This window comes from Pituophis catenifer, unplaced genomic scaffold, assembly GCF_029215685.1.
Source record: "Pituophis catenifer annectens isolate HBS135680 unplaced genomic scaffold, rPitCat1.0.hap2 SCAF_4, whole genome shotgun sequence".
Classification (NCBI taxonomy): Eukaryota; Metazoa; Chordata; class Lepidosauria; order Squamata; family Colubridae; genus Pituophis; species Pituophis catenifer.
The window spans coordinates 115,647,423-115,719,511 of NW_027256884.1; the positions used below are offsets into that span (position 1 = coordinate 115,647,423).

The 72,089-nt window shown below is 38.5% G+C and overlaps 2 protein-coding genes across 2 annotated transcripts; one reads left to right on the forward strand and one right to left on the reverse strand.

Annotated features, from left to right (window-relative positions):
- Nucleotides 1-5,100: 5,100 nt before the first annotated feature.
- Nucleotides 5,101-27,348, reverse strand: CEP126 (centrosomal protein 126). The gene is made up of 12 exons (XM_070943984.1): nt 27,074-27,348; nt 24,237-24,356; nt 23,394-23,536; nt 21,938-22,019; nt 18,880-19,069; nt 14,536-16,630; nt 13,002-13,163; nt 11,276-11,400; nt 10,736-10,823; nt 8,574-8,729; nt 7,023-7,087; nt 5,101-5,257 (listed from the first exon to the last, which is right to left on the reverse strand). Exons 1-12 carry the CDS (start codon nt 27,346-27,348, stop codon nt 5,162-5,164), a joined length of 3,597 nt encoding a protein of 1,198 aa, XP_070800085.1. The 3' UTR covers nt 5,101-5,161.
- Nucleotides 27,349-32,695: 5,347 nt separating this feature from the next.
- ANGPTL5 (angiopoietin like 5) lies at nt 32,696-48,845 on the forward strand. Its single transcript, XM_070943985.1, has 8 exons — nt 32,696-32,797; nt 34,726-34,870; nt 35,897-36,000; nt 38,974-39,067; nt 41,333-41,433; nt 44,081-44,201; nt 45,367-45,552; nt 48,535-48,845. The coding sequence occupies exons 1-8, from the start codon at nt 32,696-32,698 to the stop codon at nt 48,843-48,845; spliced, it is 1,164 nt and encodes a 387-aa protein (XP_070800086.1).
- Nucleotides 48,846-72,089: the final 23,244 nt, after the last annotated feature.

Here is a 72,089-nt window from a genome sequence, read left to right on the forward strand (position 1 = left end):
AAGTCCCAAGGGAGAGACATAGGCCAGAATATAGGAGCAAATACAATTACAGACAATCTTCCACAGATAGACACAAATATAGAAGTCCACCAAATTACAGAGAAAGTAGAGGGGGTAGAGAAAATTCAAAAGAGAGAAAATCTGGGTCACTAAATGGGCTAAATAAACAAGACAGCACCAGAACACAACAAGATGAGAACAATAATTGGCTTATTGATTCTGGTGCAACAAATCACACCACTAACAACAAAAGTATATTATCTTCATTTACAGAAGATAAGTTTGTGATAAAGGTAGCTAATCAAGAAAAGGTTCAAGTATTAGGCAGAGGAAATGTGACCTTGCCTGGTTTAGGGAAAATAGAGGGGGTATTATTAATCCCAGAAATACCTCACAACATACTGAGTGCTATAAAACTAAGCAGAGAATCTGACATCAATATAGTTTTCTCAAAGGGGAAAGCAACTATAGAAAAGAACAAAACAAATGTAGGTACTGTGATGATAAAAGGGGGTCTACCCTATCTGATAACCAAAGAAAGATGGTTACATAACATTGATTCAAATATGGAAGATTGTATTGAAGCAGGTGATGAAAATGTCAGTAACAGTGACAATGATGAATGTAAAATAACTCATGATAACAAAAATACACACAATGAGAAGAAACCAAAAATAGGTAAACCAATTCATGATGAGTGTGCTCACATCTTACATAGGAAGTTAGGACATGCAAGCTTTCCCGTAGTACAAAAAATGACTGAACACGCAGAAGATGTCAAAATAAAAAATTGTGAAAATTATTTGGAATGCTCAGTATGTAAATCCACCAAACTAAAAACCAGTCCCAGACCAAAAAAATCTAACAGATCAACTAACAATATTTTTGATTTGGTACATATGGACTTAGTTGGTCCATTAACTCCATCAATTACCTATAGAAAACGTTACTTCCTAACAATAGTGGATGATTACAGTCGCTATGGTTTTGTTTACACATTAAAGCACAAGGATGAAACCTTTCAGAAATTTAAGGAATTCTACAAACGCATAGAAACACAGCATAATATCAGAATAAAACAAATTATGACAGATAGGGGATGTGAATTCATGTCTAAAGAATTCTCCCAATGGTTAAAGGATAGAGGGATGCTACATTTCACGTCCAATCCATTTTCTGCATTTCAAAATGGGATTGCAGAGAGAAAGAATTCCACACTACAAACCATGATTAGATGCACATTAGAGGATGCTGGTTTAGGCAAACAATTTTGGTCAGAAGCCTTACATTATTCAAATTACACTCAAAATAGAACATGGTCCAGTATTGTGAATAAGACACCATATGAGGTGATGTACAATAGAAAACCCAAATTAGCACACATGCACATATTTGGAGTTACTGCAGACGTACACATACCTAAACAATTGAGGAGAAAGGGAGAAAACGTATCCAGGAGATTAAGATTCATGGGATACGAAACTGGAACCAAAGGGTACAGATTCATTGATAATAATAACAAATTTATAGTATCCAGAACAGCTGTGTTCCATGAGCAGGCCAATTGGTCTAAATTGCACCTTAATGAAATATTTCCTAATAAAAGCAAAGATAATATATCTTGCGAGGAAGGAACAACAGAAAATCAAAATATTAACAAAAGTAAGAACAAAACCAAAACTTGGACAAATAGTCAGCATAAAATAAAGACAGACACATTAACAAAAAAGGAAGCCAGATATTTGCATGACAACCATAGCAAACCTGAAAGAAATATTAGAAACAATAGAAACCAAATACCAAATAAATACAAAGATTACATAATGCGTATGGATGGAGAACAAATAACACCTAATACATATGAGGAAGTATTGAAACTTCCCCGTGAAGAAAGAGAAAAATGGGAACTAGCTATGGAAAAAGAGATGGAAAGTTTACAAGGATTAAATGTATTCACACCTGCGATCGCACCTAAGGATAAAACAATTATAGGTACCAGGTGGATTTATAAAATTAAGAATTTAGAAGGAGGTAATACCTTATACAAGGCCAGACTAGTTGCACAAGGTTATGCACAAAAATATCCAGAAGACTATACTGACACTTATTCACCAACAGTGAGAACAGAGAGTGTCAAAACAGCTCTTGTAGTAGCATCTGCACTCAATCTGGACGTGTTTCAATATGACATACAGACTGCATACTTACACGCAAAATTAGATAAGGAAATATATGTAAGAGCACCACACAGTCAATACACTAATAAGAACGAAATTTGGTTATTAAATAAGAGCCTGTACGGATTGAAGCAATCTGGCAAAAGATGGTACGATTGTTTGGTAAAAGTACTTAAGACCATGGATTTCAACGCCACCACTGCTGATAACTGTTTCTTTGTAAAAAAGAGTAATGATCATATTGAATTTGTATTAATTTATGTGGATGATATTTTATATATTGGAAAGCATAAAGAGAGCAGGGAAATCTTTGTAAATAAGTTAAACGAACATTTCTCATTGAAATCACTAGGTAGAGTGAATAAATACCTTGGTGTACAAATTAACAAAACTAAAAGGGGATTCAAACTTACTCAGAAAGATAAAATCATTGAACTTCTAAACAAATGTAACTTAAATAATGCCAAAACATGTGACACACCTATGCAAACTGATTTTCTTAGAAACACTGATGAATCTTCCCCTGAGTTTAAAGACAACACATTTTACAGATCAGTTATAGGTTCACTCCTTTATATATCTAATTGGACTAGGCCAGATATTGCATTACCTCTCAATTTATTGTCAAGATATGTTAGCAAACCAACCTTGTATCATTGGGAAGCTGTCAAAAGAATTTTAAGATATCTGAAAAGTACATTAGATTTTTGTTTAATATTGGAACCAAATAATGACAAAGAACCAAAAATTACTTGTTATGCTGATGCAGATTGGGCTGGTGATACATCATGCAGAAAGAGTACCTCTGGTTATGTTTTTCTATTGAACGATTGTCCAGTTTACTGGTATACTGGTAAACAAGAACTGGTAGCCACTTCTACCACAGAAGCGGAATATGTTTGCTTGTCTAAAGCTGCAAATAACCTTGTATGGTTCAATGATTTGATCACAGATGTTTGGAAGAAACCTACTTTACCATTTATTATGCATGAAGACAATAAAGCGGCCATTGAAATATCTAGATCCGATGCAATTGGACAAAGGTCCAGGCATATTGATATAAAATTTAAGCACGTGAGACAACTATCTCAAGACGGATTCATCAAAGCAATACATTGTGATACTTCTGAACAATTAGCTGATATATTAACAAAACCCTTACCTTCTAAACAACACAAATATTTAACTTCTAAATTATATGTATTATATTGTCCTGAATCTGAATGTAACTGGTGTTGTATAACGAACCGGCATTTAGAGGGGGATTTGTCAGATGTAAATGCCTTATTCTCTAATATGTAAATAATGTATATATGGAACATCAGGGGTTAACTTATTCTTTAGACTTTAATGTATTCATAATTTACCACTCCCATTCCTGGCTCCACCCCTTGTATATATAAGGAGCCATCCTCCCCATTTTCCTTGCTTCTATCTTGAATATTCAGCGAATATAGAATGCCTATTATGATTAAAGAGAAATATATTTAAATCTCTAACTTCTATTATCTTTATTGAGTCTGATCCTGAAAATATTGCAACAATAATATTGCCTAGAAGGAATAACCTCTGAATTGCACTTTTTTTTTTTTTTTCATGAAACCAATAAAATATAGAAAGGTACTACATCTGCATCTGTTATTTATACAATGACATTTTGGAATTAACTGATAATTTTTAAAAGGAATAAGGCATTAAGGTCACTTGATATTCATCAAGGATCTGAAGTACCTGGAAGAAGATTGATTTTTGAACCCCTCCTCCAATATATTTTTATTAATCTTTGAAATATAGTTTAAAAAATTAATTGGAAAGTTTCCTTTCCTTCAGGAGGTGACTCTACTCCAATCAGTTGAAAAGAATCTTGGAGTTTAACCTATAAGAGCTCAAATGATGGCTAGATTTCCATGAAGATACTCTGAGGATAAATCTAAACTCATTTGTGAGCATGATGGCATATTTCATTCTATATATCTTAGCTGATCCTTAATCCTGACTATTTTAAAGATATATTTTCATAAAGATTTAAAAGATTACTAAGTTTTCGTTTTGTGGGCAGGAGTTTTGCTATAATACTTGAAATATTATGATGCAATACTATATCGAGAAAGCACATAGAAGGGCACTCTTAAATCTTGAACAATGACTAAAAATAATAGCTGTATTCAGCAAAAAATCTTATTTCTGTTTATTGAACTCCCCAAAGAATATTTAAAAAAACAATTTGGTTTCAATTTATTATATGTTGATACAACTTTGGGGAAAACCCTTGTTAAAGATGTAAGTGTTAAGTGGAATCATATTTTTTATGCCAAAGATGGATTTAATAGATGTGTTGTCAATTTTTGAAATGTCCCTCTGTTGCAGAAATGAGATTATGGCATGTTTCCACGTAATTTCAATATATGTTCAAAGAATTGAGCTAGCTACTGATATATATTAATACTACACTGAGTTTTTAAAGTGTTCTCACTATTGTACTGACTATCATCACTTCTGTAATTAGAACTGGAACAGTCAAAATGGGAAAGAAATTATTAAATTGGTGAGTTTTTTAGATGATAAGAGTTTCATTTTCTACAACACGTGTTTTGAAAATGTAGCAGACATTTATTAGCGCTTAATGAAAACCATAAAGTTAGGAGATGAACTCATACATAATTTTAATCAGTAGCAAAATAATTTCTTTTCTTTTTAATTAAAATTTACAGTAAATTTACAAACATTGCCACTCATTTAAAATTGAGGTATTTCCATTCTTAAAAAAATACAATACATTTTACAGTAAAGTGCATATGTAAAATAATGTTTGCCCTAAATGTAAACTAGGTAACAAGCAGTCAATACTTGTGTTACATCTTTATTTTGAAGAATTTTTTTTAAAAAATAGCATTTAAGGCACATTGCAAATAATTATGTTACAAATATAGCAACTGAGAATATATTATATAAAACTCAGTTCAGCAAACTTTATTAGGGCCAAGTCAGTATCTTCTCTGCTTTAGGCTATGGGTGGCATCCAATATGCTCCTATACCTTTGCATGTGAGGCATTATATCCATGTATGAGGGAGATGTGACCTGTAAGAATAAAAAGCAAACATTAAAAAATATACATTAAAACACCCACAGAATTGTAATGGTAAGAATAAATTACTTCCTATTACTGTATAAGGCATTTGCAAATATGAATTTAAACCCAAGTTAATATAGATAATATATTTGCTAATATGGTAGTTGAAAAATAAAATACACTGAAGCCAGCAAAGGACAATCCTAGGAAAAATAATGATGAACAGAAGTTGGAAAGTAATGTATCATATAATTTTATATATGTTTGAGTCAAATTGAATTTATTCCAAATATATAAACATAGATTACAACCCAAATTAATAAAGCTAACTACTTACTAATATTTGCATGGAAATAAAGAAAATATAGGAAATCTGCAGTTCAGCTGCAAGTTCAATATACATTTATTTCAAATGTTGAATATCTACTGAAATTTGTCTTATTATAATAATATCAATATAGTTTTATTCTTTCTTATTCTCTATTCCCAGCTGGTAATTTTACTTGGAACTTAGTCCATTTTAATTATACCACTGGTAGAATGGGTAGAATTTTTTTCTAGATAAGATACATAAAATAAAACCTATGGGCCAAACTTTCTAATTTTTTATGGCTATCTCTATTTTTTAATTTAGGGGAAATGATGCTTAAAGGGAATTCTAAAATAGAGGTCTAATTCAGTTTTTTGTTCAACTTTCTCCCCCTCTTCTCCCCCTTAGTTGCCTTTACTATCTAATATTATATTTAGTTAGGGCTCTAACAATATAGTTTGGCAAAATATATGTTCTCCCTTAAGAGTATTTCGGCTGAAATGCTGATATTGCACGAATAAACCTGCAAGGCTCAAGTGCTCTCTCTTTCATTGCAAATAACTCAAGAAGGATCCAGACTGCCTGCTCCCAAATTTGATCTTCTATTCCCAAGCAGGAAATTGACTGAAAATCTACTAGCATCCATACTGGAGCAGGTAATATTTGTGATTTGCTTTTCTGATTTTCTCACTCTTGGTTTTCCCCTCCCTCATATAATGGAAGTTAACTATAAAAATATAGGTTTTTTTCTTATTAGGAAGCAATTTCATTCTCCCCCTCTTCCTTCCTTCCATGCAGACCTTATTTCAGTTGCTAGCTAAATTGCTGATCTTCCCATTAAAGTTCTGTTTGTATTACACTTTTCTTACTTTATAGTAATAAATTATGTACTTTGTACTGGTCTCTGGCTCGTAATAGTAATTACCCCTCTCTCTCCCAGACAGTGTGTACAGACAGCCTAATTTCATGCGGACTGTTGTTTTTTCTCCTTTATAGCCTAATTCCTCTCCTTATAAAGTAGACACATAAGCACATGGAACACACATACACATACTTCATGATTACAATTGATTTCTTCTCTACTGTTCTTTTTAAGTGGAATCTGGATAGTGAAAACTTAGGGAGTTAAGAGTCAGTGAGAGAAATGGACAAGAAGCAGAAATACAGAGCACATATTTGGTCTGTTGGGGTTCCCACTTGAAAGGGAAAATAAGATTTGAGGATCTCACATAGCAGCAGTCATCAATTCCTTTAGAACATTGCATTTGCTGTTCTAAACGTGACCAGGCAATACAGGAAATAAATTGTGGTGGATTAGATTGAGAATTAAATTCCAAATCTGTCATTCTGACAGTGGCAAGCTATATGTATTTGGAAACTGACAAGTAATTGTTTAAGTTTTAATATATTTAGCTTATAGTGTTATAATGTTAGTTAACATTACATTAAATGAATATGCTTACCAAAGGGGAAATAGTCTGCAAAACACTTGTAGAAGATGGGTTTTTGTTAATTGTTTCATGAACATCTAAGAAAGTATAAAATAATTACAAAACTTCAATTGTATGGTAAGAAATAGCTTGTGGTCTGTATAGTCTTTCCCTTGAATATTATGTGATCTAGAGTATTATTTTTTAATTGGTGCATGTGTGAAAAGCATTTTATTTTAGAATTGAACTTCATTATAATTTTGAAATAACTAATTTTTAATTCAGGGGAAGGTGTTTTTATCAATGACTATTTTATAACTTATTAAATCTCTTCTGAGTCACGCTTGCTTGTGTAGCCTTCTTGACAGCCATCTGAAAATGATCTGACATTACCCATTTCTGGGCTTCCCATTCTAGCCTTCACTCCTGGAAGTCTCCCATCCCAGTAATATTCAGTCCAGGGCCTGCTGAACTTCTGAGCCTTGACAAGGTTATCAAGTACTGCCACCTGCTGATACAATGCAGATCTAACAACCAACATAATTGTATATTTTTATTTTTTAACTTTTAGGTGATGCTGATTTATAATCAGCTTTCACTAATCTATCATCCTTCACATGACTTAGAACTGAAGCTTCATATCCTCTCCTCCTCCTCTTTATATTACTGAATATTCTACTGCCGTGGTAAATAACCTGATAAATCTTTAAGTCTTCAACAAAATTTTCACACCACTTTCAAGTGCTACTATCAAATTACAATTTAAAATGTTATAGAAGGGAAGAATTGCTAAATGTAGCGGATAAATAATATTAATCAGATTTACTTACTTGTATTTATATTTAATAAAATCTACATGTTAATACAATCATAAATTTATTACATTTTCATCCTCCTGTCCTCTTGTTTGAACATGATTACCCTTAATACAGATCAGCTGCAAGCTTTGACTCAAAACATGTATTTATTCCTGTCTTCCTAATATATAATGAGAGAACTTGATAGAAATGGGTCTAAGGACAAATGCCAATGGTTTATTCTTTTTTTAAAAAAAAATTCTTCCTCTTTTTCTCTCCATTAATATTTTCTGCTTAATTTCAGATCTCCTAAACAATAAAACAGTATTTGTTAATCTGTGGAGCACACAGGGCTATCACTTGATCCCCAAAGAGTATTATACTAATTGGTGGTAGATTTCTAAATTAGGGGAAAAGTATGTTTTGCCTTAAATTGCTAATATATCATCATAATAATACCTGAGCAAACAGTACTACAGATTTTAATTTTCCAAGGGAGGAAAATGGTACATTTTAGCAGCCATTCAATTCCACTGACTTAGAGACTGCTCCTTTGGCCTCACAGTTTAAAATAAAACCTACTCAAAGTAATATATTATGACTAATTTTAATTACTCAAGTGAAACATCCTACCAGCGTTTCACATCAAGAGTGACTTTTGGACCTGAAGTTCCTGCTTGGCAATGAACGTAAGGCAAAAAAGAAAAGAGAATCATACTTGTTTACATTTACGTGACTTGTCAAATCACCTTGGTGCAATTCAGTGGATAATTTTCACAATACTTACTCTGTAGCCGGTGATTGATGCGGTCAAGGGACTGAAGAACTTTGTGCTCTTCAAACGACAGAGCACTCATTCCTTGCCGTGGTGGTCTATTTCGCACTGCAATCTGCCTAAATGGTTGCGGTGTATCCAAACCAGTCAAAATTTCACCTTCTGCAGCTGACAAATTCACAAGGTTTTCTGGTATTAGGAACTGTGTAGTACCATCTGAACTTTAGAACAAGAATATATACTGTGAAAAGCTTTTAAGAAAGGTGGATTAGAAATATCTGGGTTGGCGATTGCATTTAATGGTTTTTTTTATGTATCTTTCAAAGTTTTGAAACTATTGCAATAGGTTTTTAAACAACTGCTTATACACAGCTAGGATAAGTACCATTGTGGCACTACTAGTATCATTTTGGAGGGCTGCTGAAACAGAATGCATGAAAAATAAATAGACAATGAATAGTTTTTCTCCCCTCAAAACACATCATATTGACTATTTAAATCATCTCAGTTCAGGGCTAGTTCCCTTTCTGTGACAGTAACATATTTATATATCTGAGTCAGTGGTGGTATTCAGCCGGCTTGGGTAAACCGATAGGGGCAACTGTGGGATGCCCTGCCCACCCATGTGGACGTCATGACATCCCATTTTTCCATGTTTTTGAGGTTCTATGCATTTGTGAACCGGTAGGGAACATTTGTGAACCGGTAGGGAAGATAAGTGAATACCATCCCTGATCTGAGTTAATGTACATCAAATACATACTTTTATCATTTCAGAGTTCCAGTGTAATGTTTATTTTAATTTATCAATACAAGACATTCTCAGTACACAATTGGGAAGAACAAAAACGAATTTGATCAAACACGAGTTAAAGCTGCTATTAAGATTAAACTCGTAGCAGTAAGAGCAGCAAAAGGTCAACACTTCTCTGCTCTTATTGCCTCCATAGAGTGTTGCCCAGCAGTCCTGTTTAGGATCACTCATGACTATCCTTGGAAAAGGTGGCCTGGTGTTTCACTTGCAAGGCTGTGCAGAGGAATCATCTGGGCAGCTGGAGGATAAAATTGTTCAGATTCGCTTCTAGTTGACTGCCAAGCATGGTGCAAGTCCTGTGGAAATGCCCAGGGGTTGGATTTATTCAGTTATCTGGGAATGGCTTCATTCAGCTGGACCTGAGGAAGTGAATAGGATCCTATGGAATGCGAACACTACCACCAGCGTATTAGATCTGTGCCTCTCCTGGCTGGTTAAGGCCAACCAGGAAGTGCTCGGATGGAAACCCAGCAATAGTGAATTCATCCTTGTTGGAGGTGGTGTTTCCAGCTCTTTTTAACGAGGTGCTAGTGTGCCCCGACTTAAGAAGCATCACTGGATCCCATTATTCTGAAAAAAAATTTGTCTAGTTCTCCCTTCCCTGGTGGGATCCTGGAGGAAATGGATTATCTGGACCCTTTTTAGTCAGGTTTCAGGTCAGGATATGGGACTGAAACAGTATTGGTCGCCCTTATGTACACTTTATGGTGGGAGTGTGATGGAAGTTGTGTATCCATCCTTGCTCTTCTTGAACTCTTGGCAGTTTTTAGTACCATTGACCATAATATCGTTTCGGGCTGACTTTGGGAGTTGGGGGTAGGTAGCACAGTTTTGTGTTGGTTCACCTTCTTCCTCCGAGGCTAGTCCCAATCAGTATTAATGTCAACTCGCGAAGCTTTCGTGACCTGCTCCTGAGTTGCCATTGGCAGGGGGATGGGAAATCGCGCCTCGCAGCTGTACCGAGGAATTCACACCTGTCAAAACAAAACACATCCTAACCGGCCGAAGTCAAGGCCAACTCCATGGAGACCCGCAACGGCTTGAGGGAGTGATTTCTACGACTCGCAAAATTGCTTCGTTGGGCAATATGACTGGTGACACACCTTGTGGGGAGGGGGCAACAGGGTCAGAGGCAAGGCGCGAACTGGGTGAAGTCAGAGCTGGCTTCACTTAGGTCGTGCCAACATGGCGCTCCTAATAAATAACTGGATTTTTCTTGAAAATTGACTTGAGACTCCTGATTTTATTTGGACATTGGTCGAAACTCTGACAGTTAATAAAGATAGAGAATGACACCTGCAGGAATGAATGATGATCTAATTATTTAGATCCCAAATCAGACTGAAATATGCTGCATTACCTTCATCAGAATTATTGACACCACCTGCGACTCGGACTGGCTCGAACATACACTGAGAATGCACTTGCATTGGGGCTTGTGATATATTCTATGTAAAACAATTATCAAGCTGTTTTTAAAAATGTAATCAAAATGAATTACAAATCTATTTACATAAAACGTATATAAACTTTTACACATCAAAATTTAACGTAAAATTTACATGAAAGAGTTTACTCTCTGTAGTGATTACATGTACCATTCGGTGAAAACAAATAATGTTGGTTTAAAAAAAGGCAGTGTACTGATGGTGTTACTATTGATAAAAATAACTGCAATGTTTTTTAATGCTTGTACAAATGGAATACACATAAATGTCATAACTTGCTATTATTGTAGATCCAGTTTACTTTACATCTATTTTATCTGGAGTCTTTTCCAAATATTTTGTATTTACTTATTTACTTTTGTATTTATGTGTATTACTTATGGAACTTTTTTATGTGATATTTGGCCAAAAGCTATTTTTGATATTTTGACACAATAATTTATTAGACCTACCTGTCCAGCACCAGTGGGTTTCCTTGCCGAAGAGGCTGACATTTGTCTCCTCTGTTCTAAAAGAGCCTTGCGTTTATTTTCATTGTTTTCATTAATTTGTTTTCGTCTTGCAAAAGCAAAATGGGCTGAAAGTAATGCAAAAGCCTCACAAAAAGTAGAACTGATTATCTTAAATTCGTCTTATCAGGCTATTTTTAACTGTATGTTTTTTGTTATAAGCTATTTTGAAAACTTCTATACATATACATACATACATACATACATACAAACATACAAACATACACACACACACACACACACACACACACATATATATATATATATATATATATATATATATATATATATATATATATATATATATTTTCTTATATATATATATATGCAAGTTTTGGTGTATTCGGGTCTTTTCCCATGTAAGATTGAGAGTATCTTGGCGACATTTCAACGAGATCCCACTGGTCATCTTCAGGCTAGTGTCTTCGGCTTCGTGCTTATGCGAGGAAATGTTTCGCTTTGCTCGCACAAGCACGAAGCCGAAGACACCAGCCTGAAGATGACGATACACACACACACACATACACACACACACACACATATAAAACCAGACAAATTATACATAAACCCAAATTAACCCAAGGATCACCTAAATTAAGTGAGAAAAGAAATGCATAGATTGCATAATCTCTTTTTAATCTTTAAATTATTTTGGTAATGCTAGATTTCCTAAATTTTATACAGACACACACACACACACACACACACACTCTTTTGTATGTCAAGTTTGCAATGAGGGTATAAGGAAAAACAAAAATCAGTAGAACACTGAGAGAAAAAGGATTAAAAACCAGTGCTCATTTTCTCAACAGGTGCACCTCCCTCCTAAAAAATGAAATATGATTCAATCACTGATTTTTGTTTAACTTCAAAGGAGGCATAATTTCTTTAAAGTGTACAACAGAGCCTTTCTTAGTCTTACTAGAGCATAAGTTTTTATTACAAGAAATTGAAAATAGAATTTGCTGTTTTCTCCAAAATATGAGCTCATCCAATGAATTACATGCCTATACTGAAAGTTATGACAATGGTTAAGGCATGGTTATCAACCACTAGGGTTGAATGCTTTGATTAGATTAACCAATCAACCAGCATTCTGGTTTATCAGTAGCAGCAAGTTCTAAATGTCATCAACAATTAGCAGAGTTGAAAGCTAAGGAAAATTGTTAATCATAATCAGTTCAATTCTGGTATAGGTTTTTTAAAAACTTGTTCAGCATTTTTAGTCTGAATTTTCTGAAAAAGAGAAACAGAAACAGTCCCAAGTAATATACAAGTAAAGGAAGAAATAACTATTGAATCACTAACAATTCCTCCAATATAAAAATCTTTTCCCAATTTATATTTCCATAAGCTTTTCACACACTAAAAAATAACGTACACTAATAAAAATGGCAGATTTCTAGATATTACACTACCCTGTTTACCCCCAAATAAGACATCCCCTGATAATAAGACCAATCAGGCTTTTGAGCACATGGCAATAAGGCCAAGCTTATTTCAGGATTCAAAAAAATGTAAGACAGGGTCTTATTTTCAGGGAAACATGGTAATTTAAAGAAGTTATTTTTTTACTGAATTGCATAAAGAGCTCACTGACTGGAAGACATGCACTTAGTATATCCTTTGGCATTCTTTCAACATAAAAACCTGGCAACAAAAATCTTACCACTTGGTTGGGAAGACATAATAGGATTCACCCTAACACCTGATTTCATATTGCTCATCAGATGGCCACCATCTATAGTGATGTGAGACACATTAGATCTAGCGTGCTGCAAGTCACCATTATTTGAATTATTGCATAAGGAAGCATAATGCTGTGAATCACCTGAAAGTAATAAAAATAAACCAGAAAATAATCTAATTACATCAGCATAATTCAATTTGAGAATATAGAATTATTATTCTTAAACCAGGAATATGACATTTTAATTTATAAAAAACAAACAAGCATATTTGTACTGGTACCTGTTTCCTATGAGGGAGAGAGAACTATTATTATTAATGCCATTATTAATATCTCTACTCATAATATTAATAATATTAACAATAATTGCTTTAAGACTAACAGTGTTATCTATGAGAATAAAGATATAGATACTAGAGAAAGGTAGTCTGATTATAGTTGTAGGTAATCCTTGATTTACAACTGTTGCTTAACGACCAAACTTAAGATAAACTGCCCCAAAGGTACTTACAACCTGGTTCCCAAGTTACAAGAGCTACTCCCATTGCAATCACACGGCTGCATTTCAGACGCTCAACAACTGGCCTGCTTTTATAGCCATTTGCGGCATCCCTGTCAAGTGCCAGGAAAATCAGGAGATTCAGGCATTTATAAAGATTTATTGTAAGCTTAAGCTCTCTATAAAAATCTGAGCTACTAACGGCCATGGAAAAAGAGTGGGAATTAAGGAGTCATTCAAGGTGGGCTGGACTTAGATCTCTTGTAGGCACGCAGGGCTGATGACTGATGATGCATTTGAACCCACCCGCCAATCCCACTTACATGACTGTGGTTTACATTTTTACATTTAATTCCTATTTTCAGCAAAAATGGCCACCGACGAACAATGGATTCACTTAATAACCTTGGCATTCATTTAACATCTGCTGCAAAATAGTCATAAAATCAGATTAGTCATGTGGGTGATCCTTTTTATGCCATCATGACCATCATGGGCAGGCTCCATTCTGGCCGTAATTTCAAGGACTATTTGTATTTAGCATCTGGTATTACCACCATGCAATGATAAAAATAAATTTAGAAGCTACGGTTACTAAAAAACATAGCCATTAAATTATTAGCTGACAGATCCTTCTCTGATATTTTTTTTTTAACTTGAGATATTAACTTTCTTTAAATAATATAAGTGGGGTTTATTGCTGGATTCTATTTTTGCCACTATAATATGGTAGGCATGCCGCACCCGGTGCCAATCCACTGATCGGAGTTTAGATTGAAGGGAAAATCCTTGAAGGGGAAAACAATGTATTTATACTGTCTAACAGACAATAACTTACAATGGGCAGAGTAAGTATAGGAACAGGAAAAGGACTGCTTACTTTGAACTGGAATTAAATTAGTCTCTTCTGGTGACCCTTAATTATTCATTCTCCATGAAGAGATTCTTTGCACATTTTTTAAAATCAGAAATGTAAACGATTCTTATATATAAAAAAATTGAGATGCATCTTACCAGCAGCACCATCCCGTTGAACCAATGCACGATGTACTCCTTGCCACAAAATTGTGATTTCTTCATCAGTTGGTATACGATCCGGACATAATCCATTTTCTGAGAACATGGGACTTCTCCTTGAAATATTGCTGTAGTGGACAACTGGTGGAATTGAATTTATAATGCACTTTGACTTTGTCAAAGGCTCATAGGTGTATATACTGTAAGAAGGTCTGATCATGGTTATTTGAGAATGGTAAGCGCTGCCTGAAGTTGAAGGATCGTCTGTATAACCTCTTGCCAAAGTTTGACACTCAGGCAAAAGATTCTTGTCACTCTGACTATTTTCAGCATCTGTGGAAGGCTTACACAAATTCGATGACTGACATAAGACATCTGTAGGATTTTCATCTGGCTTTTTGCTTTGTATAGGCTTACATGGAGGGTGGGGTATTATGATTTTGCCTGGAGCTCTTACAATCTTAGTAGCTTCATTAGCAGACTGTGGTCGCATAATGGCACTCTTCCGATTTTTTGTTATTATGGTTGAGGATGGGACTTTAGCAGATTTTGGTCTTTTGATCATTTTCATTCTACCTTTCCGTGGATTAGTTTTTGGATTTTTAGGATCACAATGATAAATAAAAGGTATCATTTCTTCACTTCTTGGGGCCATCCATGCTTGTTTAGCAATATGATACCCTTTGGGCACCAAGACGTTGTGTACTGCATTATCTCTTTCTGAGTTTCCAACAGTAGCAAGTTTGGCGGATATTTGAGAATTCTCTGAATTATTTTCTGGAAAAACAGAATTGAGCAAACAGGAGGGAATACTTCTTAAATTAGTTTTAGAAGAGGTGGTTTTAAGTTGAAAGCCAGGTGCTTGGGGTTGTGCCTGAGCTATATCACTAACACAAGACTCTGGATTTTTTTCATTAATTTCCACTACTCTGTTAATTTCATCAAACCACCTAAGCTTTTTACAATTCCTTTGAACTTCCCCATCTTTCCCTTTTATTTTTGCCAATTCAACACTGTCTCTAACAGAAGCCACAGGCTGATGTCCAAATTTGATACCTTTGTTTACAACCATTGCTTTGAAACAGCTAAGTTCATATTTAGATTCCTTTTTTAAAATGCTTTTTGGCAGTTTCATCACTTTTCTCTCACACATATTGTCATTGTTCTGCTGCTCAGGGTCAGATAAATTGGTAGCTACCTCTCCTTGGGGCACAGGTAAAATAATTTCAGCCTCTTTTCCTTCTTCGCTGGCTTTGGCCTGATCAGTGCTGCCTTTAGAAGGCTCTTCAAATGTAGATGCTTCAACATTAACATGGTCAGAATGCTTTTCACCTTTACCTTCAGCTACACAATCTGTATTTTCAGTACACCTTGCTGCATGGATATCTTTCCCCTTCTGCATGCAATTAAGTAAGAAGCTGTTGCTGAAATAGGAAGTGACATTCCACTGTTGATTAGACAAATCTACATTGGGATTGAAAGTTTCTGTTGATGAAGTTCTGTTGTTTTCAGAAAGTTCAACATTCTCTTGTTCTGAAGCTGCAGGAGAAGGATTAGGGACAGGGCATACTTTATTCAATTTGGCTGCAAGGCTGTCAGCAGGTAAAGGATTCTCTGTGCCAATTACGTTTGAAGATGGACATATCAACAGAACGCTTTTGTCTTCTGTTTTATTTTGTACAGAAGTTAGATTACCATCAGAAGCACATGTCTCAGATTCCCTCTGTTCAGATGAAGTTGGCACTGATGATTTCAGGTCAGGATTGCATCTGACTTCATCCGATGGGACAACATTGTATTTAATTAAAATATTGCGGAAAGGGGAGGCTGTCTGAATATTTGAAGTTTTTAAATTTCTAAGCCAATTATTCACATGCTGATTTTTAGAAAAAGTATCAGCATGTTCAGCAGAGAAATGTTTATTTTTGCCCTTTGATCCTTCTGGATGCTGGATGGAAGACTCCTCTTGAATAGATAAAGATGAGGCTTTACCGGGTGCTGTGCAACTTCCATTTTGTTCTTGAGCCTCAAGGCTGTCAACACTACAAACACTCCCTGAACGGGTTATTTCATTTACTTCTTGATGAAAATCCTGTGCAAGAAAAATAAATAAAATACAAAGATAATTTAACATGATTCCATCAAACCAGTTTCAGAGACAACTCGGGAATTTCATGAAAAACAGTAAGAAATATTTAGGTCAGTAGTTCAGGGCAATAAAATGAATTCACTGACTGAATGCCAAATTGACTGGTTTATTTCTTTCAGACACCACACAATTTCATTTTTAGGTGCCACAATTTTAGGGTGCCACAATTTTCAACATTAAGCACTGGGATATATGTATCTTTATAACTTCATGCCTACAGTTCTTCCATTTTCATATCATCTATTTATCTGTGAAAATATTTCTATTCTGATGTTACAACTTTAGATATAATATTATCTATGAAATTGGTTGTGACTGACAAAGCTAGTTAGCATTTCACCTAGCAAGAATATTTTGGGTGTATTTATTGCTAGAAAACTCCATAAAACAGAAACTGAATGTTTATTTCATTTTATAAAAACTGATCTGAATTTTATATTTTTCTTTCCTTACTTATATAAGAGAACTAATTAAACATGTTGAGCAGGTGCTAACAGTTCTATAAATGTTTATTATAGAACATGGATTTTCTTGAAAAAATAGAAGTTATTTTCAAATATAAAGCATTCATAAACGTACAAATATAACAGTGAGACTGTCACTGCACTGAGATTTAAAAATTATTTTTTATAGTGTTACCTACATTCATTTATACTAATGGTAGGAATAGATTGATTCTTTACTGTTTTTAAAAAAAGGGTTTTGGGTATTTATAATTCTGCTGGGCTTATAGAATGGCAAACAGAGAAGTCAAAGAGAACAAAATAAATTGCAACAAATAAATATAATGTACAGTCTGATTTTTGCACTTCTCCATGAGGTCAACTGTTACATCCAATGATTTTGGATGACATGAGAAGGCAACAAAAAACAAACATCTTATATTCATACTGTGATAGAAAGCTCTATAACAATCATAAGAACTGTTTCACATCTCACCTTTATTTAATAAAAATGGTCCCTCATTTGTAACAGTTGAAAAATAAGATAACTATAATTTGGGGGAAACAATTTCAATATTTACTCTGTTGTATTTTCATTTAACTATATGTTTATATCTCAATATGTATAATAATCAGAAAAGGAATGATCATCTATAGTTGTAACGCTAGGTAGGGTTCATTACCAAAAAATCAGCAATTTTGGATGGATGGATGGATGGATGGATGGATGGATGGATGGAAGGAAGGAAGGAAGGAAGGAAGGAAGGAAGGAAGATTGTTATCGTATTGTTTTATAATTCAACCAACTGCAGACCTTTTCCCTTCCAATGCCTCAGCTCAGATGCCTCCTGAACAATAAGTACAATAGAATAGTAATTGCCTAGCCAGAATAATTTACTAGCCCAAAATATTTACCTCACAAAAAGGATAGACGATTAAACAACTTGATTCAGCAGGAAAATTGATATTTAAAGTAAACCCTTTCTGCCACTTGCTGAAGCACTTCAAATCAATGATATTAAATATAATTGTTTCAAAAATAGACATAAGACAGCTTTTTTTAAAAGAAGGGCAGGACTGTTTAAAAACAATGTGTACAAATGATTTCTGAGCATCCAAGAGCACAGTATTGAAAGGATAGGGTGTCTGGTCCAAAATTGGTTCTATTATTACCATCCATCCCCAAAAAGCATCCCATCAAAAAGGAAGAATATAAATAATTCTGGTAGGACAGAAAAGCTAAAATGGATGTAATACACTTTTTATACTAGGAAATGTACAAGTGCTAACCCATAACATTTTTGGGTGGGGGATTCTGGGACTTGATATCCACATATCTTTAAACTGCCACAGGTGAGAAATAATGATTGAGGGTCTGAGTAAATAAATATCTATTCAAAGTAAGGCCATCTTTTAATTTTAAATCTACTTCTAGTGGTTCATTAAATTTTGAAAAAAATATACTTCACTAAACTTTGAAAAAAACATTGGGTACTTCCCCAAACACCAAAAGCAGAAATTCAGTTGGGTACTGTGTTCCAAGCGAATCTTTTTTTTTTTTGGTGATTATATTAGTCAGATAATATTATTTGATGTGAAAAAGGGTTATATTAATTTTTCTTAGGAATTCTAGTTTGAAGTCAGGGTATTTCTATTCAATTAATCAAAAGCAATTAGAATATTAAGCATGCCTGCTTATATATTTTGGGAATTCTTGTTTTAAGAATCAAAAGTTAAAAGCAATCATACCTGAGAGTTACCAGAATGCTGTTGTAATTGATGCTGCTTTTCATTTAGATTTTGTTGGAGGAGAAGCTGGCCATTGCATGGGTTTATCCTGGTTTTTACCTGCAGTGTTCTATCATAAATAGCTTTTGTTGAGTTCTGTTTCCATTGAAAAGGACCATTTCTGGTAGCTGAAGAATTTGGCCCAATAGAGCTTGGAAGGATGAAACATTATTGTTATTTCTGGATAAATATATTAGGTTTGTGAACAAAATGTCATACTATGTAACTGTTCCAAAACAAATTAGAAGTGCAACTTCTAGAAAAGAGAATCCATCTAATAGCCAACAGCTATTTACTGGTTTTATGATTGTTGTAAGCCACTCAGAGTTGCTTAATAAAGATAAATGTGCTAGTCGTTCCCGACTCTAGGGGGTGGTGCTCATCTGTTTCAAAGCCGAGGAGCAAGCGCTGTCTGAAGACGTCTCCATGGTCATGTGGCCGGCATAACTAAACACCAAAGGCTCACGGAACGCTGTTATCTTCCCACCAAAGGTGGTCCCTATTTTTCTAGTTGCATTTTTTACATGCTTTGAAACTGCTAGTTTGGCAGAAGCTGGGACAAGTAATGGGAGCTCACCCTGTTACACGGCACTAGGGATTAGATCCGCTGAACTGCCGACCTTTCGATCGACAAGCTCAGCATCTTAGCCACTGAGCCACCGCATCCCTATCAACCACTATATACCACTGTATATATACTATATACCACTGATTTATTTTCTGATGCTGTGTATTTTTAACATATCAGTTTGACCTTCTTTTAAAAGAGAAAACCACATTACAATAAAATAATAGAAAAAAAACCCTTGTATTTCCTAGTTATTTTCTTTTCAGTAGTTAGTATCTTTTCCTCTTCCTCTGTAATAATGCATAACTTGTATCTCAATTTGAGGATGGTACTTCACCAGCCTAACAAAACAGGTTAAGTCCCTGTTACATCAGACACATCTAGAACATCTATTTAAAAAACCATTTTGTTTTTTTAATGTGAAATATGTATTTTTGAACATATAATTTGTAACAGAAAATAAGTACAACACTGTGTTCCTAAATCCATGTAGTGATATTTTTCTCCCTACATGCCCATTTCTACATAGTTTTCTTTTTGTTCTATTTTTCTTATGCTCTGGTACCTGGAAACATAATAACTCTTTCATATAAGTTTGTAATTAAGAATAACAGTAAGCATTTGATACAGGTAAACCTCACTTACTAATTGCCCCATTCAATGGCTGTTTGAAATTACGATGAAGTTACACTGCCCACATTTATGACCTTCACAGCATCCCTCAGTCACATGATCACCATTATAGTCCTATTATCCTATACCTCACCTCTTCTTTTTTCTCCCCCTTATAGAGTGAAGAGATTGGAGAGAAAGTGATTAGAAAAGAGTAAGCAGACACACAATAGGGAATATATATTGAAAGAAATGTGGTGGCATTGGCAACTCCGAATGTGCTATATAACAGCCTTGTTCTCCAATCTTTCCACTGGGGCGGGGTGGGTGGGAAATGGACCAGACATGGGAGAGATTGCCTACAGAGATCACTGGGTTTTCTTTTCTTTCCTCTTGCAAAGCAAAGATTTATTTTAACAGGAACAGAGAAGTCAAGTGATAAGGCAATGGGGAAAAATGGCATAACAGGTCAGACTGAACTTTTCAGAAACACAAGAAACAGAGACTTGGAAAGATCAATATGGAAGACACAGAATGACAAAAATATGAGGCTAAGTGATATTTATTTCCAGTGCCACAATTATCACTGGTAAAATGTTGATGGTAAATGACCATTCAATCAGCCTGATGAAGTTTGCCAAGATCGTACCTAATGCAAGCTCATGATTTCATTACACATATTGCCATTTTCTACAATACCTACACAAACCAGTGTGAATGCTGAAATAAACTACTCCTTATTACCACTAGGTTTTATTAACTTCTTTCAAAAACTCATGCACACCGATCCACATTTCATAGCTCTACAATGACTGGCATTTTTACATAAATTGATCACCAAGAAGCTAATGTTATATTTATCCAATCAATATAAAAAAAAAATTCTCATACATAGAATCCTTTGTACCTATCTGAAAAATTCACTCCCACAAAAGGGATGATTGTGCCTGCAAGTACTATCCCATGATCTATCTATCTATCTCGAGTTATACAAATTTTTAAAAGATAACATAAATAATTTTGTTATCAAAATCCTTGTACTTTTGCATCTGAAATCTTGATGGATTTATCCCCCAGCAAATTCTGGTATAGCAATACATTTTATCCTATTCTTTTTCAAATTAAAATGCTACAGGCATTTGACAAGTTTATATGCTATATAATGGGAGGAACAGAATTTCAAGTTTCTGAGCCTTTTTTTGAATTCAGCCCTGGTTAAATGGCCTGTGATTTGATATGAACTAGACCATTCATGTCAAATCTAAATCTTAATTAAACTGAATCTTGCGGTTTGTATGGACATTATAAAAAAAATGAAGAGACAAGCTAAAAAAAATATAAACAAACTCAATGTTATATCTGAAATGAAGAACTTAGCATGTATAAAACTAGTAAGGATAAAAGAATAAAACAGGATAAATAAGAACTTTAAATCATTCAGAACACAGGGGTTTATACAGAGCTAAAGATAATACCTTCTTATGAAATTAAGAGAATTTGATAAATAGTATCAAGTTCCCCAGAAGAATCTGTGAGTACAGCCAGCATAACAACTAAAACTTTAAAGAAAGGAATTTTGGCAATATCGGTGGTATTTCAGAGTTCTACATAACAAATACCTAAAGCAACTAAGCTGAGATTCAAAATCTAACTGTAAGCATAAGAATAACCACAATGAAATATTGTATTAGCAATCCTCTTTATTATATTTTCTTTGCTCAGTACTGAAGTTTCAGAACATTAGCTAATTTATGTCAGATATTTTTGTGCAACTATTATTTCATCACCATCATTTGCTGTCTCACTGACCTTATTTCTGAATTAAATAAAATAATTTACCTTCCAATGACTCTAGATGATGATAATCCTGAAACCTGAAATTTCTGGGCTTCATCCAATTTATTTTCTGGCTTTCTCTGTACTATAGTTAAAAACAGGCAAAACATTTGGTTAAATATCAGAGTCTTAATACAATATGGATCGTATCAGCCTTTTTAATAATAAAAAAAAAAGCTTATATGTGTTTCCATGCACTATTCTTTGGACCGTATGTAGCCTTGGGTTACAGCTGTTGTTGTTTAATGCCAGGTTAGTTTCTAGTAAGACTCAACTCATCCAGGGATGAGCACAGGCGGCCTGAATACAAGTTCAGTAACAGATTTTGGACCACATTCCTCAGGAATGATCTGCTCTCCAAAATCCCCTTATCTCCTCTTGTCCATCAGCACTGCAATCTTTCTGCTTGCCCGACCCCCTCAAAATAATTACCCCAACTTCAGTCATTTCATCTCCTAGGTCAGGTGCCTTATCCACATCAAGCCTTACTTAGTCATAGTAGACTGGTCATCAACATCAATGCTGATGGCTGGCATTCAGCACCTTCAGGATGACTGCCAGCTTCCTTCTCTGATCTGTTTTCATCCACCCTCTGATCCCCCGTTCTCATAAGGCAAATAAATAAATAAATAAAAATAAAACCCCAACAGCTAGGGTTAACCCTATTCTTTTCTATCTTTCAGCTGGGTGGGGACACGAACAGCTATAGCATTCAAATGCCCAAAGACCCTATTAAAATACATCCAAATGCAGACCATGCAAAAACCACACTCCAGAAAACTTATTCTGAAATCAGGAACTTTATAAACTGACAGCAAACAGCACTCCTTACTAGCACTGATTATGTTACCTAGTTAGGGTAATGAAATGTATGCAAGAAAACAAGCATGCTCAGAGAGCAGCAAGGACCCTACATTTTGGTTACTGGAATGACCACAGACACAGTTCAGGTCAACAAATTATTTTATTGCAAAATCCTGAAAAGCTTTCATGCAGCAAACTTACCATAATTATCCTCTGATATTACGTAATGTCACTGCTGTTTTCAATTAATATTCTATTTTTGAAAAATGAAAGTATTTCATCTTTGTGTACATCTCAAACACATTTTACAGAATTCTCCAAGACCAGGAATTTATTTGACTAATTAATATTCATCTGGCTGAGCAAGCTTTATGTAGCAATGAAAGCATCAGGCTAGAAATAGGAGACCATGAATTTTAGTTCTGCCTTGGCCCTGAAGGTGGCTAGGTGACCTTCAGTCAATCATACTCTCAGCCCTTGGAAGGAGGATGTGGGAAACAACTTCAAAATCTTACCAACAAAACTGCAGGCACTAACCCAGGAGTCACCAGGAGTTAACACTGACTTGAAGACACAAAATAACAAAAATATCTCTATTAACTGACATCAAGTTGTATTATAAACAATATTTAAACCGTACAATTAATTTACCCACCTTTTTTGCGCTGTGAAGATGAAATATGGCTGCGCTGGAATTTTTCAGTTGCTTCCTGATGTTTCAGTTTCCTCTGCAGCAATATTTGTTCTCTAAATTTTTGTTCTTTTTCTTCACTCTCTTTCCATTTTTCTTCAAGTTGTCTATTTAAAAACTATAGCTTTTAATAATAATAACTACATTTAAGTGTGTCATTTAGAGTCCATTTCATTTAAAAACTTATTTCTTCAGCTTTATATTTATCTTTTGGGAAAAATATAAGACAGATATAAAGTGCATGATATGCCCCACTCACAGTAATTTATTTAGCAGTATCTATAGAGTGGTTGAAAATGAATATTCCAGAAGTAAGATGTACGCCTTCTATTTTTTTTTTTATCATGCAAATTTATTCTGAATAAACCAGGGTTATTACCATAGAAAATAGTTCTGAAAAAGATCCTATGAGGCATGTTGCACCTTGCAATCATAAAAATAAATATATTAACAATTACTTTTTGTGTTTTTAATGATTGCATACCACCTTATGTCATCTTTGTGAAACGGGTGGCTATATAAATCATATAAATTAAATAAGAAAATACATTGTCATGATTTTAAGATTTCAAAAGATCACTATCCAGTGACTCTCATTACAGTATTAATGTAAAAGTTTTATTGATTTAAATAGAGCCACTCAAACAAGACCTAATCAAGATCCAAAACACTTCTTTTCTTATAAAGGAACTGAACTGTGAGAAGCTGCTACTTGCTCTGTCATATACAACATTGGAAAGTCAACATACACAGAGAACAGTTAATCTGCATTACTGTAAAAAAAAAAAAAGCCCTTTATTTACATACCTCCTTCTTTTATTTGTTTCTATAGAATGTTTTCTTGCTCGATTACGAAACAATCTTTGGTCTTTTAGCAACTCATGACGCTCTTTTGATAAATCTCTTTCAAGAAGAACCTTTAGATTTCTGATTATGAGATTAAGAAATTTTAGCAAAAATCCTAAAAACAGAGTATAAGCTTCTAGTTGTGATAACAATTACAGGCTAGAGTAGCCTTGTTCTCCATGAATTTGTCTAACCTCTTTACATTCTACCGCTTAACTATGAATCTTTTTATTGGTATTGATTCTTCAAATTTCACTTCAAATGATGAACCAGATTTTAATTCGGCTTTCAAACCTTAAGTATTTGTTTTCAGATATTTCCACGCATGGAATTTGTTTTCCTATAGTGTTTACACTAAACAGACATTTTATTTGCACTATCTACACAGCTCATAAATCTCTGTCAAAGCCTATTAATGTATATCGGAAACAAATTTCTGATTGCTTCAGTGTGATTCTCTACACTTATGCAAGCAAACTAAAGGGATTCTTTTGTAAATCTTCACAATCTTTTTTTAAAATTAACTACTGAATAATTAAGTATCAGCAAACGTGGTCTACTCGCTGTCATTTTGCTCTGTGTCACTTATAGATGAGTTCAGAAGCATAGTTGTTAAAAATCTGTGAGAAATTGACTACTATTCCCTACTCTGATTCCTGCTCTTTCTCCAATAGTCAATCTAAAAAATGAAATATTAATCCAAGCTCAGTTTACAGTAAACATGTATACTACATACATTTTGAATGACAACCCCAAGGCCACCCAACTGGCTTTGTGCCCAAGGCAGAGTTGGATCTCATGGTCTCTCAGTTTCTAGTATGATGCCTTAACCACTAAACTAAACTGCCTCTCAATTTTAAGGATTACCCTTCTTCTAATGCATAATGCATTACTCTAAAATCAGTATTTGCAACCGAGTGTCCACTTGAGAAGGAGTTCAAGGCCATCCCAGCCTTCTGAAGCAATCTGCACATTTTGCATTAATTAAAAATGGATACTGAAATTCTTTTATTTACATAAAATCTTAATAGTACACATAGATTTATACATGGATGCAAATCCAGAGTGACCATTTTATTCATAAAGTAGAAAACTCTCTTTTCACAAGTCAACTCCTATCCCACATTTATCAAATATATATAGTAACCTTTTAAACTACATAGTCAGTAGACAACGATTATTTGCACAACATGCTAACCCTAAACTATAGTTGTGAGAAAGGAAGAAAAATTATCCACATTTTCAATACCATGCATGACTGTATATCTCTGTAATATATCTCCTTACATATCTTAACCACACGTTAACAGGTTCCAGGTGCTTTAATCTTTCTTTATATGGAAACATCTCTAGTCCTCTAGTGATATTGCTTGCCTTTTTCTAGCTGAACAGTATCTTTTCAGAAATGATGTCCAGAGCTACATACAGTAGTCTAAGTACAGTCGCACTACAGGCTTATGGTAGACCACCCTGCCAATTTGAGTTTGTTCCCTTCCTAATGAATAAAGCATGACATTTAACCTTTTACAAAAGATATTTGACATTTTAATTGAATTATCCTATAATTCTGAGATCCATTTCCTGCTTGGCAACTGCCAATCCAGAATCTAGTAATGAATCTGTCAAGTTTTAATCATTGGAGGCTAACCTGCATCATACTGCATTATCTGCAGTGAATTGAATCTTCTATTTTCAGTCCTGTGCCTTAAATGTACAAAAATCTTCTTAAATCTCTTTGCAATTCCTTATTCCTTAAATTCAAACTCTAAAAAGCATGGAATGATAACTAGAAATACTACTCATAATTTTGTATCCTTCCTAGACAATTTAAGTTGGTCACAAATTGTTTTACCATCTTTAAACATTCTTCCAAGTTGACCTCCTAGTTCCTTATTCTTTTCTGACCCATGAAAGCATACTCTTTTCCCATCCAATCACCTGTTGGGTACAAACTTCAAATAAGTACAAGTACCATCTCTATGCCCCCTCTTGAATGCCTTTCTGAATAGAACAGCACTCTTGGAAACAACGGTGTTTGGCTTAAAATGTGTCTCTACAAATCCAAACAATAGTGGCTTCTTGATGCTCTCTGGACTTCCTTGGTTGTTTTCTTGCAGATAAGATACTATAAACATAAGCATATTTATGAAACAATAACAGTTTAATCGTGAACTCCAAGTACAGGTAGTCCTCAACTTACAACCACAACGGACCCCAAAATTTATGTTGCTAAGTGAGAAATTTATTGAGTTTTGCCTCGTTTTAACAACTTTCCTTGGCATATTTGTTAAGTGAATCACTGGCACTTGTTAAATTAGTAACCTGGCTGTTTCAAGCGAATCCGACTTCCCCATTGACTTTGTTTGTCAGAAGGTCGCAAAAGGGGTCCTCGCGTGACCCCAGGAAAGTGCAACCGTCATAAAACTTGAATCCTTTGTCAAGGATCCAAAACGTAAATCTCATGATCCTGGGGATGCTGCATCAGACATAAGTATGAAAAAACCGGTCCTAAGTGCCTTTTCCCCCTCCCCCAGTGCCATTAACTTTGAATTGTCGCTAAACGAACTGTTGTAAGTCGAGGACCAGCTGCATTCCCTTCGGACTGGAATCCAAAATAATGATTCCCTAGCAGGCGGGGAATTCTGTGGGTTGGAATCCACTCCAGAGGTTTTCAAATCTCCCCTCGTGATTAAAAAAACAAAACAAAAGCGAGGGTTTCAAACATGCATCCCTCAGCTTGCAAGGCGGCTCGCCCGCCCGCCCGTTTCCGACGGAACCCCGGCTGCCTTCCAAGCTACCTGTGAGGATACGTGCAAGGGACGAAGGCGTTCAAAGACCGGCGGCCAAGTCCCCGCGGCGGGGCACTTTCCGACAAGCCTTTCCTCCAGCACGGAGCAGCCGCGGAGAGGTCGGCTCCGTCAGCAGCAACATCCGCGGGCGCCCTACCCAAAGCCGGGCTGCTGCGCTCTGCCGCCACCGCGGTCGCCGGCCTCCAGGAGCTGGGGTAGTAGGCAGCACCGCTGCTGCTGCTGCTGCTGCCTCCGCCGCCGCCGCCTCCTCCGCCAAGCTCCATCCACCCTTAGCCTTCCGCCGCCATCCTCTTCTCCGCCCTACACAGGCCCAGTCACTCGCCCCGGCGCGCGGTGGGTCTGACAGGGTTCGGGCGTTCGCGTTCGGGGCTCCTCGGACCACCCGCAGCGGGGTCCCCGCGAGCCCCACTTGCCGCCTCGGAAGCACCCAGAGAAGCCCCCTCAGCGGGCTCCCGAGCCGCGCGGCCCCCGGGCCGCCATCTTAGCAACCGGCAACGCCGCTTTCGTCGCCACGGCAACCGAGGCCGGCGCTGAAGGGGAGGAGCTTCGGAGAAGGAGGGAGGGAGGGAGGGAAAAGCAAAAGGGACTTCCCCAAGCCGAGCTTTCTCGGGAGGTTCCAACTCCCAGAATTCCTTGCGTCATCCGAAAGGGGCGTTGAATGGAAGAAGGCGCGCTTTTTCGTTCTGGCCCCTCCCTCGTGTCGTTTTTCCCTCCCTCCCCCGCCCGCCCCTCCCCCTTTAGGGGTGTCTGTCACTCTTCAGCAATGCTCTGGTGACAGGGTAGTCCTTGACCTACAACAGTGCATTTAGTGACCGTTCCAAGCCCCAACGGCACTGAAAAAAGGGAGTTTTTCACCATGACAAGCTTTGCAGCATTCCCCATGATCATGTGATCAATATTCAGAGAGAGGCGGCCTCTGGACAGTTGGAAAGGGACCTTGGAAGTCATCTAGTCCAACCTCCTGCTCACACAGGAGACCTGAACTAGGGATTTGAACCGCCGAACTACCAACAGTTCTGATTGACAAGCTTAGTGTCTTAGCCACTGAGCCACCTAGTCAGGCTGTGTCCAGAGTTCAGGGGATCCCCTTTAGAAACCTTCTGACAAGCAAAGTCAATGGGGAAGCCCGATTCACTTAACAACCTGGTCACTAATTTATCACCTGCAGTGATTCACTTAACAACTGTGAGGGAAGGTCATAAAATGGGGGCAAAATTCACTTAGCAAATGTCTCGCTTAACCACAGAAAATTTGGGCTCAATTATAGTCGCAAGTTGAAGACTACCTGTGTTTGGGGAGGGTGACTTCAAAAGTCAATTTTTGATTTTTGGCTGGACAAGTCTGCAAAGGTTTTTTTTGGCAAGATCAGTGGTGGGCTCCTCCCGGTTCAGCCCAGTTCCGCCGAGCCAGTAATGGTGACGATATGACGTCACCGAACTGGTTCTGCCCACCTTCACCCCCGTGTTATTCTTACCTTTTATTTGGCCCCACCCCCAATCTATTGCTGCCTCCTGAGTCCCAGCTGATAGGCTATAAGGAAAAAAACTGTTTAAACTCTTGCCGTGGGGCTTCAAAGGGCTGCCCTACAGCTGATCAGTGGTAAAAGGCAGTTTGGTGGTAGACCAGTGCCTGCAAAAATAAATGGGTAGACCAGTGCCTGCAAAAATACTTGAGTAGACCAGTGCCTGCAAAAATAAATGAGTAGACCAGTGCCTGCAAAAATAAATGGGTAGACTGGTACAGCTCTGCAAGTAGTTAAAAACATGGTAGACCAGTACCTCTGCTAGATCCTAAAGAATTGTCACATGACCATCAAGCCACGCCTACAAAATAAGCCGTGCCCACAGAACCGGTAATAAAAAATTTTAGAACCCACCCCTGGGCAAGATCTTTAAAGTGGATGCCATTGCCTGCATCCAAAGGCTGAGAGAGAGGACTGGCCCAAGGTCACCCAGTTGGCTTTATGTGTAGTGGAACTAAAATGCGAGTCTACCAGTTTTTAGTCTAGTGCCTTAAACTCTGTGCCAAATTAGCTGTCATTATCTTTCACTATGCGGAGTTTAGATTATTCTCTGTGATCAAAAGAACAGCTATCCTATGATTTCGTATGTTTTCTCCACACACCTTCCCCTGTAATGCAAATTTTAATAGACTTTTCTATTAGACTGTTGTGTACAAGATCAATATTATTACTTTGTACACTTGAGTCAGTCTTGATTACTTGTGAGTACAAAAACAAATCCCTGCAGTTTTCTTGGAAGCTTTTTTGGATGTGGTTTATTATTCCTTCTTCCTAGGGCTGGAGAAGGAAACTTGTCCAAAGTTACCCAGCTGGATTCATGACTAACATAGAATTCACATTTCTCTGGTCAATGTTCACATCTTAACCACTAGACCAAAGTAGTCCACAGCAAAACGAAGCAAAGATAGTACCAATAGTAATGAGTAAATTACTTGGGTACAATCCCAAAACATCTGACACAGCACTCAAACACCATTGGCATTGACAAAATTATTGTCAGTCAATTGCAAAAGACAGCTTTACTTCGAACAGCTCATATCCTACAATGATACCTCTAACATCATCACAACATCTTCCTATCCCAGGTCCTTGGGAAGGACTCAATAGATGGATAAAAATGCCGAACCCAGTCTGAACATCTGGACGATTATGCGACCACCACCACCACTAATAATAATAATAATAATAATTTATTAAATGCATATATTGTTTTATGCCTCCTTCCCCATTTAATACAGATTTTGGATATTGGATATCTCTTTTGCCTCTTCCTTCTTATGAAAGTAGTTTCCTTCAACTGAATTCAGCTTCCAGAAACTTCATGGACATATTGGATGTACACATGCTGTATTTTGATAATCCTCCACAGACCCCTTTCACATTTTAGGTATATATTAGGGGGGGTTCTTATTGCCTAAATGGTTTCTTCTTCTTCTTCTTCTTCTTCTTCTTCTTCTTCTTCTTCTTCTTCTTCTTCTTCTTCTTCTTCTTCTTCTTCTTCTTCTTCTTCTTCTTCTTCTTCTTCTTCTTCTTCTTCTTCTTCTTCTTCTTCCTCTTCCTCTTCCTCTTCTTCTTCCCCCCCTCCTCCTCCTCCTCCTCCTTCTCTTTCTTCTTATTTACTTTATTCATTAAAAATGAAACTCAGTCAACTGAACATTCAAAAATGCATCACAAATACCATTGACTGATGCTAATGGTTGATATGGGTTGCTGCCAGCGTCCTAGGTATCAACCAAGTACTTTCTTAAGATGTACGATGTTCCAAATAGCGCAGTTTTTTGCAGTTCCTGTGCAAATTTGTTGATGTACCTTTTAAAATTCTTGGACATGGTACCCAGTGTCCCAATGACAATGGGTATCACTGTTAGATGTTTTATCCATAGCCCTGTAGTTTTGATGGCCAGGTCGCAATATTTCATGATTTTTTCCAGTTCTTTTTCTTTGACTCTGGCATCTCCTGGTACAGCAATGTCAATAAACTGTACGCTTCGGCCCTTGACAACTGTGATATCTCGCGTGTTGTGTTCCAAATGACGATGATTATTAGTATTATCTCTTTTATTCATTAAACATGAAACTCAGTCAACTGAACATTTAAAAATGTGTCACAAATATGAGTGACTGGTGCTAATGGTTGATACGGGTTTCTGCGAGCATTCTAGGTATCAACCAAGTATCTTCTTAAAATATATGATGTTCCAAGTAGCACAGTTTTTTTTTTAATTATTATTATTTCCATGTTTCCTCTAACTTCCTAATTTTAGCATGAAGTATGGAGAGACAGAGGCATCTTAAAATGAAGTTGATAATGAGCATCCCATTTATTCTGTCAGCACATCCTGTGTGGTCAGTTATGGTTTGCAATGTTAATAGATTAACAGTTTAACAGAGTTGGAAGGGACCTTGTAGGTCATCTAGTCCAATCCCCCGCCCAAGCAGGAGAACCTACATCATTTTTGACAGATGGCAATCCAGTCTCTTCTTGAAAGCTTCCAGTGATGAAACTCCCACAATTTATGAAGGCAAGCTGTTCCATTGGTTGATTGTTCTCACTGTCAGAAAGTTCCTCTTTATTTACAGGTTGAATCTCTCCTTGTTCAGTTTCCATCCATTATTCCTTGTCTGGCCTTCAGGTGCCTTGGAAAATATCTTGACCTCTTCCGCTCTGTGGCAACCCCTTAAATATTGGAACACCGCTATCATGTCTCCCCTGGTCCTTCTCTTCACTACACTAGCCATGCCCAGTTCCTGTAACCATTCTTCATATGTTTTAGTCTCCAGTCCCCTAATAATGTGTTATGTGAACCCAGGTTCTTGAGATAAATCAGTTCATTGTGGAGCCCATTGAGCTCCAAAGCAACATTTGCCTTCTCCTACTGCAAACTGTAAGATACCATAAAGGAGGGGTGAAATCCAACAGGTTCTGACAGGTTCTGGAGAACCAGTAGCGGAAATTTTGAGCAGTTCGGAGAACCAGCAAGTACCACCTCTGGATGGCCCAAGTGGGGAGAGAATGGGGATTTTGCAGTATCCTTCCCTTGCCACGCCCACCAAGCCACATCATGCCCACCAAGCCACGCCCATAGAACCGGTAGTAAAAAAAGTTGGATTTCACCATTGCCATAAAGATGAATCGTTGCCACACCAACATATTCTGTTCTCTTCCTTCTTCTCTGTCCATTTCCCACACTTTACATTTTGTGTGCGAAGAAGAGAAATATATTGTGAGATGAAATAGCATAACTCTTTGTCTTCGCCTTTTAACTAATTTTAATTTCTTGCCTCCTCTTATTTATTTTTTATTTTAACTTTTATATACACTGTTTTATACTTTAACACTTATTCTACACCACCTAGAGTCCCTCTCTGAGGGAGAATGACAGTACAGAGATGTGACCAACAAACAAACAACTCTTTGGGGAGTGGGGATTTACAGCCACATTTTTCAAAGTAGTCTGTTCCAGAGATGACATTCAACCGGTTTGCACTGGTTCGGGCAAACCGGTAGCGGCGATCACGGATGGACCCGCCCCGGCACAATGCTGTCTTATTTAGCCATGTTTTCGAGGCCGGGCACATGGGCAGAAGGTGCACACGTGACGAACTGGTGGTAACAATATATGAAACCCACCTCTGGTCTGTTCCATGGAGTAGTCTTTTGTAGATGAATTGGCTGAGTGTGGGCATGATAATTCTGTTTAACAAATGATTTTATTGTCCATTTTTTGGCATTGATCCCAAAATAAAATAAACCACAGTCAGATGAGTTCACCTATGGATCAAATAGGATCTACTCTGTGTTAGGGTTATGATTTAGTTAGTTATAGTTACCTTAAAGATAAAATCATCTGCAGATTAAATCATGTTATAGTTTATCATTGGCTTTAGGAACAAACTATGTATGGACTACCTAAAATCAAATTTATATAAGGTTGTGAAGTCTGGACATGAAAGGGTTGGCTTTTTGGCCAAAGTTTCTGCTAAACACATTCCTGAATTCTTAATTCAAGACATCATTGGCCAGTAGACAGCCTTTTTTCAAGGCAATTTGAAACCGTTTGAAAAATGTTTTTTCTTCCAACTCAGACATGATCTACCCTAATAGATCTACCTTACTGATCTTCCTAAATATTATATTTTTGATTTGGGCTGATTCGATAGTTCATAGTGTCGAGCCATGTTCTGCAATGGTAAGGTTTGTGTTGTATTGCCTTGATAAATGATAGAAACATTGACAGCAAATCCTGATTTCAAGTGGCATTGTTTATTTCACCCCAAACCACTTCATTTGTTTTGAAAGATTTCGGTTAAAACTGTATTGAAACAACTAGCAACAGCAACTGTTCTTGCTTTTTCCTGTTGTTTGATGTAGATTCTGTGAAATTTGCTGCAATTTACTAGGAATTTTGATATTAACTTCTGCAAAGGCAGGAAAAGTTACCAGATCATTAATAAAAGTAAAACATGGAGGCATTTCTTTTGATAAATTATATGGGAGTGTTGCAATCTTTAGTCTAGTTCCTAGATGCATCTGGAGATAAGTGCTTGTTTTATTGCACATCTTTATATTAACAAAGGGGGGAAGTTGTGGGTTTTTGGGGGGTAATTCCTTTTGTTTGTTATAATTTTATCTGGAGATTCAAACTGGATTTGAATGAAGTTCTGGATATTTTAAAGACCAATTTACTCTTTGCTTTTAAGTGTGGACTTTATCTGTTTTAAGTGACTAAAAGTTCTGGAAATTCTTTTTTATTATTATTATTCTATTTTTTTTCCTGTCAAAGGATTAGGATTAGGTGAAAGGTTTAATTAGTTTATTCTCGGTTTATATATCCCATAACATATCTAATTTCAGCCTCTGCCCATTACATTTTGTTATTCTTTTAGGGAATGTGCTGAAGATATGATGATGAATTTCTATAGAAACAACAAAGTAAATAATAATTGAGAACTCCACAGATATTTAGTGGAAGTCTATCCAATTGTATTCAGTGGAGTTTCAATCAATACTAAATGCATTTAAGAATTTTCCAAATACAAATTTAGTTTTTACTTTCAAAGGAGAATTCTACAATGAGTATCACTTACTGTGAACTATTCTAAGGGGATATATGTTTATGAGGATAAAAAGGCCCAGTAGAAATATTTAAATAACCAAAGCATTTTTTCTCCCGGGTTTCAAAAAAAATAGTTCAATATATTGTTTTTCTTTTATTCTAAAAATAAAATAAATATTTAAATAGTTATCACGAACATTTGATTTCAGGTCTGATATAGAAACTTCCAAAAAGGTATGTTTATATCCCAGAATAATTTTTTCTCTAAGCTTTTTTACTTTAGATTTTTTTAAATCCAGCCCTTTATTATTTTTATAAATAACTCAAGTGGCAAACATACCTAATACTCCTTCTTCCTCCTCTTTTTCCCACAAAAGTAACCTTGTAAGATTAGTTGGGCTGAGAAAGAGTGATGGATCCAAAGTCACCCAACCATTTTTCATGCCTAAAGCAGGGCTAGAATTCATGTTCTCTTGGTTTCTAATCTGGTGCCTTAACCACTAGATCAAACTGACTCTCTTCAGATCTTACAAATTTAGTTTTTGAAATTTCCCAACACCTACGTTGCCTGAGAATTCTGAGAATGGCAGCCCAAACACAGCCCAAGGTGCCAAATTGTATCCAAAGCATGTGTTAGTATTCTGCATACACCTACAAGTTTGATGCATGAATAACAATAGTACTTAGTTTTATATACTAAATTTTATTTCATAGTGCAATATGAAACATCATATTGGCTTGCAAAATACATCACAGATTAGAGAACTTGGCTTGCATAGAAGAGAGTGAGTACACTTGAGATTAGAATGGGACTTAGTTTTGCTCGTAGTTCACTGGTGAAAATGTGACAGGATGATTGGCACTGTCCTTATGTCTAAAATTCTGTTTAGATAAAGCACCACCACAGCAAACAAAGAATGCAGTCACCATGTGTTTTACTCCTCAACTATATTACAGTAACAGGAAACAGGAAACTACTCAGAACAAAAGAGCACAGAGTATATATCCGTGATGGCGAACATTTTTTAAGAAATTAAGTTTTGTTTGATTTAATGTTACAGGGCAATTCCACAGCAACTATAGCGGCAGAGCCCGCCAATCTAGTAACAAAAAATCTCTCCACGGACAATTTAGAGAAGAAAAAGAATGAGGCATCTTCTTATTCTCAACCTAAACTATTAAGGGAAGAAAAACACTATATGTGTCGTATGTATATTTTTATTTTAACTACTCTTTCTTGTCATTTGTTATTTGAGGCCAATCGACCTATATATAATATATATGTAGGATTTCAGGAATCTGCAACCCATCAATTTAAATCTCTGACAAAGAGTTATATTATAGAGTATATAACATATCGCTCTTTGTGAAATGGTGAAATTTCAATTTCATCAATTAGCAACTGTTGTTTTCTTACACATGCCATATCCATCATTGTCACGGACCCTCCTACAGATTACTTCTCACAGTATGGAATTCTTTACATTAAGAAATAAAATATTGCTTTCTCTCACACAATATGTTTCTATCCATATATGCTAAATTTCTCAACAAGGGCCCACCCATATTGGTATTTGGCAGTACACTACTTATGAACTGATCTTTTTGGAGAAAGCCAGTTAATAGTTTTTTTTTTCCATGATGATGAAATAAATATCATTTTTCCAGACCATTGTGTTGAAATTCTAATTTGTTTCAAAATGTTTTACATCTAGTATCACAGACATTTACAAGAATCATATACTAAAGTATTTGGCTTGTTAGCTCAATATTATCTGTATCTATTATATATTTGAATCAATACTATCTATTATATATTCGAATTTGACAGTTTGAATCTCACCAGGTTGACTCAGCCTTCCATCCTTCCGAGGTCGGTAAAATGAGGACCCAGATTGTTGGCGGCAATAGGCTGACTCTGTAAACCGCTTACAGAGGGCTGTAAAAGCACTGTGAAGCAGTATATAAGTCTAAAAGCTATTGCTATTTCTGACAGATGGTCAGAAAACGGTAGTTATGATTTTTTTCTGGAGCTGAGTTACCACGTTTCATTACAGCCCATCTCCTTTTTAAAAAAAATCAAATTCTGTTTAAAAAGGTTTTGCACAAACAAACCCATTTCATATGGCTAGCAAAAGAAAAACCGAAAACAATGTTCCACATTACCTCTTATAATTATACAATGCATTCTTTTAATTACTTTAACATAGCTGGCAATCTATATGTTTAAAGGGAATTTGCAGAATTCTCTCATTGAATATGCAAGAAGTACTAAGAAGATGATACGGAATATGATGGATGATCACCAGTCTTCTCTAGATTATCTCTCCAATCAGGTAATGGCCAATATTTGCTAAATGGATTTCTTTTTGGGCAATGATAATATAATTGAATTGTTGACAATTAACAGATACTGTGGGCACTTTCTCTGAAAACAGCTTTATATTGTTGTGGGGAAAAAATATTGTTCTGTCTTACAATGTCTGAAAAAACATAACTCCACCCTTGAAAGACTATGAAAAGCCTTTTATATCACTGGAAATCTAAATAAGAATCTTGAAATTTGTTAAGAATTCTTCACTTTGACCGCAAATAGTTAGAAACTTTGATTTTTTTAAAGAACAGATATGACTTGTATATGACTCAAATATTAAGGGTAATTCCAGTGGTGGGATTTAAATAATTTAACAACCGGTTCTCTGCCCTAATTATTTCTTCCAACAACCAGTTCATCAAACTGCTCAGAAAGTTAACAACCGGTTCTCCCGAAGTGTGAACTGGCTGAATCCCATCACTGGGTAATTCATTTAATCAGCTTAATTTAGGTTATTGAGGGATTGGGGAGTCAATGCATGCCAAAATCCAAGACTAGTCATAAGGGACATGATTCTCATGGTTGGACAAGGCAAGCAAGTTTTAAAACTTGCTTGCCTTGTCTACAGGCAAGAGCCTGTAGTACAGTGGACTAAAGCACTGTTATTAACAACTGCTGCTTGCAATTACTGCAAGTTCAAATCTCACCAGGCTCAAGGTTGACTCAGCCTTCCATCCTTTCAAAGGTAGGTGAAATGAGGACCCAGTTTGTGGGAGCAATAAGCTGACTTTGTATAAATATACAAAAGTATGAAGGCTATTGCTTAATGCATTGTAAGCCGCCCTGAGTCTCCGGAGAAGGGCGGCATATAAATTAAAAAAAAAAAAATCCAAATTGCCAACATACAGGTGTCCTCGACTTATGACTGTTCATTTAGCGATGGTTCAAAGTTACAAGGTCACTGAAAAAAGTGACCATTTTTTAAACTTAACAACCGTTGCAACAGCCTGGATGGTCCCGTGATCAAAATTCAGACCCTCGGCAACTGACTTATATTTATGACGGTTGCAGTGTCCTGGGGGCTTCTGCCAACCTAGCAGTTCGAAAGCACGTAAAAAATGCAAATAAAAAAATAGAGAACACCTTTGGTGGGAAGGTAACAGTGACCATGGAGATGTCTTCGGACAGCGCTGGCTCTTCAGCTTTGAAACAGAGACGAACACCACCCCCTAGAATTGGGAATGACTAGCATTTACGTGCGAGGTGAACCTTTACCTTTTTAAACAAGCAAAGTCAATGGGGAAGCCAGATTGACCTGACAACCATGTTATTAGCTTAGCAACTGCAGTGATTCACTTAACAACTGGGGCAATAAAGGTTGTAAAATGGGACAAAATTTACTGGACAACTGTCTCACTTAGCATCAGAAATTTTGGGCTCCATAGCGGTCGTAAGTCGAGGGCTACCTGTAATGAGGATTCAGGTAGAACAGGAAGTGATACAAAGAAAAGGAAGTCTTGAAACATGTTCATTGCTGTTGTCCTTTTTAGACCTCCACTCTTGTACATGCTGTCATAGCAGGGTGAAAGAAAACTTTTAGAGGCAACAGCAATAGCATTTAGACTTATATACCGCTTCACAATGCTTTCCTGCCCTCTCTAAGTGGTTTACAGAGTCAGCCTATTGCCCCCAATAATCTAGGTCCTTATTTTACCGACCTTGGAAGGATGGAAAGCTGAATCAACCTTGAGCCAGTGAGAATTGAACTGCTGGCAGTCGGCAGAATTAGCTTGTAATACTGCATTTTAACCACTGCACTACCATGGCTCAAAGGAACTTCCTAAGGCAGGGGTGTCAAACTCAATTTCATTGAGGGCCACATCAGGGTTGTGGTTGACCTTGGGGGTTCAGGTGGATGTGGCCGACGGGGTGGGTGTGGCCAACTGGGTGGGTGTGGCCAGCTTGATGCCACTCACTGGGCGTGGCTGACTGGGTGGGTGTATTTCCTCTTTGCACTGGGTAGACCGGGCCGAAGCCATGCTGGCCCAATGTTTCCTCTTTGCATTGGGTAGACCAGGACGAAGCCGCATTGGATAGACCGGGCTGAAGTGATGTGGGCTGGCCCCTTACATTTTCCAGGACAGCCCCACAGGCTGGATCCAGCCACATCGCGGGCCTTGTGTTCGACACTCCTAAGGGAAGTTTCCCTCAGAACAAAGAGGAACTACAGTGAACAGGGGGCCTCTGCTGCAGACACAATTCCGACGTGCTACCTCCCCAAGATGTTTTCATTTTCAAAAAAACTTGCACACCTGGCCAAATTGCATAAATACTATGAACTGTGGGGGAAAAGATCAGCCAGAAAAACAGGAAAAAGATCTAGCAAACCGCTGTGATCTGTGGATCTTTTGTATTATCTCCAACAATAGAGCCCCATGAATATTTAAAAATCTTTTTTTCTCCTTTGAATAAAGATGGGCTCATGACTGGAAAACAGCCCCGAAATTCTTGCACCAATTCTCCTTTGGTTTCTCATGGCATTTTCTTGGATTGTGGTCCACATCTGTGTATCTGGTCATGCCAACTTCTGTGCAAATGATTGGAACATTCCTCCCTTTCTACTATTTTCTCGAGCCAATGAAATGCAAAGACAGCTCTAAATTACAATGCCTTAAGGCACTGATTTCAAACTTTTAGCTTCTAAAAATCTTGGAACTAACTTTTTATGCTCAAGAACTACAGAAAAATTATTTTTTTTTTTGGTGGGGTCACCTTAACCAATCTGCCAAATCCATAACAATGCATTGCTTAGAATTAAGTCCCTTTTTGTGCAATAGCGTTTTCCTCCAAGTACATTAATTGCAGCACAGGAATTATTTAATTTCAATGGGCTCACATCCAGTGTTAGCATTACAAAGCAATGACCAAAGGAATATACTATTGAGTACTCCCACATGTTGAAGATTTTTAAACATTTCTTTTTTTGATTATGCAGATTAATGAACTTATGAGCCGAGTTATGCAATTAAATGCAGACATGTCCAGAAAACCAATTGATGTATTTCCCCATCGAGCAGTCCAGTCTCATGGTAAAGTTTTTTTTAAAAAAATTCCTGCTTAGATTTTACAGTATTTATTGAAATATGTATTGAACTATAAGACAGCATGTTTCTACAATAAAAGTGATACATCCGATGCAATGTTTTTTTTTATTACCGTTTTTGAAATTTGATGGTTGCTTGTTTCATTCTGAATAGGTGACAAATGCTTACTCACTATCTGGAATGCTACGAAAATTTACGGGTCAAATCACCTATAGCTAATTTTGGAAAAGGAAGCAGAGTAAAATGATTATTAATATTGTATCCATCACCTGCTTCAGCCCCCTACTTTGAACTCCCAATTATGTCTTGCACATTTATCTGAAGCCTTTGGCAACTTTGATATTTATTTTATTTTTATTTTTTTAAAAAATTTATACCGCCCCCTCTCCTGAAGGACTCGGGGCGGTATATCTGATGTGATTGAGCCATAGCCTAGGACCGTGATGGCGAACCTATGGCACGCATGCCCAAAGTGGCATGCAAAGCCATGTCGCCTGGCATGTGCGGTGTTGCCTGTTTGTCTTCCAGGTTTCTGGCGCGCATGCGTGTGCAACTATCAGCTGTCTATCACGTGTGTGGCAGTGCCAAGAACCAGTGTGCGCATGCACGCCAGCCAGCTGATTGTTGGGTGCGCATGTGTTCCAGAACCTGGAAGTTCAGCTTTTCCGAAGCGTGATCCCTTCACGTGCATGGCAGTGCAAAAAACCAGCTTGCACATGCGCGCCGGCCAGCTGATCATCAAGTGTGCATGCGCGCTAGAACCTGGAAGTTCAGCTTTTCTGGAGCGTGGCTGTAATGAGTATGCACGTGTACAACATTTCCACACAACCTTTTTGGCTCTCGGTTTGCCATCACTGCCCTAACATACCTTATATTTTGTTTATGTTATGTTCTGATAAAATAACATTTATCAGAACATCTGAAAAGTTTGAAGCTTGTCCTGATATCAGTGGGAACTGTACCAGTTAATGGGCTAAAACAATACTGTAGCCAGTTTCCCATAATAGTCTTTTGTTTCACTTTAAAAAGGAAAGAAAACAGAATAACAAAATGGGAGTAACTGATAAACCTAAGCAGGATGCCCTCCTTTAAACCTACCTACCTACCTACCTACCTACCTACCTACCTACCTACCTTCCTTCCTTCCTTCCTTCCTTCCTTCCTTCCTTCCTTCCTCCCTCCCTCCCTCCCTCCCTCCCTCCCTCCCTCCCTCCCTCGAACTGGTAGCGGAAATCGCTGGTGGGTCTGCCCACTCGCCCCGGCTCCAAGTCATGGTATTTAGGCACGTTTTTGAGGCCAGGTACATGCGTGGAAGGCATGCACAGTAGCAAAGCGCATGCACGGAAGGCCGGGCGCATGTGTGGATGCACACACACTCACATTTGTGAACCAACCGGTAGAGAAAGTAAGGGAATACCACCCCTGCTCCCCTTCCTTTCCCGTCCCTTCCCTTCTTTCCTTCAGTGTTCAATGAAACATGTACAAGTTTTCCTCTCCATTTTGTTCTGCACAACAACCATCCTAGGAAGAAGTCTAGTCTAAGAGATAATGATAGTCTAAATTCATCCCTTGACTTTCCATCACACAAGATGAACTTTCAAGTTCTACTCTTAACCCCAGGAATGATAAAATCACGCAAAATCTATTCGAACCTATGGACAGCCCCAATTCCTAGGGCAGAAAGAGGCAAGTGAGGTCTCCCTTCCCTTTCCTATCTTCCTTTTTCCATAACAGAGTCTGGGACCTTCATCTAGAACAGGCATTTCCAATCTTTTGGCTTGCCTGGGCCACACTGGGCGAAGAGGAATTGTCTTGGGCTGCATATAAAATATATAATATAGTTAATGTATATAAAAGCACATAATGTTAAAAGTCTCTTGTGGGCCACATTACTACCTGTCCAGGGCCATATGCCCCCTGTAGGCTGCAAGCTGGAGATGCCTGATCTACAGCTTTCGTAACATTGTTTTTTATAAGGAAACAAACCCAGATTAAAATCTTTCTTGAATGCAGGATCTTCTTGGCTTCTGAAGATTTCCACCTATCATAACTAGCCAGAATCCTTTTAAATTGGGGACAAAAGAATAGTCCTGTCAGTGAAAAAAAAAAAAAATTACCCCACATCTCTCAGATCTATTGTAGAGGGAATTCCATGTTCAAGAGTTGAGATATTGAACTCTGATCCCTGGTCTGAAAAAGGATCTTTCATTTAACTAAAACATCCCTTTGTAATGTTGTCCTGTCCTGTAGGTTTAGATTGCAGTGATATTAAAGATACCATTGGATCAGTTACAAAAACTCCAAGCGGTTTATATATAATCCATCCAGAAGGAGCAAGTTATCCCTTTGAGGTAATATTGATTTTTCCTATTTACTATTTGCTTGAATGTTTTGTCCTTAGGACAGATTATCCACAGGAAACCTGACCATGGTCTATTCAATTAATCCAATGTTCTGGCTTCACAGAATGCTAGACAGGCTAGGCTTAAAAAGGGTTAGTCATAAAGCTTGGATAAGATTCAATGGCAAAGTTAGGCAAAATTTTGGGAAATCTCTAAAAGAGGAAAATTATTTTGTACAGAATTGTAGTTTTGACAAATCAAAACTATAGGACCTCATGATATCTGGAATCATAAGCCCATCTTTCCCACCCTTTGCTCACCTGCCCACCAATAGAAAGCTCCTGGACAAAAAGTATTTTCTTAGATAGATGTTTAGCCTTAGCTAAACTTCATGATTTTATGACAAAATAGACTCAGAACAGAACTGCACATAAAACAGTTCCAGAGTTCTAAGCTGTTAACCTCCCATCATTCTTGGGTTTATCCCAACACTGTTGCTTACAAAATGAGTGACTAATAAAAACCTAAGAAAATGTGCTTTCAATTCAGCACATCGATGAAACTCTGCAGGAGACTTCATAGAAAAAACGCAGCATAAAAAGTGAGCCAATGTTATATTTTCAGAGTTTAATAATAGCAATAGCACTTAGACTTATATACCGCTTTGTAGTGCTCTACAGCTCCCTGTAAGCACTTCTTACAGAGTCAGCATATTGCCCCCCCCAAATCTGGGTTCTTATTTTACCAACCTTGGAAGGATGGAAGGCTGAATAAACCTTGAGCCAGTCAGGATTGAACTGCTGGCAGTTGGCAGAATTAGCCTGCAATACTGCATTCTAACCACTGCTCCACCATGGCTCTAATATTTTGGAATGCAATCGATCAATTTGTGATCAGCATGATCAACAGCTCAACATTTAAAAGATCTCATAAAAGTTAGAGAATTTAGAAAAGTACTCCTTGATATGAATGGAAGGAGAGTCCTGAAAGCGAAATTTTGAACTCTTTTGAATTAAAGGAAAATGTAAATGTGGAAATAAAGAAACAAACGATGAAACTGAAAGGTAAAACATTGAACCTTTAGTTTAAAATATTATAAGATGAATAAATATAGGCTGCAGTCCTATACAATATTTTCTGGGAGAAACTGGGTTTATTTCTGTGAAAATATGAAAGGGGAGTTGTATTTTAAAACCGGCATACTTTGAAATCATTTGCATTTTTTTCCCAAAAGCAATGAATTCATTTTTTCCCTATGACTTAGAAAGCATGGAATGTTTCAGCATACACTGGAATATTTTCAGAAATGACAAAAATTGTTTCAACCAATGTTAACTTTTTCCCAACTCTTAGAAATTAATACCAGTGTCTACAAAAATTGAAGTCATCAAATAAATGGAAATATTTAGTTGTAAATTTGGATATAGATCAGAAAGCAATGGAAAAACATGTTATGACAGATAATACTGTAAAATGAGGAATGAAATTTCAAGTTTCAGAGGGATCAAAACAGGGGTGAAATGCTACCGGTTCGGACCGGTTTGGCCGAATTGGTAGTGGCGGTGGGTGCATGGTTTGGAGAACCGGTAGCAACAGCAGCACGAGGTTCCGCCCACCTGCCCAGACATCATTACTTCCTGGTTTTAACCAGGAAGTAACCTCCTTTTGACCCTCTGCACATGCACAGAAAGCTTTGCGCATGCGCAGAGGGTCCAAAATCGCACATGATGTGCACAGAGCATGCACTTCTGAACTGGTAGGGAAGGTAAATAGATTTCACCCCTGGATCAAGACTAAGAAGTATCAAAAAAATTAGGTCTCCTGGTTTAAACACCAAAGAAATTATATTCCTGAACATGTAGCAGGAAAAAAAGCACTCCTTCCCTCACTGGATATGACATCAAACAACAAAATACTTACAATTATGGTGCCCTTCTTTTGTGTGCAGATCCAAATTGTTAAGAATTATTTTACACCCATGAAAATTTCCTTGCCTGCTTTCAAAATTGAAGACGCAACCACATATTATTTACTGATCCAATAACCATGGGTCATTAAAATATTTAGAAAATATTCCTTTCTAAACAGACAAAACTGTGCAGAATATACCATCAGATAGCCACTTTTAACAATTTTAATTTTTTTTAAAAAAAAAACCCTCTTGTATATTTTGTTTGAAGTTGCAGGGTCTGCAGGTTTTTTTACATTGCAGATAAAATTGTATTATTATTATTTTTAAAGAAAAGCTTATGACTCCTGATAAAATTTGTTAGTCTGAATATGCTACTAGACTCTTACTGATTCTCAGCTGCTTGCAAAACATAAGATCCAACTTCATACATATTTACATTCCATATGGACATTAGAATTAGTTTTGTTTCATTCAGGGGGAAAAGTCCACATGCTGCATTTGTAACTTGTTAATAATTCATTAGATCCATAAGGCAAGTTTTCACTGGGACCACCAGTTGGTTTATTGGGGATCCTTAATTTTATTCCCATGCTACTCAACCTCTGATTTAGGCCAGGTGGAAAAAGAAAGACTGGCCTCAAATCACTCAGTCAACCTAGGTTTCCTCTGCTCTAACCCAACATCTTAACTGATGCATCACATTGGCTCATGACAGGATACTTTTGCTGCCTTTAATCATTTTAGGTTTTGTGTGAAATGGATTTTAGAGGAGGGGGCTGGACAGTGATTCAGAAGAGAACTGAAGGAACAGTTGAGTTTCAAAGGACATGGTCTGAATATTTGGATGGATTTGGTGACCTTTCAGGTATCAATTTATTATTCATCCTACAGCTCTTCCTAGTTACTCAAATGTAGCTCACTGTCCTAATGTATGGGTCAAAACAGCAGACAATTACAATAAACGTTTAGTTTACAAACTTCTGTGGTCTTAGATGTAAAAGATTCACGACAACTGCAGCCATCTTCATCTTCAAATGATACTAGAGGAGATATCTTAGAACTGTGATGGTGAACCTATGGCACATGTGCCACAGCTGGCATGCAGAGCCGTCTCTGCAGGCAAGCGAGCCGTCGCCCAGCTCAGCTTTATCGCTCATGCGCGTGTGCGCCTCCCACCAGCCAGCTGATTTTTGACATGTGTGGGGGTGAGGCACATGTGGGAGATGCATGCGCATGCGCAAGGGTGGTCACATGCACATGTGCGGGGGCGGGGGAGTGTGGGGGGTACAGTGCACCCCCAATGGCCCGTTTTTGGGCCCAGGAGGCTTCAGGGAGGGCTGCTAGGCCAAAAACAGGGGGCGGGGAGGTTGTGCATATGCGATGGGTAGAGTGGGGGACTTGTGCGCATATGCGCAGGCAGGGGGATGCATTGCATTATGGGTGCTGGCACGCACGTGCTTGCGCTTTTGGCACACAACGAGAAAAAGGTTAGCCATTACCGTCTTAGAATGATCTGAAAGGTCAAGTCAGGAAATTCTGAAGAATCCCAATATCAGATGGGAGAACAAGAACGAGGCCTGCTTTTCTTCTAACACCAGAGAGCTGTACATGGAAAGTTTAAATAGTGAGATCCCCTTATGAACTGGTGTTAAATGATTGAAAATGCTTAGGGGAATCCATGTTTCTGCAAGCCATGGTCCATGGAGGGTGGGGGGGATGATGTCAGATTTTGAAACTGGATCATAAGTAGGTTTTGGGGGGTTCATTGGAATCTTGAGCACTAAGAGACTGGTAGTAAAGTGAAGACTACCTTTATGAAACTAGAGTTGATGATGCTGAATGGGACATTGATTTGGGAAATGGAAAATTGACCATACAGATATAAAAGAATTTCTCCATATTTCCCACCAGGATCAGCTGCTGGAGGGGTTGGCAGCTGACAGGCCACAACAGTTAGTTTCAGAGAAAGCTGTGAGAACATGGGCAAGGCATAAGGATTTTTCAATTCTATATTCTGTTTTTTTGAATAGGGGAATTTTGGCTCGGTCTTCGAAAGATTTTCCACATAGCAAACCAGAAAGAAACCAGTTTCATGCTTTATATAGACTTGGAGTCTGAAGATGACATGTATGCCTATGCATCGTATGACAGCTTTTGGCTAGAGGATGAAGTGTGCTCCTTCAAAATACATCTAGGACGTTATTCTGGAAACGCTGGTAAGATTTGGAGGCCCAAACAGTCGGTTTTTGAAAGCAAGTTTCTACAATACGGGGAAATATTGTCTGTAGCTGCGCTGGCTAGTCCAGAACCAAATCACAAAGAAAGAATACACCCAGGTCCTTTTCAACCCAACTCTTTATGTTACAGTGGCCAAAATGGCATCTGGTTTTAGGCTCTTTGACAAAAAAAAGTCCATGGGCCATTTGCAGAATGAATTATTCTTATCAGCTATAAGTAAATGGCTAAAATTAAATCAAGTTGCTGTCATTGGAGAAGGTGGGTTTTGGCTCGTGATTCCCTGCTGCAATCTGCAAAATTGTTCACCTTCCAATCGTTGTCGTTTTTTTTTTAAAAAACTTTTTTAGTGCTTTCAAATCTTCAAGAGCCAGAGGTCTTCAGGGGCTTTCAGAGGACTAGTATGATGGGATGGGTTAGGTGTTTCTTTGAATCTCAGGGGAAGGAACCTCATTCCAGAGGGCAGGAGCTGCTACAGAGAAGGCCCGCTTCTGGGGTCCTGATCAGGGGGTGGGCTGCTGGGGTTTGGGAGAACCTCTAGCTAAGATTCTGTGCAGTTTGGAGAACCCCCAAATCCCACTCCTGGTTGGCTGCGCCTACACTGCCCCGCCTCTCCCAGGAGTCCCCACACGGCCCGTTTTGGATGCAGGTAAGTGCAGGGCATGCATGCCGGCTTGGGGAGGGTGAACAATGGGCCTACCGGAAGTTCAGAAAGGGCTTCCAGAGCCTGGGAAGGCCATTTTTGCCCTCCCAGAGGCTCGAAGAAACCCCCCCTCCCGCCGCCATGGTGCAGGAGGCCAGCTAGGCCACGTCCACCATGGCCAGGCCCACCTAGCAACTGGGCAGAGAACCCCTTGCTAAAATTTTTGAAGCCCACCCATGGTCCTGATGTTATTGTTTAATTGAAGGAAGCCAGAGTGCACTAACCCTACCAGACTGGATTGGCCAGGCAGATATTATGGGAACAGGTGGTCCCTCAAGCCCTCTCTTTAGAAGTATAGCAAACAACACCTTGAATTGCACCCAGAAGCAAACTGGCAACCATTGTAGTGTGCAAAGCAGAGGTGTTATATGGATATCCCCAGGCGTGCTCATCACTGCCCACACCGCTGCATTCTGGACCAATTGAAGCTCCCAGTGGTCTTCAAACGCAGTGCATGATACATTATATGGATATGGTACGTTTGTGTGTTGATGAGAAAAAGAAAGAGAGAGAGGCCATCCAACATCCCCAAATTCACCTGCATTTGCTGTTCTGACCTAGGCTCCCCCAGCAGCACGAAGCCGAGTCCTTGTTCCAATAAACCCCTTTTATTTAATTTACAGTGAATTCCTCTCCAGCAAAGTCTTTCTTCTCCCACAGTTTTTCAAGATAGTTCACAATTACCAACCTTTATCAGGCTTGGAAAGTGGCCAGGCTGATATCTTTCAGACGCCACAATACTTGGCAAGAATGTAGTAATGAACTAATTGTCTCCTGCAAACTCCACTCCCCTTTCGCTCCTCTTTTATTCCCTCTAGGAGGGCCCATTCATTGTCCACCTGTGGCCTTACTCCCAAGTTGACCCTTGCTCTTTAGCTGTTCCCTTCATCTGGCAACTCTGTGCATGCGCACACTGGGAAAAGGCTCCAGCTGTTCATCTGCCTCACTGATGTCTGACTCCAAAGGCAGCTGATAACTGGCATACGGCTCTGGCCCCCTCTCTGCCTCCGATGCAGAGCCCTCATGAGAGCCTTCCCCAGACTCCAGGACTGGCCCATGTTCCTCCCCAACCTCCTCACTGTCTGAATCTGCTGCCAGATCCACTGGCAGCCCACAACACTTGCTTTCCTTTCTGTTGTGAAGAAATGTCTTAAACCTGCGCCTAATATGGCACAATATGTCCTGGCATATTTTCTTCCACGTCCTTACAATGTTGCCTTCATCTTGTGCTCAGCCTGTAGAGAAGCAGCCTGATATCCTTAGCTGTACAAGTCTTCAAGGAAAGAGTGAGAATGTGTAAATCTGATTTTCTCATTAATTCCCTTGAAGGGAAACCAAGTCCCTGGATGACCAGTCACTGGGAAGAGAGGAAATAGAGGCAGGATAGGATTTGGCAACGAGGACATTCATGCTGGTAGCTTTCTTCTGACTCAACGGTAGCAGGATAATGCTCTATATGGTTGGCGAGCAGTTCAACTCCGCAATGGGGAAAGAACCTTTGGTTGCATAACTTCTGAGTTGTTCTTGTAGCTTATTTGTCACAGCAATTAATAAAGACTCTTTTTATTCTTCTGAGCAGGAAACTCAAAGTCTGCGGGCCAAATCTGGCCCATGGGGTGCTTAGATCTGGCCCACAGGTGGCCCTCCCGAGCTCTGATTTTGCTGGCAGAGTGCTCAGACCACCAGAGGCAGGAGTGACATTGAGCTAACCATGCCCCCTGGCCATACACCCCGGTCACACACCCCGGCTACACACCCCGATCCAGGGGTGAAATCCAGCAGGTTCTGGAGAACCGGTAGTGGAAATTTTGAGTAGTCCGGAGAATCAGTAGCAGAAATTTTGAGTAGTTCAGAGAACCAGCAAATACCACCTCTGGCTGGCCCCAGAGTGGGGTGGGAATGGGGATTTTGCAGTATCCTTCCCCTGGAGTGGGTGGGAATGGAGATTTTGCAGTATCCTTCCCCTGAAGTGGGGTGGGAATGGAGATTTTGCACTGCCATGCCCACCAAGCCACCCCCACCAAGCCACGCCCACAGAACCGGTAGAAAAAAAATTGGATTTCACCACTGCCCTGGTCCCCCCGAGGTCAAACACAACCCTGAAGAGGCCCTCAATGAAATCAAGTTTGACATCCCTGCTCCCGAGTGTCCGATTTGCGAATGACTAAGGCTCTCATTAATTCCAAATACTCATAGAAGAAGCAAACTGAATGATCTTTGATGACCATTGTTCCCTCTTTATTTGTTTGTTCCTGCTTAGGTGATGCATTTCGGGGATACAGAAAAGAAGATAACCAGGATACATTACCTTTCAGTACCTTTGATGTGGATAACGATGGTTGCAATCCAGCCTGCTCTCTCCAAGAACCGCCTATTAAGAGCTGCAGCAACTTTAGTGAGAAGACAGGCTGGTGGTTTAACCAATGCGGTCTTGCCAATCTTAACGGTGTCCACCGATTCACAAGGAAATTGCTGATATCGGGTATCCAGTGGGACACCTGGAAAGTTGATAACAAGCCAGTTAAAATTAAATCTGTGTCAATGAAGATCAGGAGAACATACTTCAGATAAGAGGATAACGTCATCAACATCCAGAAATTAGGCTGTCTAATTGCACTTCCTGGTCTAATATGCATAACATTTTAGCGTAACGATTTATTGAAAGATTTGAGGCACTTTGCACACTGCATTATTTTGCAATTGCACTCTTCAGGACAATGTAATTATATTTCCACCATAAATGCATTTGTGATATTTTACTGCACTGCTGAATGCATCAATGACTTACTGTATTAGCATGCCATTACCAGATTGGAAAGCTATAAGCACGATAATTCCAATTCCCCTCCTTTGCTACTGCTGATCAACTTTTCTTTAGAACAGTCAGCAGAAATGCAGACCTGCAAATTTAAAATATCAGCTTTACTTTAAAAGAAAGGATATGAAAAGGAACATAATTGCACATGCAATTGTAGTAAATCAGCAAAGGTAGTAAACCATAGGGCCGGATGAGAGATGCTTTTTTACTTTTCTAGTGAATGATGAAAATGGGGGAATAATCCTCAACATGGTTAAATATCTGACTATGCAAAGATAACGTTCAGACTGAGGTTAAACTTTTGTTTTTTAGAGATAAGAGAAGAATACAGCTAGCCCTCTTTAAGCAACTGTTCGTAGTTAGGACAGAGATGAACACGTTTGGGACCGACCCTTGCATTTATGGACTTTGCAGGTCTGTAGAGCAAAGGAAAGTTGAAGTAAGATCATAAGCACAGTGGTGGGTTCACTTAGTGACCACTTTGCTTAACAAACAAGTTGCTGGTCCCTGCTGGGGTCATTAAGTGAGGACTACCTGCCCTGGGGAAAAGGCCCAGGGGTGGGCTACTGGGGGTTCACAGGGGTTTGGGAGAACCTCTAGCTAAGATTCTATGTAGTTCGGAGAACCCCCAGAACCCCCACTCCTGGCCGGCCCTGCCCACCCTGCCCCTCCCTTCCCAGGAGTCCCCATGCAGCCTGTTTTGGATATAGGTAAGTGCAGGGCACGCGCAGAGGCCCAGGGAGGGCAAAAAACAGGCCTACTGGAAGTTCGGGAAGGCTGGAAACGGGCCCATTTCTGGCCTCCAGAGGGCCTCTGGAGCCTGGGGAGGCCATTTTCACTCTCCCGGAGACTTGAGAAAAGCCTCTGGAGCTCAGGGAGGGCAAAACGCCCCCCCCCGCCGTGGTGCAAGAGGCCGACTAGGCCATGCCCACCATGGCCACGCCCACCCAGCAACCAGACAGAGAAACCCTTGCTAAATTTTTTGAAGCCCACTCCTGAAAAGGCCTTCTACCTTATTTGAGGCTGGTTATTTGCAATAGATAGCTTCTTTGCAGTACAGGTAGTCCCCGATTAATGTTCTGTTCACATCATTAATATCTGGAATGTGTTCTGTTCTCTTTAACAAATGCTTTGTTACAGCCTTTTAAAATAAATACTATCACTTGGCATTTCTATCATGTGGCACTGTTGAGAGAAAAAAGCACAGCTCTGATCATATTAAAGTCCTATGGTTAACAATCACGAGTTACTGAAACCAGTTGCCCGAGTATGTACACTACACTCTACCATAAAATAACTACAAGGAGTGGATTCATGCAACATACCTGGCTTCCAGGCAGAGTGAGGAATGGGTATAAAAATGTCTGCCTGCTTTGTAGTATGCTATGGGAAGATATACATCTGGTTCAAGCTGGGAGAAAGCCACTGGAAACATTGAGGCTGATTGGAAAGATGGTTTATTGATGAAGCAGAACCAAATGGGGTTATGGTTCTGGGCAGCTGACAAAATGGAGTTGAAAGTGGAGGGGGGTGTTATACCTTTTTTGGGCTTTGTATTTGAGCTTCCTGTTCCTGTGCAAGAACATGTCCTTTAATGTTCAGTTGGCTGTTGTCAGATTCCTATGGGGTCATGTAGGGGTCATAGCTGGCTCTATAGGCAAAAGAGAAAATGCAAATATTTTTTAATATTTCCCAAAATATTTCATCCTTCTAAGAGGGGTAGACGTTGACTTTCTACAATGCTATTCAAAATTTTTCAACTTGTTGCAGAGATGAGATAAGAACTCTCAGAATTCCCAAAAATCGTTGCCTGGAATTCTGGAGTTCTTTTATTAGAATATTTGGAGAGGTCATGTTAGGGGCAGTTGTAACATAATGGACATTTTTTTAATTTCCCCATTTGGTCCCTTTTCTCCATGCTAACTTTAATTTTAATGAAAGCTATTATTTAAAATGATTCTTAGTATTACTCAGCAGCTGAGAAAAAGATGTTTTCTGCATTAAGTGAGGAAATCGGGCTCTAACTGACGTGGCAGTAGATGCAGACTGCTTTAAACATCTGGACAGAACTGAGCAATTTAGTCCAAGAATTTTGCTTTTTCTCTGAAAAGCTTATGGTCTGGGTTGCATAGCCTCTGAAATGCACTTTGATGGCAAGCCTTCAGTGTCTCTCTGTCTCTCTAAATGAAGTTAGCTGAATTCTCAGTAAAGTCCGTTTATTTACATATTGCCAATTACTCCAGGATCTGCAAAGTTCCTCGGTGAGAAGCACATATTTAGTGCAGGGAACTTAAATAGGGCAGAGAGTGGTTTTGAAAAGACTGAGACGGCAGTTTATAGCATTCTTTGGGAAATTAAGGGAGATAACCTTACAAGTGCCTGAAAGTCTCCAAACTGGAGAGCCAATTTGGTGTAGCGATCAAGGTGTTGATTTAGAAACCAGGCGATGGTGAGTTCTAGTCCCACCTTAGGCCCAAAGTCACCCAGCTGGGTGACTCTGGACCAGTCAGTTTCTCTCAGTCCAACTCACCTCATAGAGTTGTTGCTGCAGGGAAGGGTGAGGAAAAGGGAAGGAGGAAGGAGTATTATGTATGTTTGCCACCTTGTATCAGAACTGCCATCATTGGCTTGAGCTTTGCATTCGCTAGCTGCCAGTCTGCCATGAAGTAGGGGGTCGGGGGGTCGGGAGCAGGTTGGGAAGGGGGGAAGGCTAACTATCCATTGTGTCATCCATAGACACTATCTCAAGGTCAAAGTGCTGGGAATGGAATGCAACAGCTCACCAACTATCCCCCACTCCCGCCTGTTGAAGAGATAATTCCCTAAATAATTTATTCAAATACTATTGAACAATAAGGGAGGAACTGAGGAGGAACTGAACGGGAAAGTTAACCAAGAAAGTTTGGTATGCGAACTTCAGTTCTGGCTCTGCTAATACTGTAAACCACTTAGCTTTTAGTAAAATGTATCCTTCACTACAAACTGAGTAGAGGGTCTTTCTTGCCTAAAAGATCAAGTTGGGGCAGGTCTGACACCTTGAGTTGTTTATACAGTGGGTAATCAACTGCTCTGAAACTCACTGAATTTGATACTCAAAGCATTCTGATATGAAAATTTTGTCCTGGTACTTATTGTTTGTTGGGTACTCAATGCACAAGCTAGAACTTGTTGGTGTTGGCTGCCTTGTGACTCGGTACATTATTTGTTATGGGAAAAAAATGTTTGGTACTCATCATTTTTAATACTCATTGTGCCTCCCGGAACCAATTAACCATGAGTACCGAGATACCACTGTAAAGTAATAAAAGTAGGATAAAAAAAAAATTAAAACAAAGTTGTAGTTAGTGCAGGGTAGGCTGTTAACTCAAGAAGATATGGAAACATGAAAGTTGTGCGACATCAGTGTTAAAGGATTTGTACTGATTGCCAGTCTCTCTCCCAGCAAGCATTCATTCATTCTGGTGTTGGTGTTAAGCTTGATTATCTAAAAATTTATAGCATAACTATTTGTGGAACTGCCCCTTTCATTACAAAGTTGACTAGATTCAAAGAACAGCAGAAGAACTTTTGCAGAACTGGCTGATCTACAGGCCTATTTATTTTATATGTGGGAGGGAAATAGGCTTTCCAACATCCCCCCCCCTTCATGGTATTCATTTTACTCCCTGATGAATATGTATGCATACTGTATGCATACTGTATGCATACTGTATGCATATGCATATGATATGTATATGTATATGTATATGTATATGTATATGTATATGTATATGTATATGTATATGTATATGTATATCAGTGGTGGGTTGCTCCCGGTTTGGTTCAGTCCGGTTCTATAGAACCGGTAGTAAAACCGGCAGGAGACTCCGCCCACCTACCATGACATCATCATAGGTAATCCGGTATTCAGCCAATTCTATCCGGTTCGGGCAAACCGATAGGGGCGACTGCAGGATGCCCCTCCCACCCGCGTGGATGTCATGATGTCCCATTTTTGCAAGTTTTCGAGGCTCTGAGAATGCGCAGAAGGCCTTGCGCATGCACAGAAGATGTGCATGCACATCACGGAAGATGTGCGTGCGAACCAGTAGGGAAGGTAAGTAAATACCAACCCTGATGTATATGTGTGTATACACACACACACACACACACACACACACACACACACACAGAGAGAGAGAGAGAGAGAGAGAGAGAGGGCGCTTTACATGGAGTAAAAACAAATCTAAAAAAAAGAATGAAAGAAAAAAGGAAAATGTTCAAGAAGAGAAAAAAAGAAAAGGAGGAAACTAAGTTTACGAAATGCAATGACCTCCAACCTTCTCTTGAACAGATAATTACATTCTTATAATCCTCTTTTCCTCTTAGATGTTATCCTTTCAGCCCCTCACTAATTCCACGTCTGTTTTACTCCCCGTTGTCTTAATCTTTAGAGGAGCAAGCAAACCACATCTGTTTTATCCGTAAATTAAATTGAATGTTCAGAGATGGTATTTTTTATTTGTCTTTTGAAGTCTGCTTTTCAGCTTTCCTCAACAGATTTGGAAAGGGTCTTGTGAGGCAGGATTTAAATCAAATCAATTCATTAAATACACACAGACTATATGCCATGGTTTGAAAGGCTAACACGGAAAGATGCTCAAAAAAGTGTCTCTCAAGCGCACAAGTGAAGTTAAAGGAGTGTTTTTCAAGTCTGGTAATTTTAAGGCAGAGGTGGGGCTCAGGAATTCTGGGAGTTGAAGTCCACAGGTCGTAAAAGGGCCATCGTTCCCAAACCCTGCTTTAAGGTGTATGAACCAGGGGTGGGTTCTACTCATCTTTACTACCGGTTTGCAATGGGGCCGCTTGCGCGCGCTTGCTTCACTCACACACGCTTGCACTTCTGCACATGCGCAGAAGCTTCCTGATGACGTTGGGGTCGGTGGGCGGAGCCTCCTGCCAGTTTTACTACCGGTCCTATAGAACCGGTCCGAACCGGGGGCAACCCACCACTGGTATGAACATCAATTCCCAGAATTCCTCAGCCAGCACTCTGGCTACAGAATTCTGGGGTTAAATTCCACACATCTTAACAGTGGTCAAATTTGAAAAACAGGGCTAAAGAGCTGCTGGTGATGAGCCAGAGGAAAGATGCGCCATAAAGAACAGAAGTGAAGGTCTAAGCTTCTTCTTAAATTAATTTTGATCTTGCCCTCCCCCACCCCTCTGATTTTTGATTCCAGCCCTGCTCATATTTTAGGAGTGTGGCCTCTGATTGAGGTCACCGAATCCTGCATTAGACAGTTGAAGTTGTACATCAAGATAAATAATGCCATGTGTGGGAATGCAATTTGGAGAACAGTTATGGAAGATTTACTATCTCCCCTATCCTCCCAGTATCTTTCAGATCTTGAATTTTATTACCATTGTGGTTGGGTGTTCTAATTTAATAAGAATTTTAAGTACAGTATTGTAAATGTAATTTCATAAGACATTGGGTCTGCAGATGTTAGCTTGTTTGTTTATTAACTGCCCATCTAACCGCAGGATAAGTCTGAGCAGCTTACAATCATAACAGATTAAAAAAAATATAGATACTAAAAACATAAATATGTTAATATAAGCCAAACACTATGATCCAATTAAAGATGGGGAGGGCAGGAGCTGATGAGGGAGAAGTGAGATCTGTTTTTAATCTATCAAACACCCCCACTGTGATGCTCCCCCATTGGAACCCCACACTAACTGGCAGAGACTTTAGGTTCTTACAGAAAATTGGGAAAGTTGGAGTCGAACTTATTCCATGGGGCAAGATGTTCCAGAAAGCATTCATTTGTTCTGTAGCATAAGGTTAAAAAGGTAAAGGTAAAGGTTTCCCTCGCACATATGTGCTAGTCGTTCCCAACTCTAGGGGATGGTGCTCATCTACGTTTCAAAGCCAAACGGCCAGCACTGTCTGAAGACGTCTCTGTGGTCATGTGGCCGGCATGACTAAACACCAAAGGCGCACGGAACGCTGTTACCTTCCCACCAAAGGTGGTCCCTATTTTTCTACTTGCATTTTTTACGTGCTTTCGAACTGCTAGGTTGGCAGAAGCTGGGACAAGTAACGGGAGCTCACCCCATTACGCGGCACTAGGGATTCGAACCGCTGAACTGCCGACCTTTCGATCGACAAGCTCAGCGTCTTAGCCACTGAGCCACTGCGTCCCTCAAGCATAAGGTTACAGACCTTCTATTCATCCAGTGGCAGATATTTTCTTTAGCCTAAATTCACATTGCAGTAAAGCTTTAAATTATTATGGCTGCGGATTATAGAATCTGAAGTCTCGTACACATTATTTCCAGTTCATTGAATAGTATCTGGATTGGCAGAAAATAATTATCACTCCAGCTGAACTACTGGATCAGCAGGTGGCAGTACAAGCAAGGAAACAAGAGTTAGATTTTCTGGCATTTCTTGTGATTATTGGGCAAAGTGGTCCTTTTTTCCTTCTGTCTTTTCTCTCTCTTTTACACATAGATGAATTCAAATGAAAAAAAAAATAATTCGGGGAAGGGAGGGAATAGAGGCACAACATAATCTCTTATATTTATAGACATGTTGTCTGACATTTAAAAAACTATACAAATTCATTATAGGTAGACCTCAACTTCTAACCATTCATTTAGTGACCATTCTAAGTTATAAATGCACTGGGAAAAAAAACCCCAGATTTTTTATTGTTTTTCACACTTAAAACCATTGCAGCCATCCCCATGGTCATGTGATCAAAATTTGGATGGCTTGGCACCTGGCAAGTACTTACGACGGTTGCTATGTCCCAGGGTCATGCGATCACCTTTTGCGACCTTCTGACAAGCAAAGTCAATGGGGAAGCCAGATTCACTTAGCGCAGGGGTCCCCAAACTTGGCAACTTTAAGCCTGATGGACTTCAACTCCCAGAATTCCCCAGCCAGCTTTGCTGCCTGGGGAATTCTGGGAATTGAAGTCCTCCAGATTTAAAGTTGCCAAGGTTGGAGACCCCTGACTTAGCGACTGTGTTACTAATTTAACAACTGGAGTGATTTACTTAACAACTGTGGCAAGACCTCAGTGCCTTCCGTCGTGCCCTTAAAACCCACTTTTTCCAGCAAGCCGGGCTGGCTTAGGAAGAAATTTTTTAAATTTTTTTAAATGTTTAATTGGTTTGTGGTTTTTTAAATTTTTGGGCCAAATTTATATAGATTTATATAGAAGGGCGGTATATAAATTGAAAATAAAATAAAATAAAATAAATAAAAAATAAAAGAAAGGTTGTAAAATGGAGCAAAACTCACTTAACAACTGTCTTTTTTAGCAACAGAAAATTTGGGTCAATTGTGATCATAAATCAAGGACTACCGTACAGGTGTCAGGTGTCTTCTGTCCCTCGCTTTCTGTTTTTTTTCTTTTTTTTTTACTGGGCCATCAGCATGATGTTCATTAAGTATGTTCATTGCTAAGCCTTGGCTGGTTTCATTGTTTTCTATGTCTATGAAGATTCTCAGTCATCCAGGTCATGGTTGTCCCAAAGGTGCTTTCTCAAGAATTGGATTTTCTGGTTGTTGGGGTTTTTTTTTTTTTTTTTTTTGGAGACATTTTGCTTCTCATCCAAGAAGCTTCTTCAGCTCTTCAAAGAAAAAAACCAGAAAGTCCAGTTGCCTCTTGAAAAAGCACCTTTGGGACAATTACATCCCTGAAATGTGCAATTTTGCTTCCTAAAGATCAGCCTTCAGAGGGTTGACTATCAATGGACAAGATTGTTATGTCATTACAACAGTGGTTGGTTCCTCCTGGTTCGGCCCAGTTCTGCCGAGCCGGTAGTGGTGACGATATGACATCACCGAACCCGTTCTGCCCCCCCCCGCGTTATTCTTACCATTTATTTGCCCCACCCCTAATCTATTGCTGCCTTCTGAGTTCCAGCTGATGGCTGGAGGGAAAAAAACTGTTTAAACTCTTGCTGCAGGGCTTCAAAGGGCCGCCCTACAGCTGATTAGTGTTAAAAGAAAACAAATGAGTAGACTGGTGCCTGCAAAAATGAATGGGTAGACCAGTGCCTGCAAAAATAAATGGGTAGATCGGTACAGCTCTGCAAGCAGTTAAAAGCCTGGTAGACCAGTACCTCTGCTAAATCCTAAAGAATTGTCACATGACCATCAAGCCACACCCACAAAATAAGCCACGCCCACAGAACCAGTAGTAAAAAAATTTAGAACCCATCCCTGCATTACAATATTATTAGAAATGCAACAGAACACTATAATTGGGTGACGATTTAATTCATTATAGACAGGAATGAAATCCTTACTATTTATTTTATTTATTTTTATCCCACCTTTACTATTTGTATAGGTAAGTGGTGAATATACCTAATATACCTTCTTCTTCCTATTTCCCCCACAACAACAACCCTTTGAGGAGGGCTGGATTGAGAAAAAGTGACTGGCTCAAAGCCACCCAGCCAGATTTCATGCCGAAGGCAGGACTAGAACTCACACTCTCTTGATTTCTAGCCTGGTGTCTTAACCACTAGCCTAAACTAGCTGTCTCTTTTGTTTGCTAATTTCCTTAAATTTCCTAAATCTAAAACTGCATTCCTGAGCATGCTTATTTGAAAATAAGTCCCTCTAAACACAATAGCATTAAAATGATGGAAATGTACACCAACAATTCTTATAAGACAACTATGTTTTTTTTTTTAAAAAAAATATCATTGTTATTGGCTCATTGTTTGCTTTAACCATAATTTTGTTATCCAAACCATGGACAGATTCCGATTATACTAAACCACGGGTGAAATCCAGCAGGTTCTGACAGGTTCTGGAGAACCAGTAACGGAAATTTTGAGTAGTTCGGAGAACCGGCAAATACCACCTCTGGCTGGCTCCAGAGTGGGGTGGGAATGGAGATTTTGCAGTATCCTTCCCCTAGGATTGGGGAAGGAATGGGGATTTTGCAGTATCCTTCCCCTGGAGTGGGGTGGGAATGGAGATTTTGCAATATCCTTCCCCCAGGAGTGGGGAGGGAATGGGGATTTTCAGTATCATTCCCCTGCCACGCCCACCAAGCCTCGCCCACAGAACCGGTAATAAAGAAAATTGGATTTCACCACTGTACTAAACAGTACATCATGATTTGCAAAGCACAAAGCCTGGGTACAGTGCATTAAATCTAAACTGAACAAACCATATTGAATCAGGGTGTGTTGGCTCCACTCAGGGATCATTCGTCACCAATGAACAGCAACTAAGAGAGTAAGGGAGGTGTATAGTAAAGATATAGGACTAGCACTGCGGAGACGCAGATTCAATGGAAAGTTCCTCAGCCACAGATGCCGGACCAACCACTCTCTCGCTGACTAATCTATCTCATGTAATTATGAAGAAAAATCAGAGGAATTAAAATCTTGTGCATTGCCTTGAACTCCCAAAGGGAAGATGGGATATAAATTCAACTGCAGGGAGATGTATGTGTTGTGACCTAGACTTCCTGAGTCATTAAAACACACGAGTAGTCCCAAAAACCTCTTTTATTGCAACAGCTGTGAATTACATTCATTCACAGCTGAGTCCCAATTAGTTGCAAAAAGTCCTTTGGGAGAAGTCCTTTGGGATAATCGCCAACCTTTATCTCCCTTGACACTCTGCCAAAGACCTACTTGGCAAAGCCACACGGAGACTGGGAACAGAATTAACAACGTTGCTTTCCTGCAAAGTGCCCATGTGCCTTTGCTCCTCTTTTAAACTTATGGGAGGGGCCAATCATCTCCAGGCCTTACTCCCGAGTCCTCCCTTTTGTTTTAACTGTTCGTGCCTTCTGCGTATGTGCGCACTAGGAACAGGCTCCTCCTGTTTCTCTGCCTCTCTGATATCCAACTCTGGAGGCTCTGGAGTCTGCGCATCATTCCCAGATGGCCCCATCTCTGTCTCCGACACAGAGTCCTCGTCCGGGCCTTCCCCAGACTCCAAGACTGGCCCATGTTCCTCCCCAGCATCCTCACTGTCTGACTCAGCCAGCTCCGCAGGCTGCTGGAGGACCACAACAGTATGTTGTTTCTGGAAAAAACAGAAAAAATAAGAAAATCCAGTTGCTTCCTGAAAAAGCACCTTTGGGAAACATCTTCAAGAAAACAGCCCCTGTTTCAAAATTTATTTCAACAAACTGTTTCAGAATTAACTTCAACAGTAATTTCCTAAGGATTGATTCTTGACTTAATCTTATATCATAGAATTTGTAAAATCTCTTTTCAGGACATCTGTAATGCAGGCTTCTTCCATCAAAATGAACATCTTAAAGTTACCACAGTTGTGAAAATGAATCATACTATGAAGTTAGTGCTGGATTATTGGGTGTCATGGATTTCATTTTGGTAACTAAATCTGATTTACAGCTCTTTTTGTTCAATTGCCAGGTTAAAGCAAAATGGAGTTTGTTTGGCTGTGGCTTATCAAATGTTATTAACTGAGCTACAGCAGTTTGTAAGTCATTCATGTCTTGGAATACTATGAATTTAGCCATTGTAGTTAGTTCAATGATTACAAGAAGTACAAAGACAATGTTTTGCTAGTACAATATCAAGAAAATTACAGTAATGATAGCATTTCTTTAATTGTAATTAAGAAGGGATATTTTTCAGAACATCACAGAATAGTTTAATCATTCAGTCAATTCAATGTCATAAGCCTCACTGACTGAGTTTGTATAATACAGGTAGTCCTCCACTTATGACCACAATTGAGCCCAAAATTTCTGTTGCTATACGAGACCATTGTTAAGTGAATTTTGCCCCATTTAACGACCTTTCTTGCCACAGTGGTTAAATGAATCACGACAATTAAATTCGTTAATCTATCTTCCCCATTGACTTTGCTTATCAGACGATTGAAAAAGGTAATGACATGACCCTGGGACATTGTAACCGTCATAATATGAGCCAGTTCCCAAGCAGCTGAATTTTGATCACATGACCATGGGAATGCTGCAACAGTTGTAAGTCTGAAAAATGGCAATAAGTTACTTTTTTCCGTGACACTGTGTCTTTAAATGATCTCTGAATGACCTATTGTAAGTCGAGGATTACCTGAACATTTAATCAAGTCAGCTAAATTCTGAATTGATCTATTGCATATGTGAAGCTGGTTAGGCCTTACTCTGGTTCAGAAAGGTTTTTTTTTTCCTTTGTGAAAGAGCATAATATATTCATTCATTCATTCTGTCACAAGTAAATGCCTTATTCTCCATTATGTAAATAGTATATGAACAGGGTATCAGGGGTTAACTTATTCTCCACTTCTTAATGTATTCATGAATATAGAATGCCTTGTGTGAATAATATTCAGTGAATATAGAATGCCTTGTGTAAATAAACAGTGACTTATTTGAACCTCCAATTCTCAACCTATTTATTGAGTCTGATCCTGAAAATATCGTAACAATCTGGTAGCAGAGGATGGTTGAATTGACTCAATAAAAACTTAAACATGTCTAAAAGAGATAGGCCCAACACCAGGGCATACAGCAAAGAAATGGAAGCGGATCAAGAAATAATCGATGAGTCCACGAATGCAATTTCGAGAGAATCTGAAGAATACACCACAGACGACGAAGAAATAATAAATGAAGATGATGACCAAGAAGAAAACGAAATAGAAAACAACGAACTCAGGTCAGAGATACTAAAACTTTTAAAAAGGCAAAAGAACGATGAAATTCTCGTCGCGAACCTCCAAGATATACTAAAAAACAACGGAGCAGCGAGAGAGAAGCACATCGCTACTGAAAAATCAAAAGACTCAAAAATAGTGAGTGATATGCTTGCAGATAAAAACGCAGTGAAGAAGAAAACCAACAGTCCCGCGCAAAATTTCAAATGGCAGCCATCTTGGTTTCAACAGACCCCCAAGATGAGCGAAGCAGAGCCAATCAGAAAGCTGGATTCAAAATATCTGGCGCGAAAAGTCTTACTCGATGAAAAAAATGAAAGAGAAAAAATATACACCTCAGAAGAATCAGACACAGAGATCGAAGAAGATTCAATAGACATGCAAGTTAAGTCAGCAATGAAAACGCTTTTTGCAGCATTTGGACCAAAACTGAAGATTACTAAAAAATCAACAAAAAAACAAGCAAGTGAGCCAACGCCTCAAAATCTACCCGCTCCTACCCAGACAGTGAGAGCACCGACGCCTGAACCCAGAGAGCCCTGCAGATACCACCCCACGCCGCAGACGAACCCAAGGACCAGCGCCTTCAGCAAAAGAAAACGAGCGCCCACCATCACCAGGACTCCTAAGATCGAGCCAGAGACTGATTCATCGGAAGAAGAACAAAGCGAGGGAGCTGCAGCAGCGAGAACCTCTCACGATGACTCCAGGAACGAAATGAGCAACGCGCATGTGCAAGACTACGCAGACAACTTCGGAAGACATGAGATGCGGAGAGAATCATGCAAACTCGTTGCGAGCATCCCCACGCCATTTTGCAACTTTCAACATTTGCAAGACCACGGACTACCCCCGGTTGTAAGTAATGGACCCAACAATGTTGGGAATTTACCCAATGACTTCCCAAAACTGAGAATAGATGGTATTAATTTGCAAGAATGGTATCAGCAGCTCCAGGTTGTCTTTATGAAAGAAAACTTACTATTCTTTATTACTAACCCCCCAAAAAGACCTTGGACTCTAAAATTAGATTGCCTACACCATAGAGCATTTTTCTTATTAATTTCCAGTGTATCTCCTGCCATGTATCACAGTATTAAGCAAAATCTGACTGTATCAGAAATTATTCAATGCATGTTTAATTTGTTTCACAGTGAAAGTGTAGCCACTACCACAAGAATGTCTAAAGATTTCTTCTCTTCTAGGATAAAGCCAGGGGTTACCATAAGTGAACATTTAATATCTTTAAACAAAATTAGAGCAGAACTGCACCTAAGGGGGGAGGTAATTTCAGATCAAACGATGAAGAGTGTTATCATTAACTCACTTGACCCATCATGGGATAATTATATGTCACATTTAGACACAATCAATCTAGGATACTTATCCATAGAAAGTCTATCCAATAAGCTAATAGCTGAAGACAATTCAAGGAGGAGTCGTTGTAACAACCACATGGAACACAAACAATATAAAAAGGTAGCATTTCAAGAAAGATATCATGAACCATTTGGATGCCACAATTGTGGGTCCAAAGAACATAATAGGAGGGATTGTCCTAAAATCCTAAGAGAAAGGCATAGGTCAGAATATAGAAATAGGTACAACAACAGACAGTCTTCCATTGATAGACACAGGTATAGAAGTCCACCCAACTATAGAGAACATAGAGGGGGCAGAGATAACTCAAAGGATAGAAAGTCTGGTTCACTGAATGGGCTAAACAAACATGACAACATTAAAGTACAACAACCAGAGAACAACAATTGGCTTATTGATTCTGGAGCAACTAATCACACTACAAATAATAAAAATATATTATCTTCATTTGTAGAAGATAAATTTGTAATCAAAGTAGCTAATCAAGAAAAGGTTCAAGTCATAGGTAGAGGGAATGTAATCTTACCTGGCCTAGGAAAAATAGAGGGGGTATTACTAATACCTGAAATACCCCATAACATACTTAGTGCGATAAAACTAAGCAGAGATTCTGGCATTAACATTGTGTTCTCAAAGGGAAAAGCAACATTAGAGAAAAATAGAATAAATATAGGTACAGTAATAATCAAAGGAGGTCTACCTTATCTAATGACAAAGGAGAAATGGTTACACAACATTGATTCAAATATGGAAGATGACAATGACATAGATAATGGAGACAATAGTAACAGTGACAATGAGGAACATGAAGTAATTCATAATCACAAAGATACACACAATGAAAAAAAACCTAAAATAGGTAAACCAATTCACGATGAGTGTGCTCATGTCTTACATAGGAAATTAGGACATGCCAGTTTTCCTGTAGTGCAAAAGATGACTGAACATGCAGAAGGTGTTAAAATAAAAAATTGTGAAAACTATTTGGAATGCTCAGTATGTAAATCTACAAAACTCAAAACTAGTCCCAGACCTAGAAAGTCAAAAAGATCAACCAACAAAATTTTTGATTTGGTACACATGGATCTAGTAGGTCCACTAACACCATCAATCACTTATAAAAAACGTTACTTTCTAACCATTGTGGATGATTATAGTCGTTATGGATTTGTTTACACATTAAAACATAAAGATGAAACCTTTCAGAAATTTAAGGAGTTTTACAAACGTATAGAAACACAACACAATATTAAAATAAAACAAATCATGACAGATAGGGGATGTGAATTCATGTCTAAGGAATTCTCCCAATGGCTAAAGGATAGAGGAATGTTACATTACACATCTAGCCCATTTTCTGCATTCCAGAATGGAGTGGTAGAGAGAAAGAACTCAACATTACAAACCATGATTAGATGCACGTTAGAAGATGCTGGCTTAGGTAAACAATTCTGGTCAGAAGCCCTACAATACTCTAATTACACACAAAATAGAATTTGGTCCAGCATTGTAAATAAGACACCATATGAAGTAATGTATAATAGGAAACCAAAATTAGCACACATGCACATATTTGGAGTCACTGCAGACGTACACATACCTAAACAATTGAGGCGAAAAGGTGAGAACGTATCCAGAAGACTTAGATTCATGGGATACGAGACAGGTACAAAAGGATACAGATTTATCGATAATAATAACAAATTTATAGTTTCCAGAACGGCTGTGTTCCATGAACAGGCCAACTGGTCTAAAATACATCTTAATGAAATATTCCCAAACACCAACCCAGACACTAAACTCCAAGAAAAAAGGACTAGAGAAGAACACAGTCACAACACGCATAAAAATAAAATCAAGACATGGACAAACAGTCAACACAAAATAAGGACAGATTCACTAACTAAAAAGGAAGCAAGGTATTTACATGACAATGATAGTAAACCAGAAAGAACAATCAGAAGTAGCAGAAATCAAGTGCCAAACAAATACAAAGATTATGTAATGTATATGGATGGAGAATCATCAACACCTAACACATATGAGGAAGTGTTAAAACTTCCTCCTGAAGAAAAGAAAAAATGGGAATCAGCCATGACTAAAGAGATGGATAGTTTACGAGGGCTAAATGTATTCACACCTACAACTGCACCAAAGGACAAAACCATCATTGGCACTAGATGGATATACAAAATTAAAAATTTAGAGGGAGGCAACACTCTATACAAAGCTAGATTAGTTGCACAAGGCTATGCACAGAAATATCCCGAGGATTATACAGACACATACTCCCCCACAGTAAGAACAGAGAGTGTCAAGACAGCTCTGGTTATAGCATCAGCACTCAACCTCGATGTGTTCCAATATGACATACAGACTGCGTATTTACACGCAAAATTAGATAAAGAAATATATGTAAGAGCACCCCACAGTCAATACACAAACAAAAATGAAACTTGGTTGCTAAACAAAAGTTTATACGGGTTGAAACAATCTGGTAAACAATGGTATGATTGTTTAGTAAAAGTACTCAAAACCATGAATTTCAATGCCACTACTGCTGATAATTGTTTCTTTGTCAAAAAGGAGGATGATTCCCTAGAATTTGTATTGATCTATGTGGATGATATTTTGTACATAGGTAAACATAAAGAGATGAGAGAAACATTTGTAACAAAACTGAATGAACATTTTTCATTGAAATCTTTGGGTAAAGTAAATAAGTATCTTGGTGTTCAAATCAGTAAAACCAGAAGGGGATTCAAACTTTCTCAAAGAGATAAAATCATAGAGCTCTTGAATAAATGTAATTTAAGTAATGCCAAGCCCTGTGATACTCCTATGCAAACTGATTTTTTGAAGAATACAGACGAATCATCCCCTGAATTCAAAAATAATACACTTTACAGGTCAGTCATAGGTTCTCTTCTTTATATTTCCAATTGGACTAGACCTGATATTGCTTTGCCTCTCAACTTATTGTCCAGACAGGTCAGTAAACCATCACTATACCATTGGGAAGCTGTCAAAAGGATATTAAGATACTTGAAAAATAGTTTAGACTTCTGTTTGTTATTGGAACCTAATAATGTCAAGGAGCCCATCCTCACATGTTACGCCGATGCGGATTGGGCTGGCGATACCTCATGTAGAAAAAGCACATCTGGTTATATATTTTTCCTTAACGGTTGTCCAGTTTACTGGTATACTGGCAAACAAGATTTAGTAGCCACCTCAACAACAGAGGCAGAATATGTTTGTCTATCTAAGGCAGCAAATAACCTTGTATGGTTTAACGATTTACTTTCTGACATTTGGAAGAAACCCACTTTGCCTTTTATCATGCATGAAGATAACAAAGCTGCTATCGAAATATCTAGATCTGATGCCATTGGACAAAGGTCCAGACATATAGACATAAAGTTCAAACATGTGAGACAGTTATCTCAGGATGGATTTATCAAAGCAGTCCATTGCGAAACATCAGAGCAAATAGCTGACATATTAACAAAGCCTTTGCCATCTAAGCAACATAAATGCTTGACTTCTAAGTTACATGTCTTATATTGTTCTGAATCTAAATGTAATTGTTGTAATATATCGAATCGGCATTTAGAGGGGGATTTGTCACAAGTAAATGCCTTATTCTCCATTATGTAAATAGTATATGAACAGGGTATCAGGGGTTAACTTATTCTCCACTTCTTAATGTATTCATACTTCACCACTCCCATATCTAGCTCCACCCATTGTATATATAAGGAGCTGCATACGTCCATTCTGTGCTTCTATTTGTGAATATTCAGTGAATATAGAATGCCTTGTGTAAATAAACAGTGACTTATTTGAACCTCCAATTCTCAACCTATTTATTGAGTCTGATCCTGAAAATATCGTAACACATTCATTCATTCATTCATTCATTCATTCATTCATTCATTCATTCATTCATTCAATTTGTATACAATAGCTGCCCATATCAGACCAATAACTGGGCAGCGCCCAACCATAAGAACAATTAAAATTATGGAAAAAAATAAATCAAATACAAATAGCAGCCAAGAGATATTATAATCTATAGGTGACAACATTAACCAAATTGACCATAGTTCACTCTAATCATTTTGTACATAGACATATTGTGCAAACACAGTAACACAGTATATTAGTTGATTTAGCAATCAAGTTGAGTTCATTTTGGTAAGTCACCACATCCAAGAAGTTTACTTCCTAATGCAGCCTTCACTGATCTGCTCCCTTTTACAGTGGATGGATTGGTTTACAAGTCCCATGATATCCACTTGCATAGAACAGAGGTCATGCTGGTTGAGCATGATGAAAATTATAGTCTACACATCTGGAGGGTCAGAAGGAATATATTTAGGGCTACAGAGTAAACAAAGGAATCAAGAATGAATTTCAAGATGTTAGAAGGAAATTTTGGAGCTATTTATAGAAAGCTTGAAATAGAAATATGTTTTGCATGTTATAGGTTTAGATAATATCAAGTGTTGGAAACCTTTGTAACTTAACTTCACTCAGGAATTTGGATATTTTTGTTTTTCAAAGTTAAAAGGCACAAAAACAAAACTTCAGTTTTATATTTAAAAAAACTTGTTTGAAGCATTGGTGCTTCATTTATGGAGATAATATGATTGTAACTTTGAATATGAAGATTCCCTACAAAAATATTCTCAATTTTCTTCAAAAAAATGTAGAGACATTAATAATTGAAAGAGCTCCAAGCTACAAACGTAGGTAAAAATTCTTGGAAACCCATTTATTTTCTCTAATAATTAGGACAGTGCTCCATTTCTTATGAGGAAAACATCAGTAGAAAAATACATGTATACTATACTATTCAGCAGCTCAGTCTAATGCTTTATTCCTGAGACTATTGATGTGAAAGTGAAACAGACACAACCCAAGGATTTCCAAATATGCGTGAATAGACCAAGTATCACTGTGAATCTATTGGAGGGTTCAGAAATTGTATATTACAACCCAAATATTTGATTAGAATTACATCTACCTGTCCAAAGGAAGACCATCAAAGGGGTTGGAGAGAAGAGAGATTGCTTGCCTAATTAAATAGTCTTATTGATTGAAATAATTAACCCAGAAAAAGTTCATTTTGGTCCTAAACAGCCTTATTTTGGGAGGGACGGGAGAGTATAAGAATGACTTAAAGGTCCTTGACTTACAGCCATAATTAAGCCAAGACTTTGGTTGTAAGTTGTTGTGATCATAAATTGAGTCCCCATGTGACTGGACTCAATTTTATGATCATTTTTATGACAGCAAGTAAGCGAGCCCCACTCTTGCCTCACAATCAGGAGGCTGTGAGTTCAATCCTAGATAGAGGCAGATATTTCTCTCTCTGGGCACACTGAGAATATATCTGCTGAACAAAACTCTGCATTGGTGACAGGAAGGGCATCTGGCCATTAAAACACTCTGCTTGTTCCATTCAGTTGCCCACACTCCCTCCCGCAAGGGAGTATGGGGTCGTTAAAAGAAGATGATGAAGTAAGCAAGTCCCACAGTTGTTAAGTGAATCACACGGTCGTAAGTCCAAATCAATCTTATCCAATGGGTGGTTTTTTTGTTTTTTTGTTTTGGAAAACAGCAAAAAAACAAACAAACCCATTTGCAGAACATGATCACTTGGCTGTGACATGCTGCAATCAGTCGTAAACATGTGCTGGTTGCCCAGTGCCTGAAATGTGATCATATTTATTATTTTATTTATTATTTATTTATTAATCAAATTTCTATACCGCCCTACTCCCGAAGGACTCAGGGCGGTGAACAGCCAAGATAAAATACAGATAATACAAATATTAAAAAAACCCTTAAAATTATTAAATATTTCGGCCGAAACACAGATTAAAACACCCAATTTATAAAATCACAAATTAAAAAATTTAAAAAATTTAAAATTTAAAAGATTGTGAGGGTGATGCCACAATCATAAATTTGAAGCTTCTGTGGAAACTTCATCTTCACCACCATTTTAGTTTTCCCAAGATCGTCCCATTGGGGAAATAGAGCAGAAAGAGACGGGGAATAAGTCTAATTCTGCAGCAAAACTGATTTTGATTTGATCAGGCCATCATAGTTGTGGATTCTGAGGTGTTTTGTTTTTTGTTTTCGCTCCAGTGTGGGAAGATGATAAAAAGAAAGTGAAATAACAGTCTCACTCCTTTCTTTGTAATTGGAAGGACTAAGAAAATGACAACTAAACAAGTGACCCTGTCAATCCAGATCAGATGGGACAATCTGCCATGACTAATTATAACAACTCACCAAGCACCCTAGTGCTTTGCATGATGGCTCTTTTCCTGAAAAAAAAGGGAGGCAGTGAACTTTGCAAATAAACAGGCACAAAGACCAGCCATGAAAAAAAATTAAAAATAAAACAAATCCTAATCAGCTTGGTTTTTGGCTTATCTCCTGATAAAGAAAAAAAAATTGGGCTTTTTGTCTCTCTCTAGCTTGCCTGCCTATGAAATAGTTCTATCTGATCAGTTATCAATTCATTTTAGTCCATTTATGCTGTATTCACTTTGCCTAGACTAGGATATACAGGGAAAAAAGTTGTAGAGGATAGGTCTACAAAGGAATATGTTGTGTATGTGAATGTAAACATGTATGTGCCTTTTTGAATCAGTTTTGAACTGCAGGTTTCCTAGGCAAGATTTCAGATGTGTGCCATTGTTTTTTTCCTCCCCCTCCTCCTCCCCCTCCTCTTCCTCCTCCTCCCCCCACCTTTATTACTTGATAAGTAACTCTAATACTCCTTCCCCCCCCCGTACATTCTCAGCCTTTCATCCTTCCGAGGTCAGTAAAATGAGGACCCATTGTTCTGACCTAGGCCTCCTGAGTCAGTAAAACACACGAGTAGTCCCAAAAATCTGTTTTATTTTAACAACTGTGAATTCTTTTAATTCACAGATGAGTTCCAAATAGTTGTAAAGAGTCCTTTGGGATAAGGCTGATAATCATCCACCTTTATCTCCCTTGACACGCTGCCAAAGACCTAATTGGCAAAGCTGCACGGAGTCCAGAATCAAACAGAGCTTCAGGCTTTAAACTGCACAGAATTAACAATGTTGCTTCCTGCAAAGGCCCACGTGCCATTGCTCCTCTTTAAGTCTTAGGGGAGGGGCCAATCATCTCCAAGCCCTATTCCTGAGTCGTCCCTTTTGTTTTAACTGTTCTTGCCTTCTGGCAGCTCTGCACATGAGCGCATTGGGAACAGGCTCCCCCTGTTCCTCTGCCTCGCTGAGGTCCGACTCTGGAGGCTCCAGAGGCAGCACGTGCCTCCCAGATGGCCCTTTCTCTGCTTCCAATGCAGAGCCCTCGTCCGAGCCTTCCCCAGACTCCAGGACTGGCCCATGGTCCTCCCCAGCCTCCGCACTGTCCGACTCTGCCGCCAGCTCCACAGGCTGCTGGCGGACCACAACACCTATATTGTTGGGGGACATATGCTGACTCTGTAAACTGCTTAGAGAGGGCTGTGAAGCTGAAGCAGTAAATAAGCCTAAGTGCTATTTCTATTGTTACATTCCCCACAACAACCATCCTGTGAGGTTGATTAGGCTGAGTGACAGTGACTTCCTGAAGATCACCAACCTGGCTTTGTGTCTAAGACAGGACTAGAACAATCTCCCTGTTTCTAGCTCAGTGCCTTTGACTACTGCAGTGACTATGAGCTGCGGAGGTGCAGTGGTTAGAGTGCAGTACTGCAGGCTACTTCTGCTGAATGGCAGCTGCCTGCAAATTGGCAGTTCAAATCTCACCAGGCTCAAGTTTGACTCAGCCTTACATTCTTCCAAAGTCAATAAAACGAGGACCCAGATTGTTGGGGGCAATATGCTGATTCTGTAAACCACTTAGAGAGGGCTGTAAAGCATTGTTAAGTGGTATATAAGCCTAAGTGCTATTGCTACTGCACCAATGTCTCTCAAATGTAATGTTTGACATTTTTGTAATCTAATTATGTAAAGGTAAAGGTTCCTCTCGCACATATGTGCTAGTTGTTCCCGACCCAAGGGGTGGTGCTCATCTCTGTTTCAAAGCCGAAGAGCCAGCTCTGTCCGAAAACATCTCCATGGTCATGTGGCCGGCATGACTAAATGCCAAAGGCACATGGAACGCTGTTACCTTCCCACCAAAGGTGGTCCCTATTTTTCTCCTTGCATTTTTTACGTGCTTTCGAACTGCTAGGTTGGCAGAAGCTGGGACAAGTAACGGGAGCTCACCCTCTTATGCAACACTAGGGATTCGAAACACTGAACTGCCGACCTTTCGATTGACAAGCTCAGCGTCTTAGCCACTGAGCCACCGCGTCCCTTGTAATCTAATTATAGCAAGCTAAAAGCTACTTTCAAGAAAAATTCCTTCTGGAACACCATGCCAGCCTAGAATAGATTAGCACAACTTCGTTGGCCTTTTAGAAAGTTGTTAAGTCCTGGATATTTTCCCAGGCATGAGGAAGTTGGGTTGGTTGCTGGTTTCCTCAGTTGTCACAGTGTGTTGTTTCAGATACACTTTTTATTTTGTTGCTTGTACAGTTTTAAATTTTTCTTAACTGCTCAGATTTACAGTAGCAAGACTAGTGACCTTATAAATTGAATAAATACACAAACTAATGTAGCATTTTGAAATATACGGAATGGCTCATCAACCTGCACAGTTTTAAACAGCAGGAAGTGACTTTAACCACTCTGATAAAATCCAAACTGCAAAGAAAAGAACAAAGATCTGATTTGCCCTTCTTTGTTCTAGCAATGATCTCAATTTGTTTTTTGCTAGTTTAGTTTAGTCCATCCCAGATATGTTTGGCTGCCAATTTTGGAAGTTGTAGACCCAAGATGACATCAGAGTAGAGAAGGAAACTATAACAGCATAGAGAATAAGTGATATTTATATTTCTGAGATTTACTGAGAATTAGGTACTCTAATTCATCATACGGGGCTCATTTTATGTTGCTGCTTTCTCTAGTGGTTGTACAATCACAAAATTGTAAAAGCAGAAAGGTTTGCTTGTGCACTCTATTACAAATGTTGACACCTTAGATGCATGAATCCCTCCTCTATCTGGTCCTGACATGCATCAGAACAATTTTCATGTGCACCTACATTGTGAGCAAACATGGGAATTAGTGTACTAACAAGCAACAGTCTAAAGGATAATACTCCAGGAAGGCCAACAAACTCAACAAACAACTTTCCTCTTTGAAGTTGTACAGGAGATGGAAGATCATTAGAGATTTGGCAACAGACATATGTTGCTAAGAATAAAATCATTTATAATAAAGATTTTAGAAAAGAGAAATATCTTGAAATGTCAACATTTTGTAGGGCTTAGTAGCAAATTTGTTATCATGACCAGCAATGAAAAATGCATTGCCTTGATAAACATAATTTATCTAGCTCTGAAATATGCCAACCATACAGTTTTACATACTGAAAGATACCAATCACATTTATTTTTTTAACAAGGAGATTGCCATTTCTAAAATTACCAATGCTGGGAAAATGCATGTTTCTTATTTAGATCTGAGCAGTTAAGGAGATATTTCCTGTGAAAGCAGCTCGCGTTTTCCCATGAGTAATTTTGACCCTTTCCATTTGATTTCTGTATGAGGATGGGATTAACAAGAATAACTAAACAAAGATTTTTTTTTTTTTTTTTTAAAAGCCTAAATGGGCCATGGGAATAAAATAGCCATATTCTTTTCAGTATTCACACAGACATATGCACGTGTTATTGTGGAAAATTTGTTGGAATCTTTAGTCTCTAATGATGATTGTTGTAAGCTTCATATTGGGCTCATGTTTCAGAGAATTGCTTTGTTCGTGTATCTTACTCATAGGATGCTTTGGTTCCTACCATCACTAAGTATTTAACTATCTGGGTTTATAATATATTGGACCAAAC

What these genes read in the sequence shown, in the direction of transcription:
- ANGPTL5 (XM_070943985.1), top strand. Translation starts at nt 32,696, where the DNA reads ATGATCTACCCTAATAGATCTACCTTACTGATCTTCCTAAATATTATA. An exon ending in AGAAAAACACTATATGTGTC is followed by an intron (nt 34,871 to 35,896) that starts GTATGTATATTT and finishes ATATGTTTAAAG; the next exon opens with GGAATTTGCAGAATTCTCTC. An exon ending in TAGATTATCTCTCCAATCAG is followed by an intron (nt 36,001 to 38,973) that starts GTAATGGCCAAT and finishes TTGATTATGCAG; the next exon opens with ATTAATGAACTTATGAGCCG.
- CEP126 (XM_070943984.1), bottom strand. Translation starts at nt 27,348, where the DNA reads ATGGAGCTTGGCGGAGGAGGCGGCGGCGGCGGAGGCAGCAGCAGCAGC. An exon ending in GAAACAAATAAAAGAAGGAG is followed by an intron (nt 23,537 to 24,236) that starts GTATGTAAATAA and finishes GTTTTTAAATAG; the next exon opens with ACAACTTGAAGAAAAATGGA. An exon ending in TGCAGACTATTTCCCCTTTG is followed by an intron (nt 5,258 to 7,022) that starts GTAAGCATATTC and finishes TTATTCTTACAG; the next exon opens with GTCACATCTCCCTCATACAT.